Here is a 72,089-nt window from a genome sequence, read left to right as displayed (position 1 = left end):
ACGCACTCCATGCAAGTTTGACTCAATTTGGGTGATCGTGGACCGACTCACGAAATCAGCACACTTCTTGCCACTTAAATCTACCGACATAGCGGAACAATATGCTCAGTTGTATATCAAGGAAATAGTCACGCTACATGGCACTCCAGTTTCTATCATTTCCGATCGAGGGGCTCAGTTCACGGCCAAATTTTGGAGGAAATTTCAGCAAGGTTTGGGTACTCAGGTGAATCTTAGTACAACTTTCTATCCACAGACCGACGGGAAAGAAGAGCGGACTATTCAGACGCTTAAGGATATATTGCGTGCTTGTGTTCTTGATTTCAAGGGTAGTTGAGATGATCATTTGCCACTCATAGAATTTGCTTATAAGAACAGCTTTCATGCAAGTATCCAGATGGAACCATTTGAGGCATTATATGGTAGGAGATGTAGATCTCCCATTGGTTTGTTTGAGATTGGTGAAGCATAGTTGATAGGGCCAGACCTTGTACATCAGGCTATGGAAAAAGTTAAGATCATAAAAGAGCGGTTGAAAACTGCTTAGAGTCGTCAGAAATCCTATTCGAATGTTCATCGCAGAGACTTAGATTTCAAAGAAGATAATTTGGTATTCTTGAGGGTTTCCCCATGAAGGGTATTATGTGGTTTGGGAAAAAGGGTAAATTGAGTCTGAGGTATGTCAGGCCATACAAAATCATCCAAAGGATCGGTCTGGTGGCGTACAAACTTGAGCTACCACCCGAGATATCATTAGTGCACCCGGTATTCTATGTGTCTATGTTGAAAAAGGTAGTTGGAGATCCATCAGCTATTGTGTCGGTTGAGACCATTGAGGTTAATTAAGAATTGTCATATGAAGAGATTCTAGTTGCCATTCTTGATTGGCAAGTCCGGAAGTTGAGGAATAAAGAAATTGCCTTCGTGAAGGTGTTATGGCGAAACCAGCAGGTTGAAAAGGCCACGTGGGAGGCCGAGGAAGAGATGAAGAAGAAGTATCCTCACTTGTTTGAATAGTTGTGTAATCCTTTCTTTTATGAACCTGTCGCCTAAGAATTTTGTATCACTTGTTCAGTTAATGTAAAGATGCTCCTTTTGATTATATGTTGTTTACATGAGGCCACGATTGGTATGGTTATGAGTTATGCTATGTCGTTGGGTTCTATGCATGTTTGTAAGATGTGTTTCTTGGGTTCTCTGACAGGTGGATAGGCCTAGTTATAAACGAAACTCTGGCGAAATTTTTGAGAATTTAGAGAGTTAGTTAAATTTGGGGTTGCTAATGTAGGATATGTTAACTGAGTTGCACAAGGTGCTAATAATGGACTCTGATCCTCATTCGAGGATGAATGATCTTAAGTGGGGGAGGATGTAAGGCCCCGTAAAATTTTCCTAAAAACTCGGGTTCAGTGATGCCAAAGTAGGCGTAGAGGTTAATAATAGTAGAGACCCGGGTTCGGACTTTTTGGGTTGAATAATGCACCGGAAAGTAAAGGCAAATGTTTGGCAGTGTTATGCATATCTGCAGTCCATTATGCTACCGCAGAATCACTCTGCGGACCGCATAATGGCCGCAGAGTGAGGCAGTTAGTTGGGCCAGTTTGGATGAAATTATGCGGTCAACTATGCGACCGCATAACTGTTCTACGATGTATTATGCAACCGCAGAACAGTTATGCGGACCGCAGAACAGTAGTTGGGATGATCATTTGCCACTCATAGAATTTGCTTATAAGAACAGCTTTCATGCAAGTATCCAGATGGAACCATTTGAGGCATTATATGGTAGGAGATGTAGATCTCCCATTGGTTTGTTTGAGATTGGTGAAGCATAGTTGATAGGGCCAGACCTTGTACATCAGGCTATGGAAAAAGTTAAGATCATAAAAGAGCGGTTGAAAACTGCTTAGAGTCGTCAGAAATCCTATTCGAATGTTCATCGCAGAGACTTAGATTTCAAAGAAGATAATTTGGTATTCTTGAGGGTTTCCCCAATGAAGGGTATTATGTGGTTTGGGAAAAAGGGTAAATTGAGTCTGAGGTATGTCAGGCCATACAAAATCATCCAAAGGATCGGTCTGGTGGCGTACAAACTTGAGCTACCACCCGAGATATCATTAGTGCACCCGGTATTCTATGTGTCTATGTTGAAAAAGGTAGTTGGAGATCCATCAGCTATTGTGTCGGTTGAGACCATTGAGGTTAATTAAGAATTGTCATATGAAGAGATTCTAGTTGCCATTCTTGATTGGCAAGTCCGGAAGTTGAGGAATAAAGAAATTGCCTTCGTGAAAGTGTTATGGCGAAACCAGCAGGTTGAAAAGGCCACGTGGGAGGCCGAGGAAGAGATGAAGAAGAAGTATCCTCACTTGTTTGAATAGTTGTGTAATCCTTTCTTTTATGAACCTGTCGCCTAAGAATTTTGTATCACTTGTTCAGTTAATGTAAAGATGCTCCTTTTGATTATATGTTGTTTACATGAGGCCATGATTGGTGTGGTTATGAGTTATGCTATGTCGTTGGGTTCTATGCATGTTTGTAAGATGTGTTTCTTGGGTTCTCTGACAGGTGGATAGGCCTAGTTACAAACGAAACTCTGGCGAAATTTTTGAGAATTTAGAGAGTTAGTTAAATTTGGGGTTGCTAATGTAGGATATGTTAACTGAGTTGCACAAGGTTCTAATAATGGACTCTGATCCTCATTCGAGGATGAATGATCTTAAGTGGGGGAGGATGTAAGGCCCCGTAAAATTTTCCTAAAAACCCGGGTTCAGTGATGCCAAAGTAGGCGTAGAGGTTAATAATAGTAGAGACCCGGGTTCGGACTTTTTGGGTTGAATAATGCACCGGAAAGTAAAGGCAAATGTTTAGCAGTGTTATGCATATCTGCAGTCCATTATGCTACCGCAAAATCACTCTGCGGACCGCATAATGGCCGCAGAGTGAGGCAGTTAGTTGGGCCAGTTTGGATGAAATTATGCGGTCAACTATGCGACCGCATAACTGTTCTACGATGTATTATGCGACTGCAGAACAGTTATGCGGACCGCTTAGTGACCGCAAACATGGACCAATTTTTGGTCGTTTTGGTCAGCAGTTATGTTACTGATATGCGATCCGCATATCGATTATGCGATCGCAGACCTTGTTCCGGAGCATCATTTTTTGGATTTTTAAACCCGACCCTATTCCGTTAAAAACACATATTAAACACCATTTGAGCTATTTTTTGATAGTTCTAAAGTGAGGGAGAAGTTTCTTAAAGAGAGGAAATAACCTTCACACTATATCCATCAATTGTTGCTAAACCCTTGTAGATTATCAAGAATGCTCTCACATCATTGGTAAGAATCTATGCCCTAACTCTTAGTTTCAAAAATTTAGTAAAAAGGGGATAATTAGAAAGACAAAATCTTAGGTGTAGGGATGGATATCTCGCATGCATGTGTTCTTATAGTATGTGGGGAAGGTTGTGAGCTAAGAATGGGTTGAGGGGTGGTAGAATCTTTCATCAAAGGACTTTAAAAACCTTGTTACACACATAGTGTTTGATAATATGCTCAAATGAGATAAAACCATGTCCATCTTCCTAATTTTGTTTCAATTTTGTTATATTGGTAAAATAGATTGAAGTGGCTAATATTCCGGAACATCTTAGAATTTTAAGGAGCTCAATTGAGGTATGATGGCTAAACCCCCTTCTTCTTAGAATCGAACCCCACAGTGATCATGTAATTGGAGTAAGCCCTTGATCATTATAAAATTGGCGATTTCTAACATGTTTGTGTTGAAGGATGTAAGTTCAATATTTATTCTAAATGTTTCATCATGTTATCTTGTCATTGAGGATGTGTTTTAAAATATGGAATATATGTTAGAAATGTTAAGACTTCATGTCAAGGTCGAAATAAACGTTGTTATGCCAAATTGTATGAAAAGCCTCTATGTGCCTAAGATTCCCAAATTGCTCATATGTAAATTTAATGTCTTATATGGGGAGCCCTATTGATTTTGATAATGATATTGAATGTGAAAAAGGGGTCTATAACTATGAAATACGGCCAAGTGCCAAGAATGACTTTGTAATCGTAATCACTAGTGTCAATAAATCGAAAGTACATGAAAGAAGTACGATGTGAGATGATTCACTAAAAAAGGTAATATCTCAAATGAGATGGCCTAGCCGGTCGGGCCGAGATCGGACTCCGTGTACGAACACGGATGTATTATGGATGAAATTTTGAAAAGGATTGATGTCTCAAGTGAGATGACCTAGCCGATCGGGCCGTGATCGGACGCCATGCCGTACACATGGTAGTACTGTGCTGAAAAGTTATAATAAAATTGTGGAAATGTCTCAGATGAAGCGGCCTAGACGAGATCGGACTCCGTGTAAGAATACGGAGGTATTGTGAATTGTGGAACATCGGTACTAAAGGTCACCCAACCTAGTAATATGGAAATTGTCTTGAAATTGTATATGATCCTTAACTTGTTGTTTTACTATTATTTGAATCCCTTATTGAATTCTTGGTTGTTCCTCTTATATTGTTATTCATTCTATTGAGTTGGTGTTTAGCTATACATACTAGTGCTATTTGACGGTACTAACGTCCCTTTTGCTGGGGGCGCTACATCTTTAAATGGATGCAGGTGGTTACATAGCAGACAGTGCGGATCACAGATAGTGCTGCATCCTCTTCTCAGCGAACTCCGTGAGCCCCATTTCATTCCGGGGTCATGTATTGTACCTTTTGTTTATATTATGGTCACTTTTTGAGGTATAGCGGGACCTTGTTGTCGGCACCATGTTTACTCTCTTTTGTATCTTTAGAGTCTCCGTAGACATTATGTGGGTTGTATATGGGTGTTTGGGAATGTTAAACAAGTCATGTTGTGTTTGATCACTTGTTCCACTAGAACTTTAAGAAATGTGTATTTTTGGGACTTAAAAGCGCAATGACTGATGAAGTGATTTAGGATTGTATGAATGAGACTCCTATTGTATAATTAATGAAATCACGTCTTCTCTTGGTCATGGGTTAATTGGGTAGAAAGTATCTAACAGGCTTGCTCGGCCGGGTTCACTCGGTTGAGCGTCGGTCGCGCTTCCCGAATATGGGCGTGACACACACGACTATCATAAGACTAAAATAACGCATAACATAACCTCATTATCATGTTAAGCATCCTAGCCTCACCAAAAAAGTGCATGTTATAACATTCCCAACTTGTCGACTTCCGACGACACTTATTTTCTTCAATTCGTTTAGTTTCTAAGCCTTCCAACCCTCTTGGTACTTGTTATTGATGATCTGAATATTTGTAACCTCCAAGATAACATGAGTTACTTAATTTATGTACCTTCAAAGATGATCTCATTTATGAGTTTACATCAATTGACTTATGATGTACTCTTACGTACGAAAACATGGGGTATAACAACAATCTCACGGATATAGATCTCAACCAGCCGCTCTAAAGAATAGGTAGTTGCCAAGGAATGAAGTGCACTGAATTGGTCAACCTATCCACAATGAACCATACTGCATCATGTTTCCTCAAAGTCTGTGGGAGCCCAACAATGAAATCATTGGTAATACGCTCCCACTTCCACTCGGGAATCTCAAGTCTCTGAAGCAAACTGCCAAGTCTCTGAAGCAAACTGCCAAGTCTCTGATGCTCATACTTCACCGGCTGGCAATTCAAACATCGAGCCACATACTCAACTATATCTTTCTTCATTCTTCTCCACCAATAATGCTGCCTCAAATCCTAATACATCTTGGCGGCACCCGAATGAATGGAATACCGCGAACTGTGGGCCTCCTAAAGAATCAACTCACGAAACCTCCTTAGCATCACCACGAGCTGTGGCACACAAATCTGACCTTGCATCCGCAACACCCCATCCTCTCCAATAGAAACCTACTTGGCATCACCGTGCTACACCGTGTCCTTACGGAAAAGCAAATAGGGGTCATCATACTCACGCTCTCGATGCGGTCATACAAAGAAGACCGAGAGACCGTGCAAGCAAGAACCCGACTAGGCTCCAAAACATCTAAGCTCACGAACTGATTGGCCAAGGCCTGAACATCCGATGCTAGCAGTCTCTTACCAACTGGAATATATGCAAGGCTATCCATACTCACAGCCTTTCTACTCAAGACATCGGCCATCACATTAGCCTTCCTGGGATGGTACAAAAAGGTGATATCATAGTCTTTTAACAATTGTAACCACCTCTATTTCCTCAAATTTAGTTCCTTTTGCTCGAACAAGTGTCGTAGACTCTAAAGATCAGTGAATACCTTGCAGGACATGCCGTAGAGGTAATGCCTCCAAATCTTCAATACATGGACAATAGTTGCCAACTCTAAGTCATGAACAGAGTAATTCTTTTCATGAACCTTCAACTGACGAGACGCATATGATATCACCCTGACATACTGCATCAATACTACACCAAGCCCAATACATGATGCATCACAATATATAGTGTAGGATCTCAAACCCGTAGGCAACACCAACATTGGAGTTGTAGTCAAAGCAGTCTTGAGCTTCTGAAAGCTCAACTCACACTCATCGGACCACCTGAATGGGGCACCTTTCTGGTCAATCTAGTCAATGGGGTTGCAATAGATGAAATACCCTCCACGAACCGGCGATAATAACCCACCAAACCCAAGAAGCTTCGAATCTCTATAGCTGAAGTAGGTCTTGGATAGTTCTGAACAACCTCAATCTTCTTAGGATCCACTTAATGCCCTCGGAAGATACCATGTGCTCCAAAACAGAAACCGAATCCAGCCAGAACTCACTCTTTGAAAACATGGCAATCCGAAGATGCTACTCATACTCCTCTCGACTGCGGGAGTATACTAAAATATCATCAATGAAGACGATCACAAAAGAATCCATATATGGCTTGAATCCCCGGTTCATCAAATCCATAAATGATGCTAGGGCATTTGTCAAGTCAAATGACATCACTAGGAAATCATAATGCCCATACCTTGTCCGGAAAGCTATCTTAGGGACATCCAATGCCCTAATATTCAACTGATGGTAGTCAGACCTCAAATCAATCTTCGAAAACACCTTGGCACCCTGAAGCTGATCAAATAAGTCATCAATCCTCGGCAAAGGATACTTGTTCTTGATAGTGACTTTGTTCAACTGCCGATAATCAATACACATCCTCATCGCACCATCCTTCTTCTTCACGAACAACACTGGTGCACCCCAGGGCAAGACACTAGGTCTAATAAATCCCTTATCAAGCAAATCTTGCAATTGCTCGGTCAGTTCCTTCAACTCAGCTGGGGCCATATGGTAGGGTGGAATAGAAATGGGCTGAGTTTCTGGAGCCAAGTCAATACAGAAGTCGATATCTCTGTCGGGTGGCATCCCGAACAAATCTGCAAGAAACACCTCTAGAAACTCACGCACAACTGCTATTGAATCCATGGAAGGAACCTCTACACTGGGATCAACAATATAGACCAAATATGCTAGACATACTCTCTCGACTATATGTTGAGCCTTCTCATAAGAAATAACCCTACTAGTAGAATGGTCAGAAGTCCCTCTCCACTCTAATAGAGGCAACCCCGGCATGGATACGGTCACCGTTTTGGCGTGACAGTCCAATATAGCATGATAAGGTGACAGCCATTCCATGCCCAAAATAACATCAAAGTTCACCATATCAAGAAGTAGGAGATCTATACTATTCTCAAGGCTCCCGATAAAAACCACACACGAGCGATAAATACGATCTACAATAATAGAATATCCCACAGGCAGGGACACATATACAGGAGCACTTAAAGAATCACGAGGCATAACCAGATATAAAGCAAAATAGGATGACACGTAGGAATAAGTAGAGTCGGGATCAAATAAAACTTAGGCATCTCTATGGCAAACTGGAATAATACCTGTGATGACAGCGTCAGATGACTCTGCCTCAGTTCTAGCTGGAAATGCATAACAATAGGGTTGGGGGCCACCACTCTGACCTCCGCCTCTCAGACGGCCTCTAGCTGGTTGGCCTCCAACCTCTAACAGCCTGACCTCCACCTCTAATGGCCGGACCTCCACCTTTGGTAGCCTGAATCGTGCCTCTAGCTGGCCAAGTGGGCGGTGAATCAACAGGTGCCGGAACCATGGCACGAGAACTCTGTTGGGGCATGCCGCCCTTTGACCTAGGGCAAAATCTAGCAACGTACCTCGGATCTCCACAAGTATAACAAGCCCTCGGCTGCTGAGACTGTTGACCCTGGAACTGGCCCAGTTGACCTGGAAAACCACCCTGATAACTCTGGATCAGAGGTGTACTAATAGGTGCTGATGGTGCACTATAGACTAGCTACTCAAGATGAGACACTTAAGAACCATGACTATCCGAAGCACCGAGGGATGCCTGAAGCGCTGACTGAAATGTCTTGGGAGGATAGACCCTACCAAATGAACCCCTGCCTCTAGACGAGGCACCACTGAAACTACCAGAATGATGAGGCTTCTTCTCAAATATTGCATCCCTATTCTGACCACGAATCATCTTGATCCTTCTAGGCCTACTAAATGGACTAGAGACAACTGGTGCCACCAGAAATGCACCGGTCTGGGCCACACACTCAATAAGGCCTACTAAATGGACTAGAGAGTCCTAAAGCACGGGAGTGGCTATAAATCCCTCCGGGACCTGAGCGGTTCCGACTGGTGCAGTTTGAGCTGGAATATCCTCCGCATGATCAATTTGAGGCTCCACACCGGGTACTGCTGCACGAGCTCTAGGCTGAGCTCTGCCTCTGCCTCGGCCTTTGGCTCAACCTCGACCTCTACCCCTGGTAGTGGCTGCAACAGGGAGTTTTGGCTCTTGTCCGGTTGTAGATAATGTGTGTGTTCTCACCATCTGCGAGAGAATACGAATGGAATGATTCAAACATCAACGATAGAATAAAATCGCACGATAAGGAAAGATAGAAGTGAAATTTTCCTAAAACTCCATAGCCTCTAGAAGATAGGTACAGGCGTCTCTGTACCAATCCTCCAGACTCTACTAATCTTGCTCATGACTCGTAAGACCTAAGTAACCTAGTGCTCTGATACCAACTTGTCACGACCCAGAATTTCCAACATCGGGACAGTGATGGCGCCTAACATCTACTTTCTAGGCAAGCCGACGTGAATAAGGTAGTTAACAAAATTTTAATAGTTAAAAATAAAGTGATGATATTTAATGAGAAATAAATTCTGAATTTAACGCAGCATGAATATAAGCAATGTGATACTAATTACTCCCAGAAATTTGGAGTCACAAGTACATGAGCTACTAGAATACTACATACATGGTCTGAAGCAAATACAACGGTTTGAAGCTAGATAAATAGTAAAGATAGGAAATGGAAGGGGACTTCAAGGTCTGTGAACGCCAACAGATCTACCTCAATTCTCCAAAGTGAAAGAGATTAAAGCAGACGCACCTCTAAGCGCCAGTGGTACCAATACCACTATCTGCACAAGAAGTGCAGAAGTGTAGAATTAGTAAAACCGATTCACTGTACTCCGTAAGAGTAGAGCCTAATCTCGACGAGGTAGTGACGAAACTATGGCAAGCCACCCACGTAAAAACCTTGTACAAGCATATTAAAGCAGCAAAATAACAAGAAGAATGATAAAATATTAACTGGGAGGGGACATGCGAAAGGGGATATCATAGAAAATGCAGGTACGAAATCACCAAATAACATTCTACGAAATAAACAACAATGTAACCAAGTAAATCACCAAAACTGGAAACCAAACAAGGCAATGAAATGAAGATGAATGGCACGGCATCACCCTTCTTGCTTTTTCTCTCATCCTCACCACGTAATATCATGAATATAATGGCACAACATCACCCTTCGTGCTTTTACTCACCGGCACGGCATCACCCTTCGGGCTTTTACTCTCAAATCTCTCAATATATGATCATGAATGCAAATAAGGCACGACAACACCCTTCATGCTTTTCTCTCTTCCTCACCAAGCAACAATACAAATCTGAATAATAAAAACCAAGGCGGGGAAACAATTTCACTTCAGTTATAGTGACACGATATCAAACTCAACAATCAAAATATACAACATCGTTGAAATAAACAATGAATACGAAACGAATAATTAAAAGAAGTAATAATCTAAACCTAATCATGGATAACATAATTAATCAAACAATTTAATACAAAGAAACAATTTCCACCTGCATGCTTTAACCCAATGACAACGCATAGATACTCGTCACCTCATATATACATTGTCCCTACATATAAAACACATAGCAAATAGACCAATAAGTCCTAATCCCTCAAGTCAAGGTTAACCACGATACGTACCTCACTCCGCAACCAATTCAATGCTCAATCGTGGCTTTTACTCTAGATTTAGCCTCCAAACCAATCAAATCTAACCAAATATAGTTCAAATAATTTAAAATAGGCTTTAAGAACTACCCACGAGTGAAAACGATTCAATCTTTAATGATTTTGGAAAAATCTCAACCCCAGGCCCGCTTGGTCAAAACCCGAGATTCGGACCAAAATCCAATTACCCATTCACCCACGAGCCCGGTTATGTGATTAGTTTCGAAATCCAACTTGAATTTGAGGTCTAAATCTCAATTTCTCAAAATTCTAAATTTCTACCTAAATCCCTAATATCTACCATGAAAAAGCATAGATTAAAGGTTAAAATCAATGTGTGTTTATGGAAATGTAAGGAAATAAGTTAAAATCTACTAACCTATGAAGTTGGGACGAAACATCTCTTCAAAATCGCCTCTAGGCTGAGCTCAAACTTGAAAATGGTGAAAAATGAGAAGAGATCCCAATTTTGAAACTTTAAATCAGTGGGCGTCAGATGTTCTTCGCGTTCACAAGACACCTGACGCGATCGCGAAGCATTCGTGGCCATAAGGCCATCACATTCGAGGTAAACCCTTCGTGTTCGCAAAGGCTTGATCCCACATGCCTTCGCGTTCGCGAGCCAACGCCCGCATTCATGTAGGGTAACCACAAGCCTCCCCCAGAATCCCCTTAAACCTTCATGTTCGCTTGTGAACGGTCGCGTTCGTGAAGGGTAATCCCTCCACTGCTTCGCGTTCACGACCGGTTCTCTACGTTCGCATAAAAGAACTCCACCCGTGTCCCAGTTTCCCTTTCATGATCGTGAAGCACGTTGCACAGACACCAGCAGATGGTTGAACAAGCAATTTTTCTGAGTTCAAATGGTCTGTAGCCTATCTGAAACTCACTCGAGCCCCTCGGGCTCCAAACCAAATATGCACATAAGTGTAATAACATCGTACGAACTTTCTCGCTTGATCAGAACACCAAAATAAGACCTATAACTATGAATCGGACATCAAAATGCATGAAATTTTCAAAGAAACTCTAGAACGTCCAAATTCACAACCGAGCGCTCGAATCCTATCAAACCAACTCCGTTTTGCACCAAATTTTGCAGACAAGTTTTAAATAGTAAAATAGACCTATACCAAGTCCTGGAACTAAATTTTGAACCTAGTAGCCATAAAGTCAACCTAAGGTCAAACCTAGGAATTCTTTAAACCTTCAAATTACTAGTTTTTAAGAAATCAAGTCAAATAAAGTTAGGAACTTCCGAATTCAATTTCGGGTATACTCCCATATCCAAAATCACGATAAGGACCCACCGGGATCATCAAAATACCGATTCGGGGTCGTTTACACAAAATGTTGACCTTAGTCAACTCAAGTCATTTTTAAAGCTAAAATCATGTTTTCTTCAACTTTTCACATAAAATCTTTTCGGAAAAAGACACACACTACGTACGCAAATCGAGAAATATGTAACTAAGCTATTCAAGACCTCGAGACACCAAAATAAGGACTAGAACTCAAAATGACCTATTGGGTCGTCGCACGTTCATCTCAACTACATAGAAAACTCACATGCCATGATCTTAGTCTATATCATAGAACCATATGCTTGAGTTTATGCATATGAATAAGAGATAATCTCTATGTATGATATATTCGTGTATATAATATATGTTTACAACTTTAACATGTAATCTATCCATCAAATGATCATTATGTCCAATTAAGCATCAACGGCATAAACATAATCTTTAACATGATTATGGGGACTCAAATGGCTATACAATAGTTCAAAAGCTTGTTGCGACCAAACACACTAACGCAAGTATACATGGTCATCAAGTAATAAAGTAATGAGTAGAGTATCCTTCCCAAGGAGACTTATGATTAACTTTTGACAATTAACTTGTCGATTCAAGAGATTTCTCACAAAATGTGTAAGTGACTAATTTACTACCTAAGAAACCATCAAGCAATGAAATAACTAGGATGCAACCACAACACTTAAGCAATTTCGAATAACAATCTGTAGGAGAGGATATTCCAGGGTCACAGGCTAGCTAACAATCATGTTGCGTTCTTGGCTTACAATGACTAATTGTTTTATCTGGATTGTTGATTGACAGGGTTGATATTACTCATAAGAATATGTCGAGTTCTTACTCGCCTATTCAAGCATTTACACTTCCTGTATTTCAACCAAGCAAGGAAATTAGGTATATTTCTATCCTAATTGTGAATTCGTTCCACGATGCCCGGGTTCAAGAACTTGCTCTATTTAATTCTATATGCAATCTACAATTCCCACTTTCTAGTTCAACTCTAGATTCTTAGATAGTATTTCACTGTTAGCTGCTCAGCAAAATAATTAAAAATAGAATTTAGTAAATAACCCAATATAATAAACTCAAACTCGTCAATTTAAACTTCAAACGTCAACATTCATGTAGCACCCATGACTCCAGAATAATAGGGTTCTTAGCCACGCATGCTCATGGTAAGAATCTCAAGTAATTCCTAAAAATACATAAAAATCAATAAAATAAGGAAAAATTCAGAACTCAAGACAAATTTTGTGGTTTCCAAGCTTTGTAATGGCTTTTTTCCGCTTCCCAATGTGTTCGATGACCTAAAAGAGGCATTTTTGGCTTATATATTGCGTACAAAAGTCGTGGGCCAAAGTTCTTCTTTTCCTAATCCGACTCAGCTTCCACTTCTTCAGCTTCGCATGCTAGGGTGGATGTTTGTTCCTTCATCTCTGTTGTGCCCAGGTGCGGATGCTAAGGTGGATGCCTTGGCCCGACTTCACTACTAAGGGTGCTCAAAATACAATTTTTCCTAGGTTGGATGCGACGCATCCAACCTCTTCTTCTATGGCTGGAGCACCTTTTCTTCATATTTTTGCACTTCAAATATCCTAAATCATCACACACAACTCAATTAGTCATAAAATCAATAATTAACCCATGTTGGGCATTTTAAAGATCAAATAGCATTAAAAAGTTGTTGAAACGTGAGTAAAGTAACATTATAACATATAGAAATATTCCCAACATCACCACCCCACACTTAAACCTTTGTTCGCCCTCGAGAAAAGTAGAATTAACCTACAACAGATCGACCAAAATTAAGCTTATCGCTATAAAGCCACAAATTCACTTACGCTCAAGCACCCATGACTTTGGTTGATACCAACAATTATCCCCTTGCATATACATTCTCAGACTTTATTCTCCATGTTAAAGTCATCTCTAGCGCGCTATTAACCAATTCAAACCAATCAAATAGCAAATTTGGTACATCTCAACCTCAGAAAGTGACTCCTTAGCATAACTACTTTCAGGCCAACTTACTCACTTTGTCTGAAGAGCTTAATAAAGTCACATATCCATCATGAAACATATGCCCTCACCACAAATCAAAGAAAGATAGTCCACACACTCAAATAAAATTCAAACGTAATTTGAGGAAATCACTCACTCTCTCAAAGAAGTTCACATGCGCACAAAAGGTACCATATGCTTGCCCTTAATATAAATCTCTACTAATGTAACCTCGCTCGATCTAAAATCAATTAGGACTTTTCATGGTTATAATGTGGGCTAAGGGACGGATAGGATATATTTAGGACTAGTGGTTCACCCTCCTAAGCACTTTAACACATCACATAATCAACTTTAAGCGCAAATTCTTCAATCTCAACTTCAATTTCACAACTAAAATCACTCCCAACAAGGTTCCCTTTTTCTTTAAGAACTATCGTCATTTACACTCCGCTAGCAAAAATAAGATATTTACTCATCTCTATTCTTCCTTCTTTTTATTCTTTTTTTTTCAATTTATGCCAGTTGTGTATTATTTAACAAAATAAGTGCACATTTCTCCTTTTCATTGGTTCCACTCAAAAGCCACCCAAATCCCCTCCTTACCTCATTTATCGCTCATTTCACAATTAAAGTGCTTTAAAGGGTGAAAGGATCAAAAGTTTCACTTAAAAACAAAAAGGTACAGGCTCGTACTGTGGGTGCCAAATTAAAGGTCTACAGGCTCAAAATGGCTAACTAGGGATGATTTTATTTGTTGTAGCATTACAATTCAAAAGGATCAAAGAAGGCCTAAAATCATATTTCAAACCGAGAAAACCCTAGGATTTCGCTTCAACTCACATGCAGGACAAGTTCTAGACACAAATGTACTACAAAACACATATACAAAAGTCTCACCACACAATGGCACATGATTCACTTGGGTGTAACGACCTGGCAGGCCGTTTTGAGAGTAATAGCCCTGATCCCCTGTTTACTGCTTCCCCGTATCTTTTTCTACTTATGTGACTTGTCGAGAGGTTTTGTTCGTGGTTTCGGAGTATTTTGACCGTAGTTGAAACTGTGTGAGGACGACTCCAGAATGGAGTTTTGTCGGTTCTGTTAGCTCCGTTGGGTGATTTTGGACTTAGGAGCGCGTCCGGATGGTGTTTTGGAGGACTGTAGCTAAATTAGGCTTGAAATGGAAATAGTTGAATTTTTGAGAAGTTTGACCGGCAGTGGACTTTTTGATATCGGGGTCGGATTCTGATTCTGGAAGTTGGAGTAGGTTTGTAATGTTGAATATGACTTGTGTGCAAATTTTGTGGTCAATCTAACGTGATTTGATAAGTTTCGGCATCAATTGTAGAAATTTGAAGTTTCAAATTCATTAAGTTTGAATTGGAGGGTGATTCGTGTTTTTAGCATTGTTTGATGTGATTCAAGGGCTCGACTAAGTTCGTATGGTATTTTGAGACTGGTTGATATGTTTGGTTGAGGTCCCGGGGGCCTCGGGTGTGTTTCGGATGCTTCACGAAATGATTTTTGGACTTAGGCTAATTGCTGAAGATTTTCTGGTTCTGATGTGATTGCACCTGTGCAAGTCTGACCGCGGGTGCAAGACCGCAGGTGCGAGCAATATGGCATGGAAGTGGAGTTGGGAGGTTTTGTCAGGGGTCGCAGGTGCATGGAAAATGCCGCATATGCGATGTCCGCAGATGTGCTAGAGGAACCGCAGACGCGGAGGGAGACCGCAGAAGCGGACCATTGTCTGCAGGTGCGACCACTTGATCGAAAAAGTGGTCCCATTAACCTTAAGCCATTTCCGCACCTGCGATAGAATTTCCGCAGGTGCGGCGTCGCAGGTGCAACTAGAGGTCCGCAAGTGCGAAATCGCTAGGCAGAAAAGGCCATGTTCGAGGGTTTTATCCCATTTTCAATTTTGGGTCTTTGAGAGCTCGGATTGAGGCAATAATTAAAGGATTTTTCAGAGAGAACATTGGGGTAATGATTCTTAACACGTTTATGGTTATATTCCACTAATCTATAGTTGTTTTCATCATTTAATTAAGGAATTTGGTTGAGAAATTTCGGGGAAAAGGTTGGAAGTTCTTCAACTATGTTTTGAGTTTTGATTCGGATTTTGATATCGGATTTGGATACTTTTGGTATGAGTAAACTCGTGGTTGATTGGGTGTTCGTATTTTGTGACTTTTACCCGATTCCGAGACATGGTCCAGGGTCGACCTTTTAGGACGAATTTTGGATTTTTTGTTAAAGTCTTGATTTCATTAATTAGATTAGTCTATTATAGTTGCATTTATGATATGTAATTATTTTTTGCTAGATTTGGGCCATTCAGAGTCGGATAATCGAGGAAAGGGCATTCTTACTGATTGATTGATCTTGGTTCGAGGTAAGTGGCTTGCCTAACCTTGTGTGGGGGAAATCCCCTTAGGATTTGGTACTGTTATGATATGTAAGCGCCATGTACGTGAGGTGACGAGTACGTACACGGGCTATTTGTTGTAAAACCCGATTTTACTAAGTAGCAACTTGTTTTCCTTTATTTTGGGTTATACTATTTTTCGGAGTAGTAATCTGTTTTTCATTCTTAATTGAGTTATACTAACCTGTGTAGTTATCCTGTTTAGTCTAATATCGCATGTCTACGTGCTTTAACTTCTTATTTGAACTTTGTGAAGCATGCCTAGTTGATTTCCTGCTTTTCCTTGTTCTTTATCAGTATTAACTGTGGAAATCTTGTTGTTAACTTTTGTATTTATCGGTTTGAGATGTGTGTTTACTTTTGAGACTACGAGGCGGATACTCGGGAGTTCTACATGTACATTTACTTTTGGGACTACGAGATGACATCTCGGGAGATCCCTTACTGTTTACCCATCTGTGTTGTACCGTTGCTTTGTTGTGTTTCCTTTTGCTAAATTCTAGTCTCTTATAATACTGTATATTCTCCTGTCTTATTTATTATTTACCAGTGGGCCTGACCTGACCTCGTCACTACTTGATCGAGGTTAGGCTTGGCACTTATTAGGTACCATTGTGGTGTACTCATGCTACTCTTCTGCACATGTTTTGTGTGCAGATCTAGGTACTTTTTATCAGCCTCGCTATTAGCTGAGAGTGCTTGTTGCTGCATGGAGACTTTAAGGTATATCTGCCGCGTTCGCAGACCTCAGAGTCCCCTTCTATTCTCTTATGTGTCATTTACCTTACGTACTTTTTTTATTAGACTCTGGTGTATAGAGATACTAGTTTCCTTTTGTAGCTTGTGACTTATGATGTTTTAGGTTTTGGGAATACTATGTATTACTAGAGTGTTGGTTATTTTAAATGGCGAGCGACATTGTTACCAGTTATTTAGTTATCTGTTACAGTTAGTTGTTATGTTTTGCCTCCATTTTTGTTATTTCCGCTTTTGTTAGGCTTACCTAATCGTAGAGACTACATGTCGTCACGACGTCTTACGGAGGGAGAATTGGGTCGTGACAAGTTGGTATCAGAGCATATAGGTTCGTAGTTGTCGTGAGTCATAAGATGATTTATTAGAGTCTCACGGATCGGTAGGGAGACCTCTGTACTTATCTTCGGGAGGCGGAACTGTTAGGAAAACAATTACGCTCCTTGATTCCTTGTCGTGCGAAAATTATTGACTTCAAAATTCTAATTTTTTGTATTCTATTCTCTCACAGATGGTGAGGACACATACAGGCGGATCTAATGACCAGGCACCTGTGCCCCCTGCTAGAGCCGTGAGAGGTTGAGGCCGGGGTAGAGGCCGAGGACGTCCACGCGGTGCAGCCAGAGCACCCGCACGAGCTTCCACAGAGGAGCCCCTAGTAGCTCAAGCTAGAGAGCAGACACCTAAGATACTTGTTGTTGCACCAGCCCTTCAGGAGACTCTAGCCTAGTTTCTGAGCATGTTCAGCATCTTAGCTCAAGCTGGATTGATTCCACTTGCTCCTGCCAAATCTCAGGCCCGGGGAGGAGCACAGACTCCCATCGCCGGTACTCTAGAGCAGCTAGTTCAGGTCGACCACGTTCCAGAGATTTTACCGATGCAGCCGGTAGCTCCAGCTCAGCCCGAGCTTAGGGCAGTAGTTTCTGAGGCGGAGCAGCTCAGACCTGAGATGTACAAGAAGTACCACCCTCCTACCTTCAGTGGATTGGCGTCAGAGGATGCCCAGGGTTTTCTGGAGGATTGTCATCATATTCTTCGTACTATGTTCATAGCGAAGTCGAGTGGGTTTTCTTTTACTACATTACAGCTTAGAGGAGAAGCCTATCAGTGGTAGTGTGCGTATGAGTTGAGTAGTCCAGCTGAGGCAGCTTCACTTACATAGACTCAGTTCTCGGACATGTTTTTGAGAGAGTGTGTCCCTCAGAGCCTCGGGGATGCATGGCGCGCGAAGTTTGAGCAGTTGCGCCAGGATGCTATGACTGTATCAGAGTATGCAGTTTGCTTCAGTGATTTGGCCTGACATGCACTAGCCTTGGTTGCCACAGTTCGAGAGAGGGTTCGTCGGTATATTGAGGGACTCCACCCCAGTATCAGGCTTAACATGACCCGGAAGTTAGGGATGGATATTTCTTACCAGTAGGTTGTGAGTATTGCTAGGAGATTGGAGGGTATGCTTGCTCGGGAGAGAGAGGAGAGGGAGGCCAAGCGGTCTCGAGAGTCTGGCACTTGTAGTGGTACTCGTTCCACAGCTATAGTTCGTCATGGTAGGGGCTATGGGAGTCGCCCAGTTCATTCAGCTCTTCCAGTCGCCAGTGGTATTTCGGTCCCTTCTAGGCCCCAAGAGCCTTATTAAGAACCACCAGTATCTAGTGTGCCTCTTGCACGGAGTGATTTTAGTGGTCAGTCCAGCAGACCTGGCCCGAGCCAGTCACAGCAGCCACGCCCTCCGAGAGTTTATTTTCTATTTGGCGACACTCACCATATGGTGAGGGATTTCCCCAGACTTAGGAGAGGTGCATCTCCACAAACTTCTCAGCTACCGCCTGCTCCACCGGGTCCTCGGGCTATGATTCCAGCACCATCTACTGCCCCACCTACTCAGCCAGCTCGAGGTGGAGGTCGAGGTTGCCCTAGAGGGGGAGGCCAGGCCAGATATTATTCTCTTCCAGCTCGTACAGAGACAGTTGCTTCCGACTATGTCATTACAGGTATTGTTCCGGTCTGTCATAGAGATGCATCGGTCTTATTTGATCCAGGCTCTACTTATTCCTATGTGTCCTCTTATTTTGCCCCGTACTTGGGCGTATCTCGGGATTCTTTAAGTTCCCCTGTTTATGTGTCTACTCCTATGGGAGATTCTCTTCTTGTGGACCGTGTGTATCGGTCGTGTTTGGTTGCTCTTAGTGGTTTAGAAACCATAGCCGATTTACTATTGCTCAGTATGGTAGACTTTGATGTTATCTTGGGCATGGACTAGTTGTCGCCCCATTATGCTATTCTTGATTGTCACGCTAAGACTGTTACACTGGCTATGCCAGGATTACAACGATTAGAGTGGAGAGGTACCTTAGAGTATACTCCCAGCAGAGTTATTTCATTTCCTAAAGCTCAACGAATGGTTGAGAAGAGGTGTGATGCGTATCTAGCTTATGTGAGAGATTTCAGTTTTGATACCCCTATAGTTGAGTCAGTCCCAGTAGTGAGGGAATTTTCAGATGTATTTCCAGCTGATCTACAGGGCATGCCGCCCGACAGAGATATTGACTTTGGCATTGATTTATTGCCGGGAACTCAGCCCATCTCTATTCCTCCATATCGTATGGCTCCTCAGGAGTTAAAGGAGCTGTTATAGGAGCTTCTTGATAAGGGCTTCATTCGGCCCAGTGTGTCACCTTGGGGTGCTCCTGTCTTGTTTGTGAAGAAAAAGGATGGTTCTATGCGTATGTGCATTGATTATCGCCAGATGAACAAAGTTACAGTGAAGAACAGGTATCAATTGCCTCGTATTGATGACTTATTTGATCAGTTATAGGGTGCCAGAGTATTTTCCAAGATTGACTTACGTTCAGGCTATCATCAGTGGAAGATTTGGGAGGCAGACATCCCAAAATCTGCTTTTAGGACTCGGTATGGTCACTACGAGTTCCTTGTGATGTCATTTGGGCTGACCAACGCCCCAGCAGTATTTATGCACTTGATGCACAGTGAGTTCCGACCCTATCTTGACTCATTCATCATTGTGTTTATTGATGACATTCTAGTCTACTCCCGGACTCGGGAGGATCATGAGCAGCACCTGATGACTGTGCTTCAAACCCTAGAAAAGAGGTTATATGCAAAATTTTCAAAGTGTGAGTTTTGGCTAGAGTCAGTGGAATTTTTGGGTCATGTAGTATCGTGTGATGGGATCAAGGTAGATCCAAAGAAGGTTAAAGCAGTGCAGAGTTGGCCCAGACTGTGCTCAGCTACAGAGATTCAGAGTTTTCTTGGTTTGGCGGGGTATTACCATCGATTTGCAAAGGGTTTCTCATCTATTGCAACACCTATGACCAGGCTGACCCAAAAGCTTTCAGAAGCTCAATACAGCTTTGACTGCATCCCCAATATTGGTATTGCCTACAGGTTCGGGTTCTTATACAGTATATTATGATGTGTCGCGGATTGGTCTCAGCGCGGAGTTAATGTAGAACCGTAGGGTGATTGCCTACGCGTCCAAACAGCTGAAGGTGCATGAAAAGAACTATCCTATCCACGACCTTGAGTTAGCGGCTATTGTCCATGCCTTGAAGATTTGGCGGCACTATTTTTACGGTGTCCTTTGTGAGATTTACACCGATCACCGGAGTTTGCAGCTTCTGTTCAAATAGAAGGATCTTAACTTGCATCAGCGGAGGTGGTTGGAGCTACTTAAGGATTATGATATTACTATTTTGTACCATCCCGGGAAGGCCAATGTAGTGGCCGATGCTTTGAGCCATCGGGCGAAGAGTTTGGGGAGCTTAGTATATCTACCAGTAGCAGAGAGGCCATGGCGTTGGATGTTCAGGCCTTAGCTAGCCAGTTTGTTAGATTGGATATTTCTAAGCCGAGTTGAGCATTGGCTTGTGTAGTCTCTCGGTCTTTGCTTTATGATCGTATCAGGGAGCGTCAGTATGATGACCCTCATCTGCTTGTCCTTAAGGACACAGTTCAGCACATTGATGCTTAGGAGGTCACGATTGGAAATGATGGTGCATTGAGGATGCAAGGCAGGCTATGTGTGCCCAATGTAGATGGGTTGCATGAGTTGATTCCCCAGGAGGCTCACAATTCGCGGTACTCCATTCATCTGGGTGTCGCGAAGATGTATCAGGACTTGAGACAACATTACTGGTGGAGGAGAATGAAGAAGGACATAGTGGAATATGTAGATCAGTGTCTGAATTGCCAATAGGTAACGTATGAGCATCAACAGCCAGGCGGATTACTTCAGAAGTTAGAGATTCCGGAGTGGAAATGGGAGCGGATCACTATGGATTTCGTTGTCGGGCTTCCACGGACTCAGTGGAAGTTTGATGCAGTTTGGGTAATTGTGCATAGGCTGACCAAGTCAGCTCATTTCATTCCTGTGATGACTACCCATCTTCCGAGCAGTTGGCTCGAATTTATATCTGCGAGATTGTCAGGCTTCATGGCGTACCGGTATTTATCATATCTGACCGGGGTACGCAATTTACATCATGGTTTTGGAGGGATGTACAAGATGAGGCTCTGTATGGTAGGCGGTGTCGATCTCCAGATGGTTGGTTTGAGCCAGGCGAGGCTAGGCTATTGGGTACAGACTTGTTCAGGATGCTTTGGAGAAGGTTAAGGTGATTCAGGATCAACTTCACATAGCCCAGTCCAGACAGAAGAGTTATGCGGATCGGAATGTTCGCGATGTTGCATTCATGGTTGGAGAGCGGGTCCTTCTCCGGGTGTCACCCATGAAGGGTTTTATGAGGTTCGGAAATAAGGGAAAGCTGAGTCCAAGGTTTATCAACCCATTTGAGGTGTTGCGACGTATTGGGGAGGTTGCTTATGAGCTTGCCTTGCCTCCCAGCCTAGCAGGAGTTCATCCAGTATTCTATTTTTCGATGCTCCGAAAGTATCACGGCGATCTGTCTCATGTATTGGATTTCAGCTCAGTCCAGTTGGACAAGGATTCATCTTATGTTGAGGAGCCGGTGGCTATTTTGGACAGGCAGGTTCGAAAGCTGAAGTCAAAGAACAGTGCTTCCGTGAAGGTTCAATGGAGGGGTCATCCAGTCGAGGAGGCGACTTGGGGGACCAAACTCGATATGCACAGCCGTTATCCTCATTATTTCACCACTTCAGGTATGTCTCTATACTCGTTTGAGGACGAATGCTTGTTTTAAGAGGAGGCAGATGCAACGACCTGGCCGGTCGTTTTGAGAGTAATAGCCCCGATCCCCTGTTTACTGCTTCCCTCATATCTTTTTCTGCTTATGTGACTTGTCGGGAGGTTTTGTTCGTGGTTTCGGAGTATTTTGGGACACTTAGTCCCTAAAACGGAAGCTTAAGTCTTAGGATTTTGATCGTAGTTGGAACTGTGTGAGGACGACTCCGGAATGGAGTTTCATATGTTCCGTTAGCTTCATTGGGTGATTTAGGACTTAGGAGCATGTCCGGATGGTGTTTTGGAGGCATGTAGCTAAATTAGGCTTGAAATGGCGAAAGTTGAATTTTTGGGATGTTTGATCGGAAGTGGACTTTTTGATATCGGGGTCGGATTCCGATTCTAGTAGTTAGAGTAGATCCATAATGTTGAATATGACTTGTGTGCAAAATTTGGGGTTAATCGGACATGATTTGATAGGTTTCGGCATCGGTTGTAGAAATTTGAAGTTTCCAATTTATTAAGTTTGAATCGGAGGGTGATTCATATTTTTAGCATTGTTTTATGTTATTCAAGGGCTCGACTAAGTTCGTATGGTGTTTTTGGACTTGTTGATATGTTTGGTTGAGGTCTCGGGGGCCTCGGGTGTGTGTCGGATGCTTAACAGATTGGTTTTTGGACTTAGGCTAGTTGTTGAAGACTTTCTGGTTCTGGTGTAATCGCACCTACGCAAGTCTGACTGCAGGTGCAAGCCCACAGGTACGAGCAATATCTCGCGGAAGCAGAGTTAGGAGGTTTGGTCAGGGCTCGCAGTTGCCTGAAAAATGCAGCATATGCGATGTCCGCAGATACGCTAGAGGAACCACAGGCGTGGAGGGAGACCACAGAAGCGGACCATTGTCCGCAGGTGCGACCACCTGATCACAGAAGCAGTCCCAGCCACCGTAAGCCATTTCCGTACCTGCAATGGAATTTCCGCAGGTGCGACTAGAGGTCCGCAGGTGCGAAATTGCTGGGCAGAAAAGGCCAAGTTCGAGGGTTTTATCCCATTTTCAATTTTGGGTCTTTGAGAGCTCGGATTGAGGTGATAATTCAAGGATGTTTCAGAGAGAACTTTGGGGTAATGATTCTAAACTCATTTATGGTTATATTCTACTAATCTATAGTTGTTGTCATCATTTAATTAAGGAATTTGGCTGAGAAATTTGGGGGAAAAGGTTGGAAGTTTTTCAACTAAGTTTTGAGTTTTGATTCGGATTTTGATATCGGATTTAGATAATTTTGGTACGAGTGAACTTGTGGTTGATTGGGTGTTCGTATTTTGTGACTTTTACCCGATTCCGAGATGTGGGCCCGGGTCGACATTTTAGGACGCATTTCAAAATATTTGTTAAAGTCTTGATTTCATTAAGTAGATTAGTCTATTATAGTTGTATTTATGATATGTAATTGTTTTGGCTAGATTTGGGACATTCAGAGTCGGATAATCAAGGAAAGGGCATTCTTACTGATTGATTGATCTTGGTTCGAGGTAAGTGGCTTGCCTAACCTTGTGTGGAGGAAATCCCCTTAGGATTTGGTACTGTTGTGATATGTGAGTGTTGTGTACGCGAGGTGACGAGTACGTACACGGGCTATTTGTTGTAAAATCCAATTTTACTGAGTAACATCTTGTTTTCCTTTAATTTGGGTTATTACCATTTTTCGGAGTAGTAATCTATTTTTCATTCTTAATTGCACTATACTAACCTGTGTAGTTATCCTATTTAGTCTAATATCGCGTATATACGTGCTATAACTGCTTATTTGAACTCAGTGAAGCATGCCTAGTTGATTTCCTGCTTTTCCTTGTTCTTTATCAGTATTAACTGTGGAAATCTTACTGTTAACTATTTTATTTATCGGTTTGAACTGTGTGTTTACTTTTGAGACTACGAGGCGGTTCCTCAGGAGTTCTCCCTATACATTTACTTTTGGGATCCCTGTTGTTTACCCTTGTGTTGTATTGTTGCTTTGTTGTGTTTCCTTATGCTAAATTCTAGTCTCTTATTATACTGTATATTCTCCTGCCGTATTTATTATTTACCAGTGAGCCTGACCTGACCTCGTCAGTACTCGGCTGAGGTTAGGCTTGGCACTTACTAGGTACCATTGTGGAGTACTCATGCTACTCTTCTGCACATGTTTTGTGTGCAGATCCAGGTACTTTTTATTAGCCCTGCTATTAGCTGAGTGTTCTTGTTGTTGTATGGAGACTTCAAGGTACATCTGCCGCGTTCGCAGACCTCAGAATCCACTTCTATTCCCCCTGTGTCATTTACCTTTCGTACTTCTTTTATTAAACTCTGGTGTATAGAGATACTAGTTTATTTCTGTAGCTTGTGACTTGTGATATTTCGGGTTTTGGGAATACTGTGTTTTACTAGAGTGTTGGTTATTTTAACTGTCGAGCGGCATTGTTACTAGTTATTTAGTTATCTGTTGCAGTTAGTTGTTAGGTTTTGCCTCCATTGTTGTTATTTTCGCTTTTGTTAGGCTTACCTAGTCGTAGAGACTAGTTGCCGTCACGACGTCTTACGGAGGGAGAATTGGGTTGTGACATTAGGATGGCTACATTCCAACTTTCAATCAAAGAAAGTATGGAGTTAAGCCACAATTTTAATGCACACAGCACAGGAGTCAAGAAAATGAGCCTAAGCGTGACAAAAAAAACTATTCAACTTTTCAAGGCAAAAATAGTTCTCACAAACACATGGAGAAACTTATAATCCACATGCTCAGGTCTAACTCTGTTGGTATCAAACAAGTCACAGAATGTGCTGAATTTAGCCTGAGTCTTTATATCATACACTACTCTAAAAAAGAAAAACTAATACCCGGTTCACAAATTCATCCCTTGGAAAAGAACCGATGGTCAAAGAACTGTCCATGTAGTCCATCGTCGGGAAAAGTCCTCTATTGTTTTTTCTACAACTATTATAAGGCTAGTTACTACAAATAGACACAGTAAGAGACTGAGAGCTACTACACATAGATGAATTTACTAACTATTACAGGTCATTAATTCAGTGAATATTACAGCCCCAACAGTTTTAAAAGCAACAAACATTGTAATAGTTAAGTACATTCATCCACACAAAAAAATGAATACCCCCCACCCTACACTTAAAACCGCGCGATGTCCCCAATGCACACAAATAGAGTAGAGTAGGGTGAGAAGAAACTCCCTGAAGTCAAGGTGGAGGGCTCCTTCACGGTCTGCCGAAGGGCATCAGTAGCAGTGGTCTGGGAAGCCGGGGCGGTTGTAGTGGCAACAATTCAGTGAGTACTCAAAGCATCCACGACATCTATCATGGCCCCCTATGGCCTAGAAATATCATCCTCACGAATAGGGGGCTTAGTCACAGTCCTATCATCACCAAGTGTAGTTGAGTCTGTAGCATGCAGCACGGCGGTCTCAATAGGCATCGAGGATGGAGACCCAGGGAGCATAGTAGGAGCAGAGGTAGATGGTCCAACAGTGGATGATGCAAGCAGATGTGAGATATCTATATCTGTACGTTGAACCAAAGCACGAAGAAGTAGTGATAACTCCCTCATCATCATTGACTGCTTAGTCTGGACTCGGCTTAGATCCGCACGAGTCTGAATCAACTCACCTCTAGTGGCACTCAACTCTGCATGAGTCGCAATCAAGTCAGCCCTGTTCTCTTGCATATCAGCTTGCATCTGCTCAAATAACTATTGAATAGTGAACTTAGAAGCCCTTCCCATGTTTAGCTCTAGTACATGAGTAACATCATATGGTCCTAGAGCTTTAGCCTCGATGTCATCATTCTCCTTGTCCCAAAGCACTCCTATCTCTGTCAAGTAAGACGATAAGGTATTCGCAAAGAACAACCTCCACTTGTAGTTCATCTTGGTGCGTTGCATCTGGTCGTGCATGATGGCCCCCAAGTTGAGCGGGATTCCTTCCAATAAAGCATACAACACTAGTGCTTGGTATCGAGGGACATTAGTTTTGTGTTAGCACCGCATCAGGCGGTTGAATAGGAAATTTAGAACCACACGTGCTAATGTGCTCGTGAATTCTTTGGCTAGAGAATGGTACTCTACACTCCCATGCTTCCAATTTGCATCTTTCCTAGTAGGGCATAGGATGGACTGAATGTGTGAGTAATCAGGCTCTTTGCATATAGAGTCATACATGTCTGTTGGTGTGTGTGGCACCCCTAAGAACTCGTTCAGAGATTCAGCTGAGACATTGATATCCACTCCTCGTACTCTCACAATGGTGCCCCGTGAGTGACGCCAATTGGCGTAAAGCTCTCTGACAATAGTAAGGTTGGCATTGTCGTGACCCTTCAAGATAGGTCCCCATTTTTGCACCTCTCAAATTGATTTCAGAAAATCTGGATAATATTTCTTCAATGCTCCAATGCTGTTTGGCCTTTCTGGAATATATTTCTTTGAATCCAGGATATTCTCATAATCTCGGAATGCCTTTTTACTAACAAAATTCTTCTCCCAAGCAACTCGGTCAATTGGTTCACCCTCATCTTCGTCGCTCATGTTGACATGTGTGAGCTCATAGTCCGTATCAGATTCGGACTAAGATTCTGAGGTAGCCTTCTGCTTCTCTTTATCTTTCGGGTCACGCTGCTTGGAGGATTTGGTCTGGTGCGGCACAGGTTTTCTGAACTCTATCCCCTTTCTTGGCGGATTTGCTGATGTCTTTGTGGTACCCTTCTTCACAGTCTTCCTTACTAATGGTTCCTCCTCTTCTTTCTCTCATTCATCAGCTAACTTCCTAGTCAGCAGTGCCTTTGCTTTCTCAGTCTGCTTTCTTTTGTTCTGTGGGTTTGGAGCACCTGCTGCCTTTCCGGTAGGATTTTTGGGAGGTTGCTTGTTATTATCTCATTCTTGTTGCTTGGACAGTTTGCTTGTTGCCACCATTGTGAATCTATGTACCTGAATAACAAAGAGATCAAGAATTAGTTCTCAAAATAGTGAAATTTCAGGTACGAAGTATCTATGCAAAAGTGTGCACTGCCAATCATCCGCACACTTATGCCATTCGGTTTTTCGTTCAAACATAGCTCGTGGTTTTCAGCCGTAATCACTCATCAGGCGGCGAACGAGTGAATTATGAACTTATAGATATAATTATGCACAATGAGAGATAGAACCAAGTGTTGTGTAGAACATGTTCAATTACATACAACAGCTCACTCGACCCCACACTTATTCTCAAGCATACCAATACGCATAGAGCACACAGAATTCAAATTGAGTGATACTTTACAATACAAGCAGTCAAGCATATGACGGATGTTTAGTTTATTAGGACAATCTACCATAGGTTCGAAACATTCCGACAAGGATGTACACAATCAATCAAATGACCCCACACTTATTCACTAGCATATACTAGTGTCGCCCGGTTACTCAGACTTCGTCGGCGCCTAAATTTACCTCACATTCAGTTCGTCTAACAAGTAGAGTGCAGTAACTTTGCCTAGTGAGTTCAGATAATTGGGCCATTTGCATACCCTCCAAAAATTAATGAGATGAAGGGAATTCTAGTTTATCATCTCTCAAACATCACAACCAGCAGGAATGACACCCACATGCCTCAAACTTTTTCAGTTCCCCTCTTAGTCACATGTGAAATATTCAAATTGGTAAGACCTAACCTAGGAGAATTTGGGGTGGGGATTCTTCTGCTACCAGCGAGAGAGCGAAGAGGGGAGAATTGGGAGAGAGAAGAAGAGAGAAGGGAGGAGCAAATACCTGGTACCGTCGAGGTTAGAAGCAGTGATGGTGCGAGGAGTGGATGTGCGTCGGGTTGAGAGGAAAAGATTGAGGGAGGGAATTTAGGTGTTTCAAGTGTTTTAAGTAACACTTACCTGGGATGCGTCCTTGGACGCTATGGCCAGAATTCACTGCCTCGTGCAGTTTGTCTCGAATGTTTGGGCGATTAGGGGAATGCGACGCATCCACCCTGTTTTCCCATACCTAGATTTTGTTTTAAATAAATACATACAAGAATTAATTCTTACAAAAATAAAAAAAAAATTAAGGAACTCCTAAACAAATCAAAAATACTAAACGAACGGGAAAAATGAACAAACTACGAAAACAAAAGAAAATGCTTGGATTGCCTCCCAAGAAGCGCCTAATTTAAGGTCGCGGCACGAAGCAACACGTTCTTCACGCATCAGCCAAGTCCATCAAGGTCTTGTGACGTGCAATGTCACCACCCCAATAGTGTTTTACACTCTGGCCATTTACCAAGAATGTCGCACTGGAACTGGTATCACGCAATTCCACAGCTCCTTGAGGCTTCACACTAACCACTTCAAAAGGACCCGCACATCAAGATTTAAGCTTTCCGGGGAAAAGGTTCAACCTCGAATTAAACAAGAGAACTTCTTGACCTGGCTCAAACTCGTGATGTTGGATGTGCTTATCATGCCACCTCTTGTTCTTTTCTTTATACAATTTGGAATTTTCGTATGCGTGCAATCGAAACTCATCAAGCTCGTTGAGCTGTAACAACCTCTTCTCACTGGCTAAGTCCATCTCCATATTTAGCTTTTTAATCGCCCAATAGGTTTTGTGTTCAAGATCGATGAGCAAGTGGAACGCCTTCCCATAAACTAACTTGTACGGAGAAGTACCTATGGGGGTCTTGTATGCAGTTTGATATGCCCATAATGCATCGTCCAGCTTTTCGGCCCAGTCCTTCCTATTTCCACTCACTGGTTTCTCCAGAATCTGCTTCACCTCTCTGTTTGACACTTCCACTTGACCACTCGTTTGGGGGTGATAGGCGGTGGCAACCTTATGCTTAACTCCATACTTTGCTAGAACATTATTCAACAACTTGTTTGAGAAGAGAGTTCCTCCGTCACTTATCAGCACCCTTGAAGTCCCAAAGCGTGTGAAGATGTGCTTCTTTACAACGTTTACCTCTACCTTTGCGTCATTAGTAGGAAGAGCAATGGCCTTCGCCCATTTAGACACATAGTTGACCGCCACCAAGATGTACATGTGACCATTCAAGTATGGGAACGGTCCCATGAAATCAATCTCCAAAACATGAAAGAGCTCAACTACTAGAATATTTTGCAAAGGCATCTCGTGCCTCTTCGTGATTTCTCCGGTTCTTTGGCACCTGTCACACGTTTTAACAAAGGCGTGTGCATCCTTAAATGATTTTGGCTAATAGAAACCTGATTTCATCACTTTTTGGGCGGTTCTATTCCCACCGTGATGACCTCCATATGGAGAAGCATGACAGTCATGCAATATTGCATTCATCTCCTTCTATTATCAGGTGATAATTCAGGTGGCATCACCCCACTTGGAATAAAATTCACGTAATCTGCATACCGCGGGGCTTCACTTGAGGTGATTGCCAATAACTGCTCATCCGGAAATGTTTCTTTGAATGACCCCCCTTCAGCTATATGGTTCCGATTTTCTAATCTGGAAAAGTGATCAGCCACTTAATTCTCTGTTCCTTTTCGATCTCGGATCTCCAAGTCAAATTCTTGCAAGAGGAGGACCCAACGAATCAGCCTCGGCTTGGCATCTTTCTTTTCAAACAAATATCTTATAGCTGAATGATCTGTGTAGACGATGACTTTGGTTCCCACTAGATAGTATCTGAACTTGTCAAACGCCCACACCACTGCAAGCAACTCTTTTTCAGTAAAAGTGTAATTCATCTAGGCTGGATTTAGGGTTGTGCTTGCGTAATAAATGGAGTGAAAACTTTTATCCCTCCTTTGCTCCAAAATAGCTCTGATTGCTATGTCACTCACATCGCATATCAACTTAGATGGTTGTGCCCAATCCGGGGACATGATAATTAGTGCAGTCACCAATCTTCCCTTCAGCTCCTCAAATGCTTTCAGACATGCATCATCAAACTTGAAGGGGATATCTTTCTCAAGAAGCCTACACAAAGGAGAAGCAATTTTTGAAAAATCTTTAATGAAACGACGATAAAAACCTGCATGGCCCAAGAAACTGCGAATTCCTTTGACGGATGTCGGTGGGGGAAATTTTTCAATCGCCTCCACCTTTGCTTTGTCCACCTGCAAACTATTTTTGGACACCTTGTGCCCCAAGACTATACTTTCATGTGCCATGAAATGGCACTTTTCCCAATTTAGCACCAAGTTTGCCTCTTCACACCTAGCAAGCACTTTATCAAGATTCATTAAATAATTATCAAAATAACACCCAAACACAGAAAAATCATCCATGAAAACTTCTACAAATATTTCAACCATGTCAGTAAAAATAGCCATCATACACCTTTGAAAAGTCGCAGGTGCATTACAGAAACCAAAAGGCATTCTATTGAACGCATACGTGCCATAGGGACACGTAAATGTGGTCTTCTCTTGGTCCTCTGGGGCTATAGCAATCTGATTGTACCCTGAATAGCCATCTAGGAAACAGTAGTATTCCTGGCCACCTAATCTATCAAGCATTTGGTCAATAAAGGGGAGGGGAAAGTGGTCCTTTTGGGTGGCATTGTTCAATTTTCTATAATCTATACAAATTCTCCACCCAGTCACGGTTCTTGTGGTAATCAAGTCATTATTTTCATTAACCACTACAGTCATCTCCCTTCTTAGGCACACATTGGATGGGGCTTACCCATTTGCTATCAGAGATTGGAAATACAATACCTATATCAAGCCACTTAATCACTTCTTTTCTTACCACCTCTTTCATGATTGGATTTAGGCGGCATTGTTGCACTACACTTAGCTTGTGTCCGTCCTCCATGAGGATTTTATGCATGCAGAAAGCTAGACTAATGCCTCTAATGTCAGATATCATCCACCCAATTGGTTCGCTTGTGCTCACGTAGCACTCTCAACAGCTTTTCTTCCGGCAATTTAGACAAGTCAGAGGAAACAATAACAGGTTAAGTGTCAGAACCACCCAAATAAGCATATTGAAGGTGAGGGGGCAAGGGTTTAAGTTCCAATTTTGGAGCTTCTTCAACCGACGGCTTTGGAGGAGGCCCACTTGGCCTATTTAGGGGCGCAAAGGGGTTTAATCCCTGCATGTAATCACATGATGCATCTAGGATATACATCATCTCCTCAACCTCATCATCAATCTCCAAGCTATCGAACAACATGAGTGCTTTATCTAGAGAATCGTCTATATATACACTCATGTCAATAAGCTGCTCGTCCACCTCCACAACAAATATCATAGAGAGCTCCTCAAAATGGCGGGGAAGTTGTATTGCCTTGTAGACATTAAAAACTGCTTCCTCATTGTCCACCCTCATAAGCATTTTTGCCTCTCTCACTTTAATAATCCCATCATATGTATCCAAGAGAGGTCATCCCAATATGATTGGAACTTGTTCATTAGCCTCATAATCTAGGATAATGAAGTCAGCTAGGAAGATCAATTGCCCAATTTGCAGCAACATATCTTCAATCACTCCTTCAGGGTAGGCTATGGACCTATCAGCTAGTTGCAACATCATAGTGGTTGGTCTTGGAGCTCCTAGACCCAATTACTTGACCAAATACAAGGGCATCAGATTTTTGCTCACCCCTAAATCACAAAGAGCACGACCCACATCGATATTACCAATTCGCACGGGGATAGTGAAGCTGCCAGGATCCTTAAGCTTTTGAGGAAGCTTGCTTTAGACCCTTGAAGTACACTCCTCAGTAAGTGCTCATGTCTTGAATTCAGTCAATCTCCTCATGTGAGCCACTATCTCTTTTATGTACTTAGCATACTTTGGAATTTCGTGAAGTACATCTACCAATGGCATATTCAATTGAACCTGGATCAACATAGAGAGAAATTGTTAAACATGCGATCACCATTCTTCTTCTGCAATCTTTGAGGGAATGGTGGTGGTGGCCTTGCAGTATTCACTGGTTATGAACATGCATCATCTTTATTTGACTCGTGTGTTGCTTTAGGAAATAATCCCCCCCTTAGTTGTAGGCTTGTCCTTTCTCTTCTTTGGCACTTCTTCTAATTCCCTCCCATTTCTGAGTGTAACTTCATTAACTTGAGGGTTTTTCTATGTATCACTAGGAAGAGCGCCTGCAGTCCTAGTATTTTAATTAGATGCCAACTACCCCATCTACTCTCTTCTATTTTCTAGGGTGACTTACGAGGTTGATTGAAATTTCCTTGGAAACGATAATGATTCTGAGTTGGCTGATTTCCACCGCAAGAGAAGTTAGGGTGATTCTTCCAATTTGGGTTGTAAGTGTTCCCATATTGTGCATGCTGGTTCATCGGACCTCTGCTCTATTGCCCCACATAGTAGATAGATTCAGGATTCGTGGGACACATGTCACTCGTGTGACTGTCACCACATAGTTCGCAGCAAGTAGACATATGTTGTACATATTGCATCTGTTGTGTTTGGTGCATTGTCACTCTATTCATCTGATTTGCCAATTTTGCTATATCTGCTTTCATCGCTGAGAAGTCATCAAGCTCAACTACACCGGCTCCTTTCTGTTTAATTGCTCTTCGTGAGTCCCCATCTCCTTGCCAATTATGATCATTAATAGTGAAGTTATTTAGAAGGAGTTGGATTTCACTATACGACCTCGCCATGCAACTACCCCCACAAGCTAAATCAAGATTCATATTTGATGTCTCGTCTAGCCCATCAACAAAAGTATGACCCAACACCTCATCAGTCTAACAATGATGCGGGCAGTCTCTGAGTAGCTTCTTGTATTTATCCCAAGCTTGACGAAGTGTCTCGGCATCCCATTGTTAGAACCCTAGAATCTGGATCCTCGGCGACTTTGTCTTCTTAGTGGGGAATAACTTGATTAAGAATTTCCTTACGGGATCCTTTTGCAACCACTCCTTAGCTTCCCCCAGTAGTGAAAAGGGAAATAGTGTCAGCCTGACATAGTCCTTGGAAACGTTCGGATAATTGTAAGTGTCCGTAATTTCCAGGAAGTTCTGAATATGCCTTTAAGGGTCTTCATGAGATAGACCCACATATTGCCCTATGGATTGAATCAGTTGTACCATGTACTGTTTGAGTTCAAAATGACCCGTGATATCAGGCTTCACAATAGCCTGAGTCATATTAGCAAGATTGGGCCTTGCAGATTCTATCACTTGACTCTCTTCATTACCTTCCATCTCTATTGGTTGTGGTTGAACTACGATGTCCAACTCTATTTCTATTCTAGTTCTAGCTTCGACTTCCCTCCTCACTCTATGAAGTGTTCGTTCAATTTCAGGATCAAGGGGAAGGAGGTTGTTTGTATTTCTACACCTCCTCATTCAAGAGAAGAGTATGCGTTAACATAAACAAGGCAAACTGAAAGTAAAAACTTAAACAAATAACTAATAACTCGAGTCCGGAAGGATTTCGGAGTGAAATGAGACACTTAGTCTCATAATCGAAAGCTTAAGTTAGAAATAGTTGACCGGATGTTGATCTATGTGTAAACGACCTCAGATTTGAATTTTGATGATTCCAGTAGCTCCGTATGGTGATTTTGGACTTAGGAGCGTGTCCAGAAAATTATTTGGAGGTCCGTAGTGGAATTAGGCTTGAAATGGCGAAAGTTGAATTTTTTAGAAAGTTTTACCGGGGAGTTGACTTTTTGATATCTGGGTCAAAATATGATTCTGGAAATTTGAGTAGCTTCGTTATGTCAAATGTGACTTGTCTGCAAATTTTGAGGTCAATCGGACATGATTTGATAAGTTTCGGCGTCATTTGTAGAATTTGAAATTTCAAAGTTCATTAGGCTTGAATTGGGGTATAATTCATGGTTTTAGCATTTTTTGAGGTGATTTGAGGGTTTGACTAAGTTTATATCATGTTTTAAGTCTTGTTGGTATATTTGGTTGAAGTCTCGGGGGCCTCGGGCGTATTTCGGATGGTATTCGGAATATTTTCCTTCATTTTGGCACTGTTGTTTGCTGGTGTTTCAAACCTTCTTTGCAATCGCGAAGATTGGGACGCGATCGCGTACTGTATCATAGGAGCTGACAATTTTCCTTCATCATGTTCGCGCCAGTGACATCGTGTTCGCGAACCTTTGTAAGGTCTGGGCATCGCGTTCGCGCCCTTATGACTGCGTTCGCGTAGAGTAAGTGGAGTAGAAGTGGAGGTCACGCGTTTGTGCTTCGCGACCGCGTAGGTCTGTGAAGTTGTGTATTGCGATCGCGTGGTCAGGTCTGCAATCGCGTAAGGTTAAAACTGGTCAAGGGTAAAATGTACTTCGTGATCGCGTGAGATTGTCCGCGATCGCGTAGAGTAAATGACTGGGCAGAGAGTTTAAGTTCTGAAAATGGGACTTCGATCCATTTTCCATTTTTACTGATTTGGAGCTCGAGAATAGGCAATTTTTGGGAGATTTTCAAGGAAACCAACGGGGTAAGTGTTCTTAACTCAATATTGGTCAAATCACTCGAATCTATGGTTGTTTTTAACATTTAATTAGTGAATTAAGTTGAAAAATGGTGAAAAACCCTCTCTGTTTAATTTGAATATTTTAGGGTCGAGTTGATGTCAGATTTGAGTAAAATTTGTATGGTTGGACTCGTGGTTTAATGGGCGTTCATATTTTGTAGCTTTTGTCGGGTTAAGAGACATGGGGCCCACTGGCAATTTTTTAGTTAATTTCAGATTTTTATTGGAAAATTAGTATTTCCTTATGGAATTGATTACAATAATTGGTATTGACTGAATCGAATTAATTGTGGCTAGATTCGATCAGTTCAGAAGTTGATACGTACACAATGGGATTTCTAGAGCATTGTTTAGCTTGGATTCGTCTTGTTCGAGGTAAGTAACTCTTCTAATCTTGGAGTTGAGGGTATGAACGCTGAAAATACGTATTATGTGAATTGTTTAGAGGTGACGCACATGCTAGGTGACGAGCGTGTGGGCGTGCACCATAGAAATTGGGACGTAATTGTTTCCATGGAATTTTGTAGTCAAATAATCTTGGTATTTTCTATGCAGTTTTATGTGTTAAAGAAATTTAGCTGAGAATCATATTAAAAATCATGTTGAGGCTATGTGTCAGTATTATTGGGACCCGCAGGGGTCATATTGCTGTGAATTATTTGTTTAAATTGAAAATTTGTACTCAGTCATATTCATTTCATTACATATCATTTCTCAGTCTCTGTTGTTATTTATTGATACATCATATCATCATTCTCGGGCTATTTTCATGATATTGTGAGCCCATGAGAGAGAGACTGGAGAGATTGATGACTGAGTGAGGCCGAGGGCCTGATTGTGAGGATAATTATGGAATCGGGCTGCACACCGCAGCAGGCCATATTGGCTTTATATACTTTATTATTATGGGATCGGGTTGCACGCCGCAGCAGGCCAGATTGGCTTATTATAGAACGTGAGTTGTCAGTGCGGATACAAATATTGATACTATAGAACATGAGTTGTCCGTGCAGCACGTGAGTTGTCCATACAGATTATAGAGCTTGGGCTGAAGGAGCCCCTCCGGAGTCTGTACACACCCCCAGTGAGCGTAGGTACCTACTGAGTGCGAGTGCCGAGCGATTGAGAGGATTGAGTGACTGTGAGGACTGAGTGACTGTGAGGACTGAGTGATGAGGAGGACTGACTGAATTGATACTATGAGAGTATGCATATGAGTTCATCTCTGAGATATATTGCATTGACATGCACACACGACATACAGGCATAGAGATGTATTTTTCCTCATGTTGTACGATATTACATCATTCCTGATTTCTCACACATGTTGGCAGATGGGTATCGTGATGCATTTTTTTTACACTTGTTATCTAGAAAGAAAAATGAAACATCTTATTATTATTGAAAGGAATTTTATTTTGGAAAAAATTACTGTTTTCAAACTTACTTATATTTTTGGCAACTTCGGTAAATGACTTGGGATTTTCACTGATGCACTTGAAAGGCAGAACTATTTTCAGAAATCATGATTTGGCTGAGCATTTATTCTTTGAGTTACTTCTTTTATTAATTGATTTATGTTGTTATGAACTGCTGTTGGTTATTGGAGTTGGACTCTGACCTTGGTAAACATAAATCGTCCGATGTGAGATGTGCATAGTGGTAGACGACTAAGTTATGTCTCTTTATCGAGAGATACAGAGGATACTCCAGGCACAGAGAGGGAGACATCACATCTGGTGGAGACGTCACAACCTTCATCTAGTCCAGTGCACCTCGGAGTTCCCCCAGAGATTGTGTGCCTACTCAAACGTAGGTTTGTTTGTATTACTATTACTTTAATTTTTTACCTTAATTATTAGTCAGTAATAACTAAATTATCTATATATTTTTAAAGATTTCTCCATCACCTATCACAGAGGCCACAGTGTGTGATACAGCATTGCCGGAGACGCATGATCATAATCAGGAGTCAGCTGAGACACTGGTTTGACTATTAGATATTGTTTTTACTATTATGTTACTATTTTATATTTCATTTACTAAAATATGTTACTATTTTGTAGGTTATTGATGGATCAACGGGCACCTCTACTAATCCTGATAGCCTTCCAAACGATCATGTTGTAGCGCATCCTCAGATAAAGAGGCAACAGGATGAGGATGATTCCGATAGCGTAGTCGGTCGGGATGGTATGCGCCTCAGGCCAGCCAATACTTTAAAGCATACAGGTTGTGGCATTGATATGTATTTTGATTTGTATATATGGCATTAAATATTTTTGTTAATATTATTGATGTTTTACATTATAAGAGCATGCATTTTTAGTTTTAGTCTTATTGATTAGTTTAAAACTAGAACACAAAAAATAAGGCAGATTAATATAAATTAAAATACGTTAAAAAAAATATACATAATACATGAAACCTACAAAATAAAAATAAAAACTACACTTAAAATAGCCATGTGTTTGTTTAGTCACTATCACCCAATATTCTCTGCTTCAACCATTGAAATGTTTCTTGCAGCCGATTATTTTCTTCTGCCTCTTTCCGTTGCTCCTTTACTACCGCAAGTTGTTCTTCGAGTTTCCAAATCTGTATTTTGTACTCACCATTACGATTTCAAAGATTTAGCAAACATGATTTGTAGTATTCTTGGTTAATGGTTTCATCATACCATTCTTCAAAATAACATTGATTTTCATCCTACAAATGGTGATGATAACAAAAGAATGAGCATGTTATAAATAATCTATTAACCAGCATAACTTTCAATATTAATAACTCACAACTTGTTTACATATCCAACATTTGCAACCTAGATTGCAAGTTGACCAACATGGATTCAAAATTGTACTTCTGCCACAGTAACACCTAGGTACGTCAATGCGTCCAGACATACCGTATTGCTTGAACTTGAAAATTTTATGGAAAATTATATTCTTTGTCTGGTTAAGCCGCAAATAATAAAGTAAAATGCGCGGGATTTTTATAGGCTACAATGAATGATTTTAGGTTGTATAACGCATATTATTGATGCGCTATGTTTCACGTACAAAGAATTCATTACGGTACAAGTGCGTGCAGGCTTTTTCAGGTCGATAAGACAAGACACATAATGCATATTGTTGATGCACTATGTTTCACGTACAAAGGAGAAATAGTGCCCAACAGTGACGATAATGTCGAATGAAAATCGTTATTTATTTCTTCAAGTTATTTTTAACTATTGTATTGAATCTTCAATGCTAATTGTCAATTAGATTTAAGACTATTGGAAACATAACTTTATTTCATAAATATTGCAAGCATCACCATTACAGACATTTGTACAACAAAATATACTGATACAAATAACTAATTTTATGCTTGAAAATTGCCAACATTGGATGAACTACCACCAGGAGTTGAATTGCCACCGCTTCTCAAACCGACTAAAGGACATTTATGGTGATTGTGTCCTGTTTGGGAACATATACCACATTTATGCGCATAAACGGTATCATTAACATACATTTGGTTCTATATCTGTATTCTTTTTTGCATTTGTCAGCGATGCACAAAATCCTTGTTACACACCATTTTAAATAGTTTCAGCGGCAAATAATGCTCAGAACCCACTGGTTCTAAGTGGCCGCTATAGGTGTTTAAGTATGCAGTCACACTATATTATTTATCAACATACCTCATCGCTGCAAACCCAGCATGTTGAAAGCACTTCATGGCATGTGAGCATGGCAAGTGATAAATCGACCATTTCCCAAATGAACAGAATCGCATGGATTCAATGATGGTGTGGGTATTATTATCACAGTTTTGATGCAAATCGATACGAACTTCAAAAATATTTTGATCGGTGCAATATTGCAAATATGTATGTCACTATGCTTGCTTCCTATATTTCTCAAATCGTTTCATCGGTTGTGGCATAAATTGAATACCTCTTTCCAACAAGGACGATGCACTTCGGGATCTTTCAACAAACCTCTCCGCCATCTGCTTGAATGACATCCGCATCATGGCAGTGACAGGCAATCCACGGGCAGATTTCAACAATCCGTTGAAAGACTGACACATTTGTAGTCAAAATTTCCCATCTTCTGCCACCATCCTTATGCAAAGTCCACTTATCAAGCTCATGTTGCATCAACCAACGATAAGCTCCTGGGTCTTTCTGCCTATCAATTCCAATCGCATCCTGAATTTACACTCTTGATGGTCTGTTGCAGCCATCCACATTAAATCATGTAAGCTCTTGGTCGGATAAGCCCGTTGGAAGTTGGTTTTCAAGTGCCTAACACAATAACAGTGGTAGGCATACGGCTCCTTCCATGCATCCAAAGTCTGCATAGACCTTAAAATCCCACCATGCCGATTAGATATTAGACAAATACATGAACGCTATCTCACAACATAATCCTTCAAGTGATTTAAAAACCATGTCCAAGTCTCCTAACTTTCATTGGCATAAATTGCAAATGCGAGGGGAAATATGCTTTCATTAGCATCTATTGCAACGGAAATCAACATCTTTATATCATACTTTCCATATACATGTGTGCCTTCTATGGAGATTACCGGCCAACAATGCACAAAAATTATCAATGGCTGGTTTAAATGCCCAGAACACATATCTGAATATGTATTCTGGTATTTCCATACTCCGGTCAAGCTTACATTCAACAACAGTCCCAGGGTTAAAGTATTTCAAAGCAGCCATGTACCTCGGTAGAGCGGCAAATTACTTATCCCAATAACTATAAACAATCTCAAACGCATGTTTACGCCCCAAAAATGCCTTTTTTTTGGTAATGGTACACCCATATACCTGCGCAATTGATGTTATACACTCTTTCACCTTGTACTTTATGGACGATTCAATGTGTGAAATCAAGACAAGGGAAATCAAGTCAGCATTCAAGTTAAAATAATTCCCATTGAATGTGTCCATATCACAAGTGTGCTTGCCAATGTATTTTCCCACCATCCACATATTAGTTTTCAACTTTCTCGCACGTAGTATCCACTTACAACCTTGATCCTATCTACGATAATCGTATATATTTGCTTAGATGACTCATTAACCTCGATCTCACGACAGTTTTTTATGCTGTAAATTCGCACCGCCCTGCTAAGGCGCGTTTTATCAGCAAAAAGTATATTCTTAGAGAGCTCCGTTGTTCTAAATTCATCCCACATTGTTGTACGAATGTAATCAAGATCCCTTGTAAGGGCATCCACATCCGGCATATTGGGCAACTGATTAAGGTAGGAAATTTTCTTTTAATAAAAGGGCACATGGGACTCATAGACTGTGGATCTAACGGTAGATGGAATCTGCATATATGGAGCATGCTCATTTGTGCCATCATGCTCCCTCGTCAAATCAGGTTGCTCATTCTCATTCTCATTAGCAAAGTGCGGTTCATCATTATCGTAGCCCTCATCAGGGAAGGGTGTATCATCTCCATACTCATCAGCGTTGTTGTCATAATCATTGTCATTTTCCTCACTTTGTGCATCTGTCAGGTCCTGATTAAATATATCGTCTTCGGGCAACTAAGTAAGGACAGGACCATCATGTTGCTCGTTTTCACTGCACAACCAATAAAATAATGAGTTTCTCAAAGTCATCCCAACATAATATATTAACTTTATTTCTTAACTTATAATTCATAATCTATAGATAGCTCACGATATACATTATCGAGTTGTTGATGACTCGCAGATGGACCAGCATGATCCAAACCTCCAAAATTAGGTATATTCTAACTGTTGCTTGGTTCATAACTTGTAAAATTCATATCTGGTCGGTACCCTCTTTGGATGATATAAGTGTTAGTACGAATAAGATACATAAAAAAATAATCATACTACAACAAGGAAAATTGAAATTTATCACTCATCGTGTGAATTATGTAAATTTGGGGAGAAATTATGTCATCGCTCCTCATTTGCCCGTGGAGATAAGTTTAGATCTAGCCAGTCTCTTTCAAACGGAACCTGTTCGGATAAAACTGCTCCAAAAATATCACCAGATGATTGAGGGTTATCCATATTTTGCCGAACCTCAATATAGTTGACGTCTTCAGACTTGACATACATTTTTAGCATTTTGATCACAAGAAGATCCCGGTATTCATCCGGAGTCCTCAAAAAATCTTTTAGAGTTTCATCATCTTCGATGTTAAACTCAATATAACAAGCAACCCCTTGCGGAGTAAGCAAATAAGGATATCTTTCGGTTACCTTAATTTAACGGTTTCTTTTACAAATCAAAGATATAAATCTATCGTACTCCAATATGAGTGGCAACTTAACAATACTCTGTGGAGAACAACTATAGTATATTGAGTTATTGTCCACGAAAACCTCATCTCCCCCCTCCCCCCTCCATATATAATGCAACCTTAATTTTTCGCTCTTCAAACATTCTGCCAAAATGCAGAAAAAAATTGAGTAAGCAAATATTTTGGAATGAGTAAGCAAAATACTGGCTGAATAATGAATTTTTGAAGAAGGAATGTTGGTCCTTAAGTTAGCAAATATTCAGTGCGAGGGGGACAATAATTGGTGGATATAGCACATGTCTTATATGTGTTGTACCAATAGCGCATATAAGACATGCGTTATACTCACCAATTATTGTGGGTCAAATAAATAAGCATAGCGCATCAAATTCATGCGCTATATATAAAAATGTTCTTAAGTCTTTTTTCCATTTATTTTGATGTTATAAGTCCATTTTTGCTAACACTTTAGTTCCAGAACCGGGAAAGGCGTACTGTAGTTTGTAAACTGAGATAATTTGACAGCCTTTAGAGGAAAGGGTTGTGAAAATTTGACATGACAGATGAATGATGTATAAATGTCATTTGACAGATCTGCCCCATCTTTTACACAGGCAGTTGTAGCCAAGTAAGAATTCAAATGTATCATCATCTTGCCCTGAGAAAATATTGCATACGACAGTCATCACCCACACAGCTGACAGACCAAACGTTCAATTTATTCATTCGTCTGTTCCTTTTTGTTTTGAATATTTTGGCTACTGTGTTTTCTTTCTCGCTGCTTCCTCGACATATTTTCCTCTTGAGAATCATGAAAAACTTTATGATATCTCCTAAAACGTTAAGTTTCAAATATTCATTCTCAATTTTAACTTCAAATTAGCTTTTCTATTTCAATCACATAATGTCAAATGCCTACGAAATATCTTTTTGAGTTAAAGTAGCTACTTGTTAAAGTAGTTTGATACTCTCTAGTAGGGGTGTTCCTCGGTCGGTACGGTACGGTATTTAAATATTTCGGTTCGGTATTTTCGGTATTCGGTTTTTTAAAATGCAATACCAATACCATACCTAATTAAATTCGGTATGGTTCGGTTTTTCTCCTTTCGATTTCGGTTTATTCGGTTTGGTAACTTCGGCTTAATATTAACTAGTGCATAGAGTCATAGATTGTAATATTCTAAATTAAAATACTCAAAAGTACAAAACTAGAAACATTTGTTGACAAAAGTTTTGTCCAAAACTGGCAAATATCAACCTAGAGAGAGAAAACTTTACATAAAAGAAGAAATTTGATCATTAAAAATATTTTGTTACTTTCTTAGAGTTAATTGGCGAACTTAGAGAATAATGAAAAATAAAATTTTAAATTTTTATATTTATGTTATAATCAATAATATGTGTATTGTGTAATATAATATATATTTCGGTACAGTATCGGTATTTCGGTATTTCATTTTAAAATACCAAATATCATACCAAATACCAATATTTATTAAAACTTAAATCAAATACCATACCGAATACTAAAATATCGAATACCAAATACCAAAATTTTTGATTTCGATACAGTAATTCGGTATTTACCAAATTATGCATGGCCCTACTCTCTACTAGTGTGTTCAACGGTTGTTGTTTTTCACTGCAGAAAGAAATTATTACGAGTCAATTAATTTTACTAGGCTTGTATTAATTATTTATTAATACATACATATATTACGTACTTTGTTCAATTTTAAAGTTTGGTAGGGTTCAGTTCCTTCAATCTTGTTTGATATTTTAAACAACAAACAGCATAAGTTGTCTTAATGGTTTGGAGACAAGCGTAACTTAGGTCCTGATTCCAAAAGATTTGAGATATAACTGTCAAACAAAACAATCAAAATTGTTTTATTCGAATTGCTTAAGGATGTCGATCCTACACGTAGGTACATTATATGCAGTAAAAAATTAGAAGCAGGAATCACGTAACTCAAATTAATGGAATTAGAATCTCCTTTCCTTAATTCATGGCTATATGCTTGCTAAACCGACACTGAAGATACGGACTTAATCTTTTTCTTTTTCTACATGGCTATATTTTGTATGATGTTAAGTTTTTTTCTCGATGAATTCTTTTCAACTTTTTGCTAGTCCTGACTTATCGATCTCCAAATAAAAATGACTGACCTACCGGAAATGGTTCTTCACCCTCTCTTCTTGGAAATCATTTTCCCTTTCTAGGAAATGTAAGACCATGAATCTCTGGTGGAAAATATTTTCCCCTCACCTAGTATTATTATATGGTAGTTACTTTTATTTTTATTATCATGAAGTGTGATGAGATGAATGAAATTTTTTCATTTTCAGATAAAAGTTTTGAATTTCTGTAGGATACAACAACAACAACCCAGTAAAATTTCACTAATGAGGTCTGGGGAGGATAGTGTGTACGCAGACCTTACCCCTACCCGAAGGAGTAGAGAGGCTATTTCCGAAAAATATGTCGATTAATGAGTTTTACAAACACTTTAGATTCAGTAAGTAAAAGAGAGATCTTGAATTAAGAAAGTGAATCTAGAAATCCATTCAAATATAAATAAAGAAAATAGTCCAGAAAATTAGCCATACCTAACATAAATATGTACTTCTGTTTCAAACCAATGTTCAAATCTTATTTGCTGTCAGTTTTTGTACTACTGTATCTTTTATATTCCTTGCCCAACGGATTGAATTAAAATATCTGCGGAAGAATCCTTTGCAGATTTTATTTCCTAAAAACATAATTGGTCGCCACATCTTGAGTTAAAATGACATTGACGTTGAAATAAACATATTCTTCTTTTTCTCGAAAATTTCAATTTCAATTCAAGTATTATAATCGTTTTTCTCTTACTCTGGTCTCTAATATAAGTACTCCCTTGTTTATCATTACGTATTGTATTGTATTATAATTTTAAATAAAATATTTATTTTAATTATTATTTAAATTTATTGTATCGAATTGTTAAATCCGTCGTTACGTAACGATAAAAAGAGATATTTTATGGAACGATCGATTTAGTATGGTCGCGTCGTTACTTTATTTTGTTCTCTCATCTTACCCTTCATTATAATTAAATAATTCTATTATATCATTTACCCTACCTATTTATATAATAATTCTATCTCGTACTTTACTTTTTATTTATAATATTGTAAGTTTGTTCTTCATATTATTGGTGCATGATATCATGAAACGACGACAAACAATACAATATATACAAACTTTGTATGAATCAAAATGATATAGTACAATATAATACGTAATGAAACGATACATAACAACCATCCAAACAAGCTGTAACCGGGTTGGCGATTTTTTACCTCGGCTATTAGGGTTTAGTCATATTTTAATTGTAATTGCAAAGTAGCCATTGGTCCGATCAAATTAATATTTCCCCCCAACTAAAACACAAAATATAATTCCAACAATCGGTAGTATTTCAAAGCTTTGGCAAGTATAACCCCAATAAAATATACTGAAGTTCTAACCAGGAGCAATTCTTGTTGTTTGAACATTTACTAGTTCAAACTCGAGTGACCCTAATAGCAAAGTTATTACAGAGGATAACATTCAATTCAACCTTCATAAATTATTTCTTGAGTTTGAATGTGAAGTTAACTCCAGGAAAAAATCATGGAACTTGAACCTTTATTATTTTGAACTCCAGGAATCATTCCTGGAGTTTTACTCAATGTGAAACTCAAAACAGGAGAATCTTGAACATTATGAGTTTTCATCACACCAACAAGTTTTTTGTCTTGGGTTCGGTTAAGTGTCCCAAGCCTTTAGCAATTAGTATTCAATCATTAATCTAAGAGGATTGATCAGATCGTTGTGCAGATCACGTGTGTCTTCGTATTTTTTCTTCTGGGTTTGTTGCTGGTTCGTTCTTTCTAATTACAAAGAAAAAGTAACTGAAGTTTAGCTTTTAAAAGTTCTAAACTACGTCATATGATAGCTGAAGTTTCACCTTTAAAAGTCCTAAACACTAGCACATGGTGTTGGAGTTTCACCTTTAAAAATTTTGAACTCTAGCATATAGTTCATTTTTGAACTTAGAGCAAAATATATTAGGGTTTTACTTGTCAAAATTTCAAACTCCAATACCGATTGTTGGAGTTGTTCCGTATTTTAATTAGAGGGTATTTTTGTCCAAATATTTTTTGTATCTAAAGAGTGGCTAAATAATAATAACTTTTTAAATGCTATCCAAACTCTAATAGTAGGGGTTAAAAATAGCTATTTTCCAATTTCTCAATAATAGTTGTTAGAGTGTCTTGTAACGGTTGAGAGGATGGGCTGACTTATAAAAATGATTTTCATCGTATGAGTTAACTAATTTTGAAATTAAGTTAGATTTTAATATCCATTTTCATAACTCTAGATCTGTCGCCAGGGTCGGACTAAAGTTTAACTAAAATAAATTCCGTACTATGAATTTGTAGAAGTGCTTTTCACCTCTACATTTAATTAGTGGGTTTTCTTAACTCTGTTTTTTCCCCTCTTTTGGTGATAGGAAACATAGTAGTTAGCTTCTTGGTACATTGGAAGAGGCGGATCTATATAGAGTGAGGGGTGGTACGCCACCCGATTACTTCGATAGAATTTCATATTAGTATTGGTATTATACTGATATTTCATGTTAAAATGCTATATAAACAAAGCGTGGCACCCTGAATACCAAAATTATGGTAAATACCACGGTTCAACTGCTTCCTGCCTAGGCCAAGTCCCAAGATCGACTCCCCACTCAACTCATTTCTTAGCAAAATCAATTTTGCTTTTCTTGTTCCCTCTTTTCCAGATTTTTCTTTTCTTCTCTCTTAATTTCTTAATTTATTATTTTCATCATTGTATTCTCCGTCTGTAATATTCCATTTCTATTAGTTATTTAGATTATAAAAGTATATTTATTTTTATTTTTCTTTTCTAAATCTCGAATTTTGAAATTTCAATATACTTTTAATCATTTTTCTTTTGATCTAGTTAATATTATTTTTTTCTTGAAGGATCGTCAAATATTTTTAGTTTGGTTATCACGTGTGTATTTATGTACCAAAAAATATTATAAAATGAACCGAATTAATTGAAAAATGGATCGAATCGAACCGAGTTAATTCAAAACTGAGCGAACTAGCCAAATGTACACCTTAATTAGACATTCTTGACTAGAGATAAGGTTACATTAAAGATATTGACACCAATGAAATCTGGATTCGCCTCAGGTCATTAGTAATAACTTTTAGGAAACAAACTTCACATTATCTACACTGACAAGAGTAGGTAATTGTTTTTTTACATTATCAACACCAAACATGTACAACATGACATTTATACTAGTAGAAAAGATGCTCTTCTAGAAGTCTAACATTTTGCATGGCTATATCAATAGAACACTATTGGATCGACATGTTTCAACCAAATATTCTGGACAAATTTGAAAGATAATGATGGTTTTGCAAATGGCTGGCCACTAATGTGGCCTTGTCTTTTGCAGACAAGTCGACATAGAACAACCCACGATGGCTTTTAGGGTTTTGCATTATTTATAAATTTATTTTTGTTATGACTAGCACTTTTAAATTTTATGCAAATTTTAGTTTCCGTGCTTTCTTTATAGACATCAACACATGATATGCCTCCACCAGCATTCTCAACAAACAATTTACAAATATAAATGAGTAGACACCTCCAAATTGAAATAACTAACACCCATTTTACGGGATTTATTATATTCCATAATATTGAGATATATACAAAACTCATAAGAACAATTACGCCAAGACAATTACGCCATTAAGTGAGAAAGATCTCGTGGTTATGTTATATAAACTTGCAAGGAAACGACTAGACTAAAATAAATAAATAATAATAATAACAACAACAACAACAATAATAATAATAATACAACAACAACATACCCAGTATTATCCCACACCGTGGAGTCTGGGGAGGGTAGTGTGTACGCAGACCTTACCCCTACCTAGTGAGGATAGAGAGGTTGTTTCCAATAGACCCTCGACTCAGGAAAGCATAAGCACCACATTAATAAAAATATAGACAAGAAGGGACAGTACCACAAAGTCATATAAAAGCAGAATAAAAATAACAAGGTAGTAAGGTGATCAACAATGAAAGAAAACAACGGTTAGTTAGAAAAACCTCCTACCAACAGAAAGCTAGACTGCGTACCAATACTACTGTTATGAATACTCTAGACTACCTACTCTACTACCCTAATCCTCGACCTTCATACCTTCCTATCAAGGGTAATGTCTTCGGTCAGCTGAAGCTGGTCCATGTCTTGCCTAATCACCTCTCCCCACCTCTTCTTTGGCATGTACCTTTCCGTAGGCCCTCCAGTGGTAACCTCTCACATCTCCAATCCCCAATGGGTGAAGTCAATTTTGACGGTGTCGGAGGGACCGGTAGCGGATCTGGGAATGACAACGGGAATGATCCCTTCAAAACTGAACTTATGAGGTTTATGAGGGGAATGGATCAAAATGCGAAGGAGTTTCACGCCCGAATGGATCATATTACGGACGCACCACCAGTTCTGAAAGGCCAGATTCAAAGAAATACACACAATTATCGTTTAAGCCGAGCGCAGCGTTGGAGTTAATTCTAAAGATGTTCAAAATGCCGGACATACCAAAGTACGATGGGACCTCGGATCTGCAGGAACACACCACAACCTACACCACGGCTGTGAAAAGGAACGATTTGGCTCAACATGAGATTGAGTCGGCCTTGCTAAAAAATTGGCGAAACCCTCACAAAAGGGGCCCTGACATGGTATTCTCTTTTACCCGAGCACTCAATTAACTCTTTCGAGATGCTTGCAGATTCGTTCATTAAGGCTCATGCCGGAGCAAGGAAGGTTCGGGCCAGAAAGGCGGACATATTTAGGATCGCGCAAGGCTCATCTGAACTGTTGTGGGAGTTTATGATCCGTTTTCAAAAGGAGAGGATGCCGCTACCGGCGGTACCAGATGAGTGGGCAGTAGAGGCATTCACAAAGGGGCTAAATCCGTGGAGCTCTGATGCCTCCGAAAGCTGAATGAAAGCCTGCTCGAGTTTTAAGCAACCACATGGGCGGATGTCCATAATCGCTATGAGTCTAAAATAAGGATAGAAGATGATCAACTCGGGTTCCCGATATCAATCAAGGGACGGGATAGGGACAAAAACCAGGATAAGGTTAAAAGCGACTTTGATACGGATCAGCAATCCTCTAGAGGTCATTTTTTGTCGTATCAAAGAATCGAAGGACGCATCAGCAAAGGGTTTCGGTCCTCGTATAGGTTCACTTCTGATAAAAGAATCGATTATTGCCGTAACAACAGGTCGTTACAAGAAAAAGAGGTACTAGGGGCCCGAGACTCCATATATCCCAGGTTATCGTATTATAACTTCAACATCAGCTTAGTAGAGCTGATATCGGTGATGAGGAATATCAAAGAAGCGCAATTCCCTAAGCCAATCAGATTCGATCCCAGCCAAAGAGATCCCAACTTGTGGTGTGAATATCATGGGACTCACGGTCATAGAACTGAGGACTGTCGGCATCTACGTGAAGAGGTGGCGACATTGTTGAAGAATGGCCATCTCAGGGAATATTTAAGTGATTGAGCCAAGAACAATTGCGGCCGAAGTCGGGATAATACAGAGCCTTCGAAGGCAACAGAAGACTCCCCTCAGTTGTCTATCAACATGATTTTTAGAGGGAATGAAATCAACGGTGTAACCTTCTCGATGGCCAAGAAAATAAATATATTGGTGACTTATAACAAGAGACTCCGAAAAGTCGTGGATGATGATATAACCTTCACGGAGGAAGACGCTGACAGACTTCTTCTGCCGCATAATGACGCTCTAGTAATCTCTCTTAATGTTTTAGATTTCAAAATTAAGCGTGTTTTGGTTGACCCAAGAAGCTCTACCAACATCATCCAATGGAGAGTGCTTGAGCAAGCAAAGCTGATCGGAAGCATCATTCCGGCGACAAAACTCTTAGCTGGATTCAACTTGACAAGTGTGACAACCCGAGGAGAGCTCCTACTACCCATGAATGCAAAGGGGTAACCAAGACCACCTTATTTGAAGTGGTAGATGGCGACATGGGCTACAATGTAATCCTCGGGCGGTCGCGGATACATGAGATGAAGGTCGTACCTTTGATATATCACCAGTTATTGAAATTTCCAACACTGGAAGGGATCAAGAAGATAAGAGGAGACCAACTGGCAGTAAGAGAGATGAACGCAGTAACAATTTCCAACAGCAAGGGGAAGGAGCCCATCAAATAGCAATTACAGAAACCGATGCCTTCTCCCTTCCCGAATGTAGACGATAAAGGCGAGAAGTCATCGGAATTCCACCAAGTGCTGAGATATTTTCAGGTAGTGGAGGAGACGGATGCTACAAAGTCAACCGCGGAAGAATTCGAGCAAGTGGCCGAGATGAAGTTTTGGAAAGGAAGTTTTACTTAGGAACATGACTCAATCCCGAACTCAGGTTAGAATTTATAAATTTTCTTAAAGCTAATGTAGAGTGCTTTGCGTGGTTGCACTCGGATATGACAGGTATCCTATTATAAGTGATCGTTCACAAGCTAAGCCTGGACCCAAACTTCCTACCGGTAAGGCAGAAGGAACGTCTGATTGTCGAGGTCAGGAACAAGTTTGTTAAAGAAGAGGTAACCTGACTACTCAATACCGGTTCTATTGGGAGGTAAAATATCCAGAATGGTTAGCCAATGTAGTTGTAGTTCTGAAGAAGAATAACAAGTTTAGAATGTGCGTAGATTATAAGGATTTAAATAAGGTGTGCCCTAAAGACTCGTTCCCATTGCCAAATATTGATTAAATAATTGATGCTACAGTCATACACGAGTTAATGAGCTTCCTTGATGCTCACTCCGGGTACAATCAAATCAAGATGAACCCGGAGGAACAGGAACAAACTTCTTTCATAATAGACTTTGGCACATATTGCTATAATATGATGTTATTTGGGCTTAAGAATGCCGTAGCTACTTACCAAAGGCTCGTTAACAAAATACTTGAGAATCAAATATGGGAAACAATTAAAGTATATATTGATGACATGTTAGTCAAGTCTTTGAATGCAGGAGATCATTTGAAGCACCTCTAAGAGACTTTCGACATTCTGAGGAAGCATAACATGAAGTTTAACCCAAAGAAATATGTGTTCGGGGTTAGTTCTAGTAAGTTCTTGTGGTTTCTGGTCTTGAAAAGAGGGATCTAGGTAAATCTCGATAAAATCAAAGCCATCGAAGACATCTTGGACCAGCTAACAAGCGTGAAAGAAGTGCAAAGATTAACCGGAAGGTTAGCATCCTTAAGCAGGTTCATCTCAAAATCCTCATAAAAGTGTCAGCACTTCTTCTCACTTCTCAAAAAGAAGAACAATTTTGAGTGGACTCCGGAATGCCAACAAGCCTTAAAAGACCTAAAAGGATACCTATCAAGCCCCCTATTACTGTCAAAACCAGGGGAAGGCGATCAGTTGCTAATATATCCTGTGGTCTCAGAAGTAGCGATAAGTGCCCTTTTAGTCCGAGAGAAAGAAGGTACGCAATTTTTTGTTTATTATGTAAGTAAAATATTATCAAGAGCGGAGACTCTCTATCCGCACCTCGAAAAGGTGGACTTAGCTCTCATAGTCGCCTCTAGAAAGCTTAGGCCTAATTTGCAGTGCTACCCGATAGCCATTGTGACAACTTTTCCCTTAAGGAATGTCCTTCACAATCCTGAGTTGTCAGGCCTTTTGGCTAAATGGGCAGTCAAATTAGTGAGTTTAACATTGAGTACAAACCCACGACTACGATCAATTCACAAGTTTTGGCTGACTTTGTGGCTGATTTCAATCTCGGGTTAATGCCCTAGGCTACTAAGGAAGTAGTGCTGGTGTCGAAAACGACATCAGGAGTCTGGACCTTCTTTACGGATGGAGCTTCCAATGTAAAAGGGCCCGGTCTCGGGGTAGTTCTAGTCACTCCCTCGGGAGAAATCCTGAGACATGCCATTAAGACTGTTCCATTAACTAACAATGAAGCCGAGTATGAAGCTTTGGTTGCAGGACTTGAAATAGCCCAGGGACTCGGCTCCGAGGCCATCGAGGTAAAGTGAGATTCCCAGCTGGTAGTAAACCAAGTATACAGGATTTTTGCCACGAAGTAAGAGTGTATGCAATAATAAGTGAACAAGGTTCAGGCATTGCTCGCACGATTTAGGGAATGGTCAATCGTACACATTCGAGGGAAAGAAAATATGGAAGCAGATGCATTGGCCAATTTTGGGTCATTTACGGAGATGAAAGGATATGACTTCAGTACCGACATTCAACTTCTACGTTCGGTATTGGATGTGGATGGTTACTTCGAACTCATTCCTCCAACGGCATTAGATGTGGATGGTTACTGTGAAGTCAATTCAACCAACCTAGTCTCGGACTGGAGGAATGAGTTCGTCGAATATCTTCGGCATGGCAAATTACCCGGAGACCCGAAAGCGTCCCGGGCACTACGAACCAAAGGAGCTCGTTACTACCTTATGGATGGGAAATTATATAGAAGATCATACCAAGGACCATTGGCCTGATGTCTGGGAGCCTCAGAGGTAGACAACGTGATGAGAGAAGTCCACGAAGGAATTTGCGGGAACCATTCCGGTGCAGATTTGTTGGTTCTAAAGTTGGTTAGGGCAGGCTACTATTGGCCTCAGATAGAGCAGGATGCAAAGGTATTTTTTCATAAGTGCGACAAATGCCAATGCCATGCACAATTGGTGCACCAACCGATAGAACTCTTGTATTCGATATTGTCCCCACGACCATTCATGAAATGGGGAATGGACATAGTCGGTTCTCTGCCACCGAGCCTCAAATAGGCAAGATTTCTTTTAGTTTTAACTGATTACTTCACTAAATGGGTTGAAACAGGTCCTTACCAAAAGATCAGTAAGTACGAAGTGGTCGACTTCATATGGGACCACATAATCTGCTGATTCGGAATACCGAGGTAGATTGCCTGCGACAATGGACCGTAGTTCATAGGTTCCAAAGTCACAAATTTTATGGAAGATTTGAAAATCAATAGGATTACCTATTCACCGTACCATCCAAGTGCTAACGGACAAGCAGAATCAACCAATAAGGTGATTATCCAAAACATTAAAAAGAGTTTAGAAGCTGCTAAAGTTAAATGGACCGAAGAGCTACCAGGTGTACTATGGGCATACCGGACAACGACGAAGTCGATCATGGGAAAAACACCTTTCTCTCTCGTATATGGCGCAGAAGCTCTGATACCGGTGGAAGTAAACGAAGAAGCAAACAATGAGGCGTTGTTGGTAAGGCTGGACTTGTTAGACGAGCATAGGCTCAAAAGCAAAGGATGGAAAGATATTATAATCGGAGGGTCAATCTCCGCTACTTCAAAAGTAGGAGACTTAGTTTTGAGAAAGGTGACTCAGAGCACTAGGGAAGTCAACGCCGGAATGCTAGGTCCAATATGGGAAGGTCCTTACCGAGTTTCAGCTATTACTGGTAAAGGGTCGTACGCGTTGGGGAATTAAGATGGAGTCAAGTTGCCCAGCAATTGGAATGTGACTCACCTCAAAACGTATTATTGCTGACAGATGCTACCAATACTGAAAGTATGTGCTGCACTCTTTTTCTCTTCGACCAGTTTTTTTCCAATTGGATTTTTCTAGCAAGGTTTTTAATGAGGCAGCAACGGAAAGCATACTACGAAGGGAGAGTCATCGGCAAAAGGAAAGACCTTTAGACACTAAGGCACGAAAATTTTCACATCGATAACAAATGGCTATATAGGTGGTTAAATAATCTTTGGTTTGTTGGCAAGCTTTGCCTTCCATCACTAAAAAGGATTATTTAACCATTTATGAGTCGTTTCTACCTATGAAGCAAGACACCCAGTGTTCGAATTCGCATGCTTCACATTTGAACACTAGGGGGGATAATATCTGATACGGCACCAGGAGTGCCACGAAAACCAGGACTGCGAGAATCGGGATCAATGTTCATCGGGACCGAGGACTGCATGATCAACCCTATAAAAATAAGTTGTACAAGTTAGCCACATGTACTGATAGTTTTTACTTTAGAAAAAAAATGCTTATGTACTTTTAAAGATAGAAGGAATAAAATCAAGTCCTTTATTTTTATCTTATTTCTTGTCCAAATTATGAGTTAACTTTATCATTTGAAAGTTAACAAAAACTTCAAATGCTTGTGCCGGAATAAACATGAGACGTCATCTTCAAGAGCACTGTAAACATAAGATGTCCCTCTCTTATGAAACCCTCATAGTAAAGGGTTGATTCCGAAAGGTTTCATTTTATGCCCGGAATCAAAAGTTATCAGATGAAAATATACCCAAAACTTTAATCAATTCAACGCAAAAGGAATATATTTTGCACAACATTTAAGCAAAATATTCTTTATTCATCAAAGTGCCAAACTCGGTGAAATATTTGGCATAATTACAAGATATTAAAAGAAAAATTTAAACGTCATTGCCGACGAAACCTTAAGGGAGAGATAGGTCTATATTTTCCCCGGTGGAAGGAGGCAGATCTACTACCGGCTCGGAGCTTGAACCTTCATCTTTATTTTCTTCAATCTCCCCTTCGGTTCTTGAATACTCGAAACCGGTGCTCGAAGAGTCAGTTGCAGCGGGCCAAACGAGAAGATTTTCACGAGCAGTTAGCTCCAGTTCTCAGGCCTTGACGATGCAATCATCAACATTGATGATGCACGTTTTGGCCTCTTCCAAGGTTTTCCTCCTCATATGATATATAGCATAAGTCTTCTCAAATATGAGGGAATCTTCTTGTAATGGAGCTTTGATTTGAGTCTATCAATTTCAGCCTGAAGGTCGTCCCTTTCAGATCTCATGGCGTTGAGGCGAGAATCAAACTCTATAGTTGTAGATAAGTGGATCTTATTTTGCTCCATGATTCTCTTAAACCTCTCCTCCATTTTGGTCGCCTACTCCTTGGAAGCATTGGCCTCCCCGGTTTTGGAGCTTATGTCTGCCTTCAAATTATTTATTTGCACCTCGAAGGCAGACTCGTGCTCGGCAGCAGCAAGCACAACGTCATGGAGCTCGGCCCACTTAGCCTTAGCCTCTTGAAGTTGTTCGTGTAATTGAGTGGCTTCTTGGTTGTGTGCCATTTTATCTTGTTCGCTTTGCTGCAACTGAGCCTTAAGCTCGCTCGCCTCAATAGCTTTTGCCTCCAATACCGGAAGGAGCGCATCAAATTGGCTCTTTTCAGCCAACAGTTGATCCCGTTCGGAAGAGGATATAAGAAAACAAGTACGTACTTGCGTCGCGTTGTGAATGGCATTGTTCATCAAGCACTCCCCATAAAGGGAGTGCATTTTTTTCCAATCTTTTTCTGAAGCCAACGACTTCAGATAATTCGCAAGATCTACCGGCTTGGACAAAAGATGGCACTCTTTCAAAATCAAAATAGTGGCATTTCTTCTCCCGCGTGGATCTAGGGAATGGGTTGAATAATTGTGCCCTAAATTCCCGTGGTTGGGAGACCGAGGATGAGAAGCACCCCTTTCTCGCTCAAACGGTACTAGTGAAGGATTGGTAGTTGTTGTCGGCGGAGAAGGTGCAGCTGGTGTCGATGAGAGTGAACCCATCGGTGTAGAAGGTGAAGAAGCGGGGGTGGCAGAAGAAATGTCGATTGTTACTGGCTTAGTGGTTGGAGGTAGAAGAGGCCCAGGGTCTGAACCCGCTGGACCGGAGGCAACAAAGGGGGCCTGTCAAAGAGAATCAGCATTCTTGATCAAGCTCATCTCGCCCCAAAGCACGTCAACTTCATCCGACGTTGGGTTTTAAAGCTTTCCCGACTGAGCACCCGATTGAGCTGGTGAAGATCCTTTCCTCCTTTAAAGGGGAGCCTTTTCACCACTGGCTTCCCCCCATCAACGAGGACCACTGCAACCTGCTCGGTTGTTGCTTTCTTTATTTTCTTATTTTGAGTCCCAGCTAAGGAAGATCGTCGTCTTTTTTGTTGCTTGTTCTCGGGCTAGGGAATCCGAGATGAGGCACCCTAACCGGAAGCAGATCTACGAGCTCTGCTTCAGGCAAGGGCGCCTTGCAACACCCTTCTATCCTCCTTGGGGTCCTCTAAAATGTCAATTTCGGGGTAACCGACAGAGCCCTGCGGAAGTCCCGTATTAAGCAAAAAACGGAGTTAGCAACTTTTCATGAAATTACCTGTGATCGCACAAAGATAAATGGAAGAAGTACTCGGCTTACCATGATTTTTGGCCTTCCACCCATATTTAGGGGCCATTTCTTCCACCGGCAGAATTCTAGTGTCGTGATTTTCAGAATTTTCTGAACCCACTGGTCCAGGCCTTGAACCCGTGGTGGTTCCCATCGGATAGCTGGAACAAAAGAAATAAGAAGATCAGCAACAACGAAAAATAATTTTTTCACAAAGGAAGGAAACGAATAATTGAAAACTTAAGAAGCGATTCCACGACTCAGGAAAAGACGAAGTGGTGGCCGGGATGATGTCACTGGTAGCAATGATGACGAATCACTCCATCCATCTGCGATGAGTGTCATCATCCACTATGGTGAGAAGAGCGTGGTGACCATGTTTGCTGAAGTCTATTGCTCCCCGCGAAAAACTTTGGGAGAGTAAAGATTCATCATATGTGCATGGGGTTAGGGTTTTTCCGATCTTTGTGCACAGTTGGTGAAGGCAAGCCACCGTTCGCCATATAGATGGGCCTACTTGTGCTAAGCAAACCTGGTTCCTGCGGCAAAACTCCAAAATTATAGGGTCAAGCCCTTCATTCGACCCTAGAGAGAATGAACCCAAGGTAAATGGGTATGTATATACATACATAAAACCCACCTTGGTGAAGGTAACCCCACTCTATCATATCCGGGGCGAGAATTTCAAGATTGGGGCACTTGTAGTCCTCCTTCACAGTTGGGATACTTGAAGGGAGAATGGAGGAAGGATACTTGCTAACAGGCCAAGTCCGTGAAGATGCAGAAATGGCCTCCTCCTGGAAGTTGTTAGGGAGATGTTGTGGTATGATGGTGTTTATAGTGGGAGGTTTAGGATCGACATCGGCTTTCTTGTCCTTATTTTTCTTTGTCCTCCACAGAAGAGAAGACTAGTGCTTCCAAAGAGTGCATAGAAAGAAGCCATGGTTGTAAAAGTGTAGTAAAACATTTTCTAAGAGAGTTGAAGAAGATGAAATTTTTTCTAAGCAGATGCAAAGAGAATGAGAGACTTATGAAAATTTTTGGAAGTAAAGAAGTAAGAATAATGGTAGAAGGGGAGTTATAAACGACAAAAATCGTGGTCATGATTACTTCTAAAATCGGCGAAAATATTTGTTGAATCGTAGGACAACACATGTTTGGGTATTAAATGCGAGAAGACGTGCGTCCTTTCAAGCGTCAGAGTCTGTTCAGGAACTTTTCCGCTAACAAAAAAATCTTTACCAACTTTCTGGTAACACTAAGATGTGTTACCGAAAAGTAAGAGGACTATCTGTATGGGGTAAAATTGATTTATAACAGATGGTTGAATGATAGCATGACACGTGGAACCGAAGGTAAGAAAAATGCATGCAAGTTAGGCAATGACCAATACTGGATACAACGAATGTAATCGACACCGGGTAAATCCCGAATGGAGCATATTTAATGGGAGAAGATCAAGGGTTTGCCATCAGATAACATTCAATGAGTGAAAATTCTCTAACATTAAATAAGCAACCGTTGCAGAGAATATTTGCATTCATGGTCTGTTGTTACATATTCATCAATGACTCTTTTATTATCATTTAAGAGGAACTTGATCCTAGGATGTTGTTTCCTTAGGTAAAGCTATAAATAACATGCTCAACAACCATTGTAATACACGCAATTTTCTGCAAACATAGGCTATATTTTACTTTTGCTCTCAATTAACCAACTTTATTTGCATTTTATCATTACTTTCACTTTCGTCTTCAGAGACATTGCGCCCGGAGCCAGACTTGTCATCTTCTTTAATTTCAGTTGCTGAATCTCATTTTTAATCTTATCTCTTTATTATTTTTGAATCAAATTAATTCGTTTGTCTATAAATCATGTAACAACTTTAATTATACTGTTTTACGGGTAAACAACCGTAGTTAGATTTGTTTTCGGAGTTTTCTCAACATCTAAGAATTTCTTCACCAAATGGGGAAAAAAGATCAAATTTATGTTGAGGACTTGCACGGGGTTTCAATGTCACTTTAGCCAATTTACTTACAACATCGTAACTGACCTGCACTATTCTCATTCTTAATTCTAACCCTATTTTATCAGTCTCTTTCTTCCGGTGACCCACAAAAGGCTGCTACCAGGAGAACAGTAAAATTAGTAGAAGACAGCTAGACTGTAGTATTTACTGTCTAAAAGAAACTGACAATGGTCAAAGAAAAGAAAACCCCACAAGAGCCACTCTTTTTTCTTTCTTTTTCCTACAAAACTCTTTCCCTGATAAGGAGGGGGGAGAGAGAAAGAGAAGACAGTTTTTATCCATCATGTGTATAAATACACCATTCTACGCCTGTCTTTTCAACAACTCCCCTCTTGTATAAGGTATAGAAAAAAGAAAGAGAGAGAGAACCCCCTACTAGCCACTAGGTTTGGTTTCTCTTTGGCAGAGATTCGTGGAGATCTTCATTCATACATCGCTTTCCCTTTTGCTCTGACTCTTAGGCCGAGAGTGACACTACACTCTACTTAAGCTAATATAACCAATACTACCTCTCCATCTTCCGGGATTCTTGCTTACTCTTTCCCCTTTCTACCATTGTTTTCCCTTCTTTTTTTCTTCCATTTGTCTCGTTTTCTTCAGAACACTTGCATGGTTCATCGATTGTCCAACTTGGGATTTTCTTAGGGGAGTGGAGAAGAAGTCTTCTTTGTTTTCGTTGTTATAAATATTTCGCTGATCATACGTTTATCTGTTTTGGATATATATTAGTGAGTTTTATACTGTCATTGCTTTTACTATTTGACGTTAAAGAGAGTTGGTCACTGCTTCAGGAGTATCTTTCCTTGCTTCACCGGATCATCAATTAACAGGGGTAAATGCGCCTTTAATTTGTATGATGTTATATGAGTTTGATTTTGTCCTTGTGACTTGTCAGTTGTGATCTGATCTTTCTACTGTGGTCAATTGCTAGTCTAGGTTTTCGCCAAGCTTGTCCTTCTTGGATTTGCAGCGGGTTAGGGTTAGGGTTCATTCAGGCAATTGGAGTAGTGGCAGAAAAATTAACAAATATTACTGCTTTAGTGTTACTGCGTCTCGTTAATTTTTTCCTTTGCCTTTTAAAAACCATTTGACTTGAGAACTTCTGTTTTCCTTTTTGGTCTAGGGTATGTTGCAGGTATATTACTTTCCACCATCTATTCATGTGCCTTCAGAACCCAATATTAGCTCTTTAAATTTAGAAAAGAAAACACCAAAAATACATTTCATTTGTACAGCGATGTTGGTATTGTGAATTTTCTTGTTAGACATTGATATCTTTGAAGGTACTGTCACTGTGTTGGAAGATGATTTTACTTCGACAAGTAAAAAAGAAAGACAAGTTATTAAGTAGTCTCTCCGTCCCAATTTGTGTGGCGCAGTTCGGATTTCAAGAGTCAAATCAGTTGCTGCTTTCCAAATGTGAAGTCCATTGATCTCGAATCATAAGCATCAATGTAAGGAGAATTTCTACTCTCATTATCTCCAAAATCACCACACATTTTTTATCTACCCAATTTGTTTTTGATTAGATCTACCAAAATATCTTCTTATAGAAAACTGAGAAGAATATGAAAATGTTTGGGCACATAGCACTGCTTATTTGCTCATTTGAGTTTTGAGCCTCTTAGAAATTTGTTTGTGATTTACCTCTTACATTAATTTAATTCGGTATTGAACGGTTTAAGAGAGCTTCCTTCAGTCCACTCATAGGTGGATGAAGGGATTTGGATTAGCTGCCGACTCATTCATTCAAACACAGTAGAAATCATATATGTATTTCTATACGCTACTGTGAATGTGTGAATGATGCGGGAGGTAAATTCATCCCTTTTTATCTGTGCTTGGACTGAAGGGAGCTCCCTTTTGCCTTTTTCTTTACTTTCCTTTTCTTTTGATCCAACTACTAATCGTCCCTCTAGATATAGTGGATCATACTAATTAAGGATTGAAGCATGTTTGATTTTTGTTTTTCTTTTTGTGTAATAGTGTAGGGTATTTGTGACAAGCATGTGACCTGCTTCTATACTTTTTCTTTACTACTTTCAAATTTGTGATTCATTTTGGTAATAAGCTGTGTTTTGGGTTTTGTTGCGAGATGAGTAAGATCCAAATAGATTTTTTCCTTGTAAAATCATCAAAGGTGTTGAACTTTGGACTTAAGATTTTACACTAGTTGTAATTTTTTTAAATGTTTTTAACCAAGGTGGCTAACATTTTGATTTGATACCCACTTTTATTCAATTGATGAGCACTTGCAACTTGTTTAGTTAAACTTGCAAGGTGGGAAATAGCTCGCCCTCTTATTAGTTGGAATCCAAATTTGAGATATACTTTTAGGTGATCAGCACTTGCTGTGATTGTTCTTCTGCAGAATTGGTTTAAGCATATGAGAAAAGTTCTAATTACTCATATGGGCTGTTGCCTTCCTCTCCTTCCCCACTAAATGACATTTAGTTAGAAGGATGAGAGTTTTGTGTTAACACTATAACTTCATTTGAAAATCCATCAAATGAAAATGCTGCACTTTCTTACCTGTTTCTCAGCCATATATTGCTCTTGTGATGTACCCACTTTTCTCCCTCTTCAGCAGGTGAAAACCCTCGTTCTCTTCTTGGAAATTAAACACTTTGTGCAGCCTTCTCACTTCTCCTTCCAAGCTTCTTCTCGACTCTAAAATGTACAAAGCCATGAATGCAATTGAGTAATGGCTTCTTGTTTTTACACATTTTCTCCTGTTTTCTTTTATATTCTTTTCTGGAAATCAAGATTTGGGTCTGTTTGGAGAATATTCCATTGAAGTTGAAAAAAAAGATTTTTGAAGTTGAATGTGTGTAAAAATGAATTTCAATAAAGTTAGAAGTTTTGTGACTTGATATATTATTCGAATCATTTTTTCTACGTCAGATTTTCTATTCCAAGTTTTAATTTGAGATAATAGATAAAACTGTACGTTAAATTACAAAGAATACTTAAATTATTTGCAAAAAATATGTATGTTCAAATGCCTACTAAGTAGTAGTGCATTAGATGGCATTGGAACTTGTAACTAATTTAATGCCTACTATTTTATTTAAGTATGTTGACATTCGTGAGTTTTTTCATTGAACATAACATTTTAAGGGGTGGTTTTGTTAATGTATTTGTCCATCACCATGCTTGAAATATTAAAATGATTAAATATTAATCATCAGTATCAGTGTGATAAGCCTAAAAAGGACTAGGAGCTGCCGCCTATCCTCTCAAATGAGCGGCTTTCTTTACTCTCGGAATGTGTTTTCCTTTAGGTTACAATCTAACTTTTCCTTCCCTTTAAACCATAAAAACAAAAGTTGCAATGCTGCACTTCTTTTCTGGAGATTAACTCTTTTATCGAGTAATATATTGAATGAAAAATCATTAAACAATTTCTGACGTTTGTACTTGTGCTTGTGCGTAAAGTACTCATGTGAAGATTCTAAGTTATTGAGTTTATTAGTTTTAAAAAAGGAGTTCATTGTGTAGTTCGAGAATGGGGAAGTACTACTATGTCTCTTGTTTTTATTGTGATTTGGAGTAATGGCCATGTTTTGTTATTTTCAATGAGCTACTTGACTGTCCTTTTTTTGCATTTATCTCGCAGTATTTGTTCATTTCTTTTCTTGCATTTGAGAATAGCGTTTTCTGCCAAATCTTATTTATACCATTTTCTTGATTTTTCATCTGAACATTCCAGTGTTGATGTCATGATTAAGAGGTCATTGTCCTTTTCGTGTTTGACACGTGTTAATTTGAAACTTAAATAATGCAATAGACAGTTCAAGATCTATTAAAAATCAGTTCATTGGGAAGGTGAAATGAGGAATCAACTTGGCATCTCTTGTGTGTCGTCATTGGAAGATCTGTTTATATGCATTCAAGTTTTCCATTTTGATTGCTGTAGGGCTAAATTTCGATATCATCAGCCATGCCTAAAGGAATATGTATGTGGTTAATGCAAATAACTTTGATTAATATTGAAGTTGATGAATTAATACAAATAAATTGTCACAAATCCAATAATGATATTTACTATAACGTTCTAATAATAACTATGGAAGTATTTGCATTCAAAAACGCTACTATTGTATTTGTTTTAGCCGTACTTTGAGATTATAAATTACTGAAATTTACTTCAATGGGAGAAAAGAAAAGTTTTTTTATCCTTTTTTCTTTTATCTTTGTGTTCTGAAATTGCGCTCACTTAAACTACTATAGGGTACTTTGTAAGGCTCGTACTCAAAACAGAACTACCAAATCTTGGAAAAAGCATAAAGTGCATACACGAGCCTGAGATTATGTCCATTTTTAGCTCTAATCTTTTTCACTTGATTTTAAAAACCTAAAATTTCATTTACTTTATTCTTTCTTTTACAGAAACGATCTGTATTTTCTGGTGCAATCCATGTCTTATTCTAATTGTAGATGTAACACTATGCATCACTCACCACAGTAGATTCTATTTGGGAGCTGACCACGATGTACTGAATTGAGTATATTCTAGGATATGATAACTGTAAGGTTTCGAAGCTTGACTGGAAAAAAAAAAGTTACGGAATAAAGTTGGTTCTCTATTTGCCTCATCGAATAAAAGAGGAAAGGTTTCTTTTGAAAAAGTTTATTTCCTCATTTGAGAAGTAATCTTCAAACTCATGCTCCCCTAGATAGGGGGTTTGTCGCCCTTTCTTTGTAGTTACATGCGTGGTATAAAAAAAAATTCGTTCTATTGTTAGAAGTTTAACTAGAAAGAGACTTTAAAAGACTCTTTTTGCCTCTAGCATAATGAGACTTTAAATTTTAAAGATAATTTCAGAGAATTCCCTCGTAATTTCGCTTCATTACACTAATCTTCCTTATATTTTACAGTATTACGCTTACCTCCCTTATTTTGAATTCTCTGTAATGATAATGTAAACTATTTTTTGGTAATGTATAAAAAATTCAATGTGACTAAGTTACCCTATTTAATATAATACCAGTACTATTGATATCTATTAAGAAATTCCTTTGAAAAATTAATAAAAAAATCCCCAGCTCTTCATCTTTTCTCTAGAGAACACTGTTGAAGTGACCAAGCAAAGATATCAATACCTTCGTATAAAATCTACATCAGTTACTGCAGACAATTAAAATTTTATCAAATTTATATCCATAAGAGATTTGAATTTTACCGAAAATTGAATATATACTACAACAACAACATACCCTGTGTAGTGTCACAAGTAGGATTTAAGAAGGGTAGAGTGTACGCAGACCTTATCCGTACCTGTAAGAAGGCAGAGAGGTTGTTTCCAAATAAATTGAATATATACTAATCTAAATAAATACTATGGGTTAGTATAATCGGGTCAAACATTTCAATTTGAATAAATTGATTTAAATAAAAGTCTAATACTATTGTGCTTGCCCATTAATTGGACTTCTATCAAATGGATCGATCCATAGGCTCCAAGCTCAATGGCTCATGAGGGTTTTCTTGAAGGCTACTCCACTCCACACTTAAGGGGTCACACCTCTCATTTGAGATAAGAAGAAATCAAAAACAAGAAATACTTATAGCAAGCAGAAGGAAGGCTAGAGATGCTCTGAAGAACAACATTCAAAGTCTCACTCTAAATCTATGACCTTCGTCCGTGGCCTAATCCCAAAGGCAAAGTCAAATCCAGATTTTAAGTAGACATCTTCAAATCTTTCATTCATGATAGCTGAATCTCAAATCCTGGTTCGTGACATCATCAAATTGTTCGTTACTTACCACAATTTCAAGATCAAGTTCTTGAAGTAAATGCAAAGTCCATCAAGTTAAAGACCAAGCTCTTGAGCCACTGAACTGACGTTCGTGACGAGAAGAATCAGATGACTGCATCTCTTTGAATTTTCAATATTCTACAAACTGCAACCCTCATCACTTGCAAGATTAAATATTATATTTATTGCTATTTTCTTGTCTTTAATTTTTCAGACACAAAATCTGGTGTTATAAATTTTGGTACGCCCAATGGGACATCTTTACCTCTTATCTATTCTCTTCAAAGTTCAAGAATATCAAGATGACTCCAATGAAGATCAACCCTAGATATGATTCCAAGGGCGGATTGAAAGTTGTCATGGAGATTGTTGACCAAATTAAAAGGAGTAAAGCCGAAATACTAGGAGAACAAGTACTTGAAGTGTCATTTGCAACTCATGTTTTTTGTTCATCTTCTCCAAAAGAAGTGAGATCCTCTTTGTATATGCTAGAAGAAAATAACAACATCATTGAGGTGGTCAAACGAACTTTGGCTCGACTTAGCCTATCAAAAGAATGCCATCGCTAGTCCAATAAGCTCTTCATTGTCACGAACCAAAATCCCACCAAAGGTCGTGATGGCACCTAATCTCAAAGACTAGGTAAGCCAATGTATAATTGTAACGATTCAACTGGCCGTTTTTTCTTTGTAGAACCCCAGTCCCCTATTTGAGACTTTAATTATGTGCTTTTCTTATTTGATGACTTGCAGTCGCAGTTGGTTTGGTTCCAGAAGGGTTCAGATTGAATTTTGAATGCTTAGTTCTATGGTAGTGGCCTACGGTGGCTAAGCTTGACTAAAGTCAACACTTTAAGTAAACGATCTCAGAATCGGAATTTGAAAGTTCCAATAGGTTTGTATGATTATTTTGGGGTCGAGTCTTGGGTGATCCAGGAGCGATTCGACGACTTATGTATGAAGTTGGCATTTTTGAAAATTTAAGTGTTAGATAAGTTGGTTTGAAGGAGAATTGTGGGAATTCAGACTTGGAAGCTCGAGCGAGTTTATTATGGGTGTTCATACTTAGTCATATGATTTGGAGTTAGTTGGGGGCTCGGGAGTAAATCGAATGCTTGCGGTGTAAGTTTGTAGTTCTTAAGCTTGGAAGTTAGAAGAATTGGATGTTTGATAATGATTCCATGTTTTGGCATTTGGTTTGGCATTACGAGTATTGGAACTAGTTTGGATAAGGTATTTAGATTTATTGGTATGATTGGATGGAGTTCCGGGTAACTCGGGTGAGTTTCGGACCGCTTGGAGCATGTTAAAGTTGGCAGATTTTTGCTGATAACTATTGTTCTTCGCAATCGCGAAGCAAGTCTAGCGATCACGAAGCAGGGGTGCTGACAGGTTAGTTTTTCCTCTTCGCATTCGCGAGTGTAGTGTCACGTTTATGGAGGATTAGGGGAAGGAACATCGCGTTCGCATGCTTGGGGTCGCATTCGCGATGATATGGAGTCCAGCTAAGATTTGGCTTTCGTGTTTGCGTAGGTTTGGGCATCGCGTTCGCGGGAATTTCTTCATTTCGCGAAGGAATAAATCTGGGCGAGGCTTGTTTTGCCTTTGTGGTCATGAGGGTACTGTTGCGATCGTGAAGGGACAGATTATAAGTTGGGATCTCGGGACTTATCTCATTTTTTACTTCATTCTTTGATACAAGGGCGATTTGGGATGTTCTTGAAGAGCTATTTTTATCATATAAAATAATGTAAGTGATTCCAACTATTGTTAGCTAAATGCATGGATTATATATATAATTTAACATAAAAATTGATAGAAATTATTGAATAATTTAGGATTTTTGTTGGAAACCTAGAATTTGGTATAAAAACAAATTTACCGTGAAATTGGATATGGATTTAAGAATAAATTATATATTTAAGTTCGTGGTGCTATGAGTAGCATTTATTTTTGAGACTTTCGAAATTCGGGCGCACGAGCTCGGGGTTGACTTTTTGTTGACTTTTGTACGGGGTTGAGAATTGTTTCTAATCAATAAATTATGGTTCTTGAGTATTTTTTTGACTAGTTTACACGTTCATTGGCTAGTTTGGGGTTTTTCAGCATTGGTTTGAGGTGTAAGAGCGGTGTTGGAGCCAGTTATCGGATTTCAGAGGGAGTTTAGTCTCTCGCCTAACTTTGTAAGAGGAAACTTATCCTCATAAGTATTCTATCTGCTATTTGCTATGTGTTATAGGAGCTACATACATACAAGGTGATGAGTGTACGTGCGTATGCTTAGATTTTGACACGTCTGTGTAGACTTAGAGTTATACCATGCTTTAACTATACTACTTGAGTCAATCTTGCCTTATTAAGTGCTTTAATTCGTGATTTAGCCTGGACTTGACTTGCGTAGTTTATCGAGCTTTGCTATTCTAAAGACTTGACATGATACTTGATTAGCAGTGGAATTTTACTTTATTTTACGAATTTATTCCCGTGCCATACTTATATTTTCGGAAGATTTAATGCTCTTATGGGATCGGGTAGTTCGCCTTAGCAGTATGCTTATGAGAACACCTCAGTAATATTTTTATGGGATCAAGTTGATTGCCTCAACATCATTCTTATAGGATTGGGACGTTCGCCTCAGCACCATTCTTATAGGATCAGGTCGTTCATCTCGGCAGGATTATGTAAAATATTTTGATTGAGAGTCGGTGCATACATGAGTATCTTGGCTCGAATTTGGCATTTTGTACCTGATATTGGTCACATAAACTCTATTCAAGATAAAAATTGGTATTGATGGTAACATATTTGGTTCTACGGAGTTGAGAGAGTTAAAGGAGAAACATAGGAGTTGCTCGAGAAGGGGTTTATCAGGCCAAGTGTGTTTCCTTGGGGTGCACTAGTATTATTTGTGAAGAAGAAGAATGGGAGTATGTGGATGTGTATTGACTACTGTCAGGTGAATAAGTCACCATTAAGAACAAGTATCCTTTGCTGCGCATTGATGATTTATTTGATCAGCTGCAGGGTGCTAGGGTGTTATTGAAGATCAACCTGAGATTTGGGTATCATCAGTTTAGGATTTGTGCTTTGGATGTTCCAAAGACCATCGTACTAGAAATGGGAACTATGAGTTTCTGGTGATGTCTTCGACCTGACTACATCGATGTTTATAGATTTGATGAATTAGGTGTTCAGGCCATATCTTGACTCATTTGTGATTTTCTTTATTGATGACATATTGATCAACTCGCGTATCATGGAGGAGCACGAGAAAATTTTTAGAGCAGTGCTTTAGACTTTCAAGGAACAGAAGCTATACACCAAGTTCTCTAAGTGCGAGTTCTGGTTAGATTCTGTGATTTCTTGGGGCATGTTGTATTAGGTGAGGGTATTAAGTTGGATAGCAGGAAGATTGAGGCAGTTCAGAGTTAGCCTCGTCCTACCTCTGCGACTGAGATAAAGAGTTTCTTGGGGCTAGTTGGTTACTATCGTTGATTTGTGGAGTCTTGTCTATTGCAGCTCCTTTGGCTAGATTTACCCAGAAGGGTGTTCGGGTCCTAAGAGTTCATAAGTTTGACCAAGAGTTGACTTTGATGTTATTGGACTCCAATTGGTGTTCCGAGACTTTAGATAGGTCTATATAGTTGAATTGAACTTGTGCGCAAAGTTTGAAAGTAATCCGAAGTGTTTAAGTGGGCGTTTGGACATAAGAATTGTAAAATTCCAAAAAAAAAGTGAATAAAATTTTTAAGTGAAAATGGTATTTGAAAATTAGAGTTGTGTTTGGACATCAATATAATTATAGGTTATTTTTGAAGTTTTGTGAGTGATCTAAGTGGAAATTTTGAAAAACAGCTTTTTGAAGTTTTTCAAATTTTCGAAAAATTCCAAAATGCATCTTCAAGTGAAAATTAAAAAATTTATGACCAAACGCTGATTTCGAAAAAAAGTGAAAATTTTTCGAAAAAAATTAAAAAATTTCTTATGTCCAAATGGGCTCTAAGTATGATTCAAACACTCTTTTGAAAGAATGAAGATTTAACAACTTAAGAGACATTCTATTCGGTTTGAGCCTCGATTCTTTGTTGTGATGTTCTTGTGGGTGTTTTGAAGCTTTGGATAAGTTTGTATGATGTATTTGTACTTGTTGGTATGATTGGATGGGGTCTTGAGGGTCTCAGGTGTATTTTGAAACATTAGTTGAGAAACTACTTAAGGATTTGAACTTTGACCATGGTCAATAGCGGATCAAGATGATCTCTTTTCGGTATTTTAAGTGCGCGAGTAGGTTCGTAACGTGTTTTATGATTGCAATACATTTATGGTTTGTATCCGGGAGGTTCCGAATGAGTTTTGAGTGCTAAAATAAAGATTTTCTTATTGCTGGTCTTTTTCTAGTGTAAATAATCACGAAATTGTCATTGAAATTTTTAGATTTCTTTTAAAATTTCAAAATTGTTATAAGAAAAATTAAATTATTGTGGATGTCTACTCTTCCTCCATGATCTTCTCAAATGCTTAATGACATTTTCAATGACATATTTCTATGCTTAATGACATATTCAACGACATATTTTTCTTCACTTTTCATGCCTATATAAAGACCTTGTAATAGATAGGAAAATACACACAATTGAAGAAGAAATAAAAATTTCTCATCTCTTTCTCTCTATATCTCTTAGCTTATTTTTTTCTTGTTCTATATTGTTACTTTGAGCTATATTTCATTAAGCCTTCAGAGTTTGATCCTTACATATTGCCTATTAGTCTTATTAAATAACTTTTTGTAGTCACTTATTAAAATTTAAATTTAAAATTTAAAATTTAAAATTTAAAACTTTAAACTTTAAAGTTTAATTCTAAGCCTTAAAAGTTTGCAAACACTTAAGTATCAATAACATTAAATAAGAAAAATAAAATATACTCAAAAAAAAAAGTAATCGACCCGGTCCGGACCCGTTAAGCCAAAACCCGGACGAGCCCTAATTACACCGGAATTTCCCAGTCCGTTACCAACCCGTTTATCCAACCCACTACCAGCCCGGAACAATAACCGGACGGGCTATTTCTTTTCGTGTCCTTCCCGGACCAGCCCGTCCGGTTAACACCTAAACTTCAAATCCTTCAATTAGGTGTAATAATCTATGAAAAAACAAAATATCTAATCAAAACAAAGATAAGATTACTTACCCTCAAGATTTGGGTGTTTATCTCCTCCAAAATCGCCTTACTTGTGCTCCAAGAACTTAAAAAGTGAAGAAAATGAACTCAAAATCCCGAAATTTTATGTTTTAATGCACTGCAGGGGTCCTTCGCGATCGCGGTCTCCAACCTCGCGATCTCGACTCAAAATAATATTACAGCTCAGGTTTTACCCTTCGCGATCGCGGCCATGTTCCCGCGATCACGATGAACAAATTCCAACAAGCTTGCCCAACTCTTCCAGATGGCCTCTAGTATATTGGTCATAAACTTTTGTACAAAACTCTAAATGACAAAAGATTTAGCACGAAGTCTCTAACCTCAAGGTTGAATTCCACTTCTGTGTTACAGGCACATCTTTCTGCTACAACAACAAGTCCGAACTTTAAACCATATAAGTTTATACCAATATTTGAAATAAGAAATGGTCCGGTTATTAGAAAATTAGTATTTATGTGGCTGCTAAGGATGTCATCTTGTTAAATTTTCATGAACTAAATAATAGGCGGCATACGATATACTAAATAATCTACAAAATTAAAATTATACTTTATTATGTATGCTTATGGTTTTACCTTATAATACGATTTTAATATGCCTAGTATAATGATTATACATTAGCTTACTGTCAAATATAATAATATAATAATAGTAATAATACTCGTAACTATTTTATTTTAATAAGATAAAATATTAGTACCAGAAGTATGTACTACACCAAATTTTTCATTGATGATAGTTCTTATCAAATTAATATGTTGAATCATTTCTATATGGAAAGCATATAGTAGTAGATAATATACAAAGATTTATCCCCTAATTTATTTTTGATTCCTTGATTAACCTAAAGGTTCTCCTATATCTCTTTGTTTTTCTAGAGAGCATAATACTTAGTTTTCACAAAAGTGCATGGTAACTAGTAGTACTATATTATTCTATTTGATACATTATTTTTCTTTAATTTTGGTCATATCACCTTCATCTTGAAGTAAGCTTATGTAAAGACCCGGCCGGTCATTTTGAGTATTACAATCCTGTTTCCCCATTTACTTATCAAATTGTACTTTACAGTTGTTGTGTGAATTGCCGGGGTAATTGGTTCGGGTCCAGTGAGGCTTTTGAAGAAATTAAAACACTAAGTTCCAAGGTTTAAAGTTTAAGTTAAAATAGTGACCGGATGCGGACTTATGTGTAAACGACCTCGGATTCGAATTTTGATGATTCCAATAGCTCCGATTGGTGATTTTGGACTTAGGAGCATGTCCGAAAAATTATTTGGAGGTCCGTAGTGGAATTTGGCTTGAATTGCCGAAAGTTGAATTTTTGGGAAATTTGACCGGGGGTTTGACTTTTTGATATTGAGTCGAAATCCAATTCTGGAAATTGGAATAGGTCCGTAATGTGAAATGTGACTTGTGCACAAAATTTGAAGTCATTCCGGATTGATTTGATATGTTTCGGCACAAGATGTAGAATTTAAAAGTTCAAAGTTCGTTGATTTTGAATTGAGGAGTAATTCATCGTTTGGATGTTGTTAGGTGTGATTTGAGGCCTCGAGTAGGTCCGTATTATGTTATGGGACTTGTTGATACAATTGATTGAGGTCCTGGGGGTCTCGGGTGAGTTTCGGACGGGTAACGGATCAAATTCGGACTTAAGGAAATGCTGGAACTGCTGCCCACTGGTGTGATCGCACCTGCGAAGATTTTGATCGCAAGTGCGAAGCCGCATGTGCGTGAAATAAGCCGCAGAAGCGGCCAAGAGTGGGACTGGGCAGTACTCGCAGGTGCGAGGAATTTGCCGCATCTGCGAGGCCACATGTGCGAAGGTGTTGCGCAGATGCAGACTGGGGCTGGACAGGGGCGAACGCAGGTGTGAAGGGTTTGCGCATCTGCAAGCCCGCAGATGCGAGAAGGGTGCCGCAGATGCGAGGTTTTGAAAGGTTGGCATTGTCCGCAGGCGCGCAATTTGTTCCGCAAATGCGGATGCACAGGTGCGAGCCCAGGCACCGCAGGTGCGGAAATGCCCAGGCAGTGTTTAAAATGAGTGTTCCGAGATTGTTTCTCATTTTGGACATTTTGGAGCTCGGTTTGGGCGATTTTGGAGAGAAAAGATTTCACACAACTTGGGGTAAGTGTTCTTAACTCCCTTGTGATTATATTCCATGAATTTATCTTCATTTTTGGTGTAAGATTATTGAATCTTCAAGAGAAATAGAAGGAAATTTCTATAATGTCACAAAATGATTTATTCAAGTTTGAATACCGATTTGGAGTCGGATTTGAGTGAAATTAGTATGGTTGAACTTCTAATTAGATGGGTTATCGTATTTTGTGAGTTTCGTCGGATTTCGAGACGTGGGCCCCACAAGTAATTTTTGGGGCGCAATTTCGGATTTTTGGAAAATATTAGTATTTTGATATGGAATTAATTGACCAGGGCGCAATTTCGGATTTTTGAAAAATATTAGTATTTTGGACTTAGGAGCGTGTCCGAAAAATTATTTGGAGGTCAGTAGTGGAATTTGGCTTGAATTGCCGAAAGTTGAATTTTTAAAAAATTTGACCGGGGGTTTGACTTTTCGATATCGAGGTCGGAATCCGATTCTGGAAATTGAAATAGGTCCGTAATGTGAAATGTGACTTGTGCGCAAAATTTGAAGTTATTCCGGATTGATTTGATGTGTTTCGGCACAAGATGTAGAATTTGAAAGTTCAAAGTTCGTTGATTTTGAATTGAGGAGTAATTCATCATTTGGATGTTGTTAGGTGTGATTTGAGGCCTCGAGTAGGTCCGTGTTATGTTATGGGACTTGTTGATACAATTGGTTGAGGTCCTGGGAGTCTCGGGTGAGTTTCGGACGGGTAACGGATCAAATTCGGAATTAAGGAAATGCTGGAACTGCTGCCTACTGTTGTGATCGCACCTGCGAAGATTTTGATCGCAGGTGCTAAGCCGCATGTGCGTGAAATAAGCCGCAGAAGCGGCCAAGAGTAGGACTGGGCAGTGCTCGCAGGTGCGAGGAATTTTCCGCATCTGCAAGGCCGCAAGTGCGAAGGTGTTGCACAGATGTGGACTGGGGCTGGTCTATGGCAAACGCAAGTGCGAAGTATTTGCGCATCTGCGAGCCCGCAGATGCGAGGTTTTGAAAGGTTGGCATTGTCCGCAGGCGCGCAATTTGTTCCACAAATGCAGATGCACAGGTGCGAGCCCAGGCTCCGCAAGTGCGGAAATGCCCGGGCAGTGTTTAAAACGAGTGTTCGGAGATTGTTTCTCATTTTGGACATTTTGGAGCTCGGTTTGGGCGATTTTGGAGAGAAAAGATTTCACACAACTTGGGGTAAGTGTTATTAACTCCCTTGCGATTATATTCCATGAATTTATCTTCATTTTTGGTGTAAGATTATTGAATCTTCAAGAGAAATAGAAGGAAATTTCTATAATGTCACAAAACAAATTTTTCAAGTTTGAATACCGATTTGGAGTCGGATTTGAGTGAAATTAGTATGGTTGAACTTGTAATTGGAGGGGTTGTCGTATTTTGTGAGTTTCATCGGATTTCGAGACGTGGGCCCCACAGGTGATTTTTTGGGCGCAATTTCGAATTTTTGGAAAATATTAGTATTTTGATATAGAATTAATTCCTATAATTTTTGTGGGCTGAATCAAATTATTATGACTAGATTCGAGCCGTTGGAAGTTGATACGTGCAAAATGAAATTTCTGGAGCATTGCTTAGCTTGCTCGACATTGGATTTGGCTTGTTCGAGGTAAGTAACTCTTCTAATCTTGGAGTTGAGGGTATGAACCCTGAATATATGTATTTCGTGAATTGTTGGGAGGTGACGCACATGCTAGGTGACAGGCGTGTGGGCTTGCACTATAGAAATTGTGACATAATTATTTCTGTGGAATTTTGTAATTAAATGATCT

The 72,089-nt window shown here is 39.7% G+C and overlaps 2 protein-coding genes and 1 long non-coding RNA gene across 3 annotated transcripts; all 3 read left to right on the top strand.

Annotated features, from left to right (window-relative positions):
• The first annotated feature begins 21,628 nt into the window (after positions 1 to 21,628).
• On the top strand, positions 21,629 to 22,096 carry LOC138896073 (uncharacterized). Its single transcript, XM_070180852.1, has one exon. It carries the CDS (start codon positions 21,629 to 21,631, stop codon positions 22,094 to 22,096), a length of 468 nt encoding a protein of 155 aa, XP_070036953.1.
• Positions 22,097 to 51,963: 29,867 nt separating this feature from the next.
• LOC138896072 (uncharacterized) lies at positions 51,964 to 52,464 on the top strand. The gene has a single exon (XM_070180851.1). The coding sequence runs from the start codon at positions 51,964 to 51,966 to the stop codon at positions 52,462 to 52,464; it is 501 nt and encodes a 166-aa protein (XP_070036952.1).
• Positions 52,465 to 57,451: 4,987 nt separating this feature from the next.
• Positions 57,452 to 60,293, top strand: LOC104100768 (uncharacterized). Its single transcript, XR_011409877.1, has 2 exons — positions 57,452 to 58,431; positions 58,572 to 60,293. It is a non-coding gene; the product is annotated as an uncharacterized lncRNA (long non-coding RNA).
• The last annotated feature ends 11,796 nt before the right edge of the window (positions 60,294 to 72,089 follow it).

This window comes from Nicotiana tomentosiformis, chromosome 7 (assembly GCF_000390325.3).
Source record: "Nicotiana tomentosiformis chromosome 7, ASM39032v3, whole genome shotgun sequence".
Taxonomy (NCBI): domain Eukaryota; kingdom Viridiplantae; phylum Streptophyta; class Magnoliopsida; order Solanales; family Solanaceae; genus Nicotiana; species Nicotiana tomentosiformis.
The sequence above is the reverse complement of the archived record's forward strand: the minus strand, read 5'-3'. Positions and strand labels throughout refer to the sequence as shown.

Bases quoted from the DNA above. Each gene is read 5' to 3' on its own strand.
- LOC138896073 (XM_070180852.1), top strand. From the start codon at position 21,629: ATGGTTGGAGAGCGGGTCCTTCTCCGGGTGTCACCCATGAAGGGTTTT.
- LOC138896072 (XM_070180851.1), top strand. From the start codon at position 51,964: ATGGAAGATTTGAAAATCAATAGGATTACCTATTCACCGTACCATCCA.